General features: G+C 38.7%; 1 protein-coding gene across 2 annotated transcripts; it reads right to left on the bottom strand.

Annotated features, from left to right (window-relative positions):
* Positions 1-6,822: 6,822 nt before the first annotated feature.
* LOC587762 lies at positions 6,823-43,469 on the bottom strand. 2 transcript variants are annotated; one of them, XM_011682216.2, is made up of 13 exons: positions 43,293-43,469; positions 40,312-40,375; positions 21,149-24,135; positions 20,638-20,821; positions 18,499-18,648; positions 16,490-17,274; positions 15,872-15,950; positions 14,083-14,156; positions 12,861-13,027; positions 11,819-11,970; positions 11,025-11,126; positions 10,138-10,297; positions 6,823-9,064 (listed from the first exon to the last, which is right to left on the bottom strand). In XM_011682216.2, exons 3-13 carry the CDS (start codon positions 24,092-24,094, stop codon positions 8,785-8,787), a joined length of 5,079 nt encoding a protein of 1,692 aa, XP_011680518.2. In that variant the 5' UTR covers positions 24,095-24,135; positions 40,312-40,375; positions 43,293-43,469; the 3' UTR covers positions 6,823-8,784. The 2 variants fall into 2 exon arrangements, with proteins under 2 accessions (XP_011680518.2, XP_792566.4); XM_787473.5 differs by lacking the exons at positions 40,312-40,375; positions 43,293-43,469 and adding an exon at positions 28,884-29,259.
* Between the last annotated feature and the right edge of the window lie 23,967 nt (positions 43,470-67,436).

Genomic DNA, 67,436 nt, shown 5'->3' with positions numbered 1-67,436 from the left:
CGATTTTTAATACATTTTTTTCTTCTCACTTCAATTTTAAAACAATGTAAACAAAGAAGGAACAGAAGAATAATGCGAGAGATTTGCTATTAAAAGTTCTATTTTTCCAATACTAGAGTGATTACAAAAAATGATTAAAATGTGCGCGTAGAAGAATCTTTCTTTCTCCATCTTAGTGCCCGCCTCCTGTCTACAAAGACGTCATTTTTTCTTTCCCTTGAAAATGGTTTCGCATTGAAACATGTACTAAAGGAACCTGTACATAAAGACCACCTGCCTATAAAGACCACCTGTCTATAAAGACCATTTTCTTGTCTCCCTTGGGTGGTCTTTATAGACAGGTTTCACAATATCATCATATCAACAGAAGCGGTTAACGATGAGGAGACAAGGGGATATTAAAACAGCCTGAAAATTCTCTCTTCCGAATCATTACGATTACCATTAAATTGATTAATTTCTCTCCCGCCTTTTCATCGCCCCCAATGGACGATTCACACCATTGGTGAATATATATAGATTCGTGCATATATTATATTCCTCATTGTATTTCTTATTAACGCTATGAAAATAAAATCGTGCAGATCAAGGTGTTCCCATAGGAAAGTGAAAAGTATGCCGCAGACCTGCCGCAGACCTGCCGCAGATCTGCCGCAGACCTGCCGCAGACTAAAAGTCTGCGGCAAAGAGTATGCCGAAGTATGCGGCAGAAAGAAATTTTGCTGCAGACTTGCCGCATACCAGTATGCCACAGGAACAGTCTGCGGCAGATCTGCGGCAGGATGAAATTTTGCTGCAGACTTGCCGCATACTAGTATGCCACAGGAACAGTCTGCGGCAGATCTGCGGCAGGATGAAACTTTGCTCCAGACTTGCCGCATACTAGTATGCCACAGGAACAGTCTGCGGCAGATCTGCGGCAGGATGAAATTTTGCTGCAGACTTGCCGCATACTAGTATGCCACAGGAACAGTCTGCGGCAGATCTGCGGCAGGATGAAACTTTGCTCCAGACTTGCCGCATACTAGTATGCCACAGGAACAGTCTGCGGCAGATCTGCGGCAGGATGAAACTTTGCTCCAGACTTGCCGCATACTAGTATGCCACAGGAACAGTCTGCGGCAGATCTGCGGCAGGGCGAAACTTTGCTCCAGACTTGCCGCATACCAGTACGCCACAGGAACAGTCTGCGGCAGGTCTGCCACAGGAAATCCCATTAAAGTCTAATAGGGCCAATTGAAACCAATCATCTCATGCATATTCATTAATACTTTACACGTGTGACAGAAAAATACATTTATCATGATTTGTTAAGCAAATTAAGACAATGCACATCATTTTTGTGATTTCTATTTTCCTTTTGCCATTATTAACCAATAGATTATTTTGTCTGATCATGTTACAATTACATTCACGTTTAAGCAATAGATATATTGATTACTAACCAAGAAACTATGATTACTAACCAAGAAACAATATACATATTTAGTATATATATGTGTACGAGCCTGTGTCACTTTAAATGTTACTCGTGAATACACTTCAAATGATCAATGTGATGAAGTTAATACAATTGAGAATAGAATATACCTAATTGGTAATATCGATATATATTGGTATTACCTAATTGGTAATATCGAAATTGCCAATATCGATTATGAAGTATCAATCAGTTTATCACTGGTTCTTCTACATGCATACTTTATTGCCACGTACTGGATATGAAAGAGTATGCGGCAGGTCTGCAGCAGGTCTCTTCATCATACTGAAAGAGTATGCGGCAAGTCTGCGGCAGACCTGCCGCAGACAGTCATCTTTTTCACATGCAAATTAGTTTTGCCGCAGACTTGCCGCAGACTTGCCGCATACTCTTTCAGTATGATGAAGTGTCTGCGGCAGACCTGCCGCAGACTCTTCATCATACTGAAAGAGTATGCGGCAAGTCTGCGGCAGACCTGCCGCAGACTCTTCATCATACTGAAAGAGTATGCGGCAGGTCTGCAGCAAGTCTGCGGCAGACCTGCCGCAGACTCTTCATCATACTGAAAGAGTATGCGGCAAGTCTGCCGCAAGTCTGCAGCAAGTCTGCGGCAGACCTGCCGCAGACTCTTCATCATACTGAAAGAGTATGCGGCAAGTCTGCGGCAAGTCTGCGGCAAAACTAATTTGCATGTGAAAAAGATGACTGTCTGCGGCAAGTCTGCCGCAGATCTGCGGCAAGTCTGCCGCAGGAGTATGCGGCAGGCTCATTTCTTTCCTATGGGTTCTATCCAACCTGTGGTAAATCAATGAATAACTAAAATAAGGTTATGATCGTAGTAGCGCGTTCATTATAGATTGCGAGCATTATAGGTCCTACCACCTAAGATATTAGTTATTTTTACAATGGTAACTCCTGTTATTTTTATACATAAATTTAAAAGAAAAAAAATTCCCCGATCAGCGATTGTTATCTGAATTCTAACTTCCACCGTACAAATATTAGTAGGCAATTGTGATACTTCATAGTAATCATGATAATGTGCATCGGGAAGAAACATCCATGAATGTCAATACGTTTGAAAATTGGGCTATAGGTGAGACCAGGGAGCCTCTTGTATGTCCACGTCTCATTACATTTTCATAGAAATGTCAGCCCTTAGGTACTGCTGAGAGGCAAGACGATACTGATTCATACAGATATTGAAGCATTATGCCTATCTCATGCTTTTGATGTGGAGTCTTGCAAACCGAACTATAGAAATAAATGAAGTCTTTGAAATATTACCTCATTTATATGTTGGAGTTGATTCGCGGTTAATGTTACACCCCCGCTGCTGTGACCAGCTAGGGACATGTTTCCATTCAAAGCCGTCAGTAAACACGGTAACTACATGTATGCAATGAGCGAGCTCAGTAGCACGAGACAACCACATCAAGTGGTCGACAGAGCGAGACTTTCAACTTCATTATTGTTCCCTAATGAGCTGTTGAGGTAGAGCTATTAATTGACCTGCTCACATGTAAGAAGAAATATCCGTGGTTTGCTCTATAGCTACACGGGGGAGGGGGGGGGGGACATGGGTGCGCGTGTCCCCCTTACGAACGGCGGATATTCATTTATTTAAAAGAAAAGGAAGGGAGAGAGCGAGAGAGAGAGAAAAAGAAAGAGAAAGAGAAAGAGGGAGGGAGGAAGAGAGAGAGAGAGAGAAATAAAAAGAGTGAGGGAGGGATAGAGAGAGAGAGAGAGAGAGGGTGAGGGAGCGAGAGAGGAATAGAATGAATAGGACAGTGTTTTATCGTGCCATACACAGCCTCACACCATTGCATTGAAAAAGCGAAACAATAATGGCTCACATTATAAGAGAGCGGGAAGAGAGAGAGAGAGATAAACAAAAAATAAGAGGGAGAGAAAGAGAGATAAACAAAAAAGTAAGAGGGAGAGAAAGAGAGAAAGAGAGAGAGAATAAGAAATACAAGGGGAATGCATTAGTGTCAAGTTTGCAGTATAACAGAGAGAGAGAGAGAATATGGAGAGGGAAGAGAGAGAGAGAGAGAGAGAGATAACGGGAGAGAGAGAGAGAGAGAGGGGGGAGTAGGGAGGGAGACGTACAGTCTTGAGCCTTGATCGCTGATTGTTTGGTTCTTTATTTTAATCCTTTATTTAGTAGCCACTGTGAAATACAAGGAAAGAACATCGATCTCTGTAACATAATAATTAATATCCCTAACAAGATGAAGAGTAGGGGGAAATATGAGTAAAAGAGAGAGAGAAAGAGAGGGAGAGAGATAGAGATAAAGAAGAAGAAGAAGAGAGAGAGAGAGAGAGAGAGAGAGAGAGAAATACAGTCTAAAGCTGTTATAATCGTTGAGTGCATGTTACTTTAATCCTTTATTTAGTAGCCATTGGGAAATCCGAGGAAAGAACATCATTCTCTGTAACATATTATCCCCAACATGATTAACAGTAGGGAGAAACATGAGAGGGAGCTAGAGAGAGAGAGAGAGAGAGAGAGACAGACAGACAGACAGAGACAGAGAGAGAGAAAGGGAGAGTGCGATATACAGTCTATAGCTTTATTCGTTGAGTGCATGTTACTTTAATCCTTTATTTAGTAGCCATCGGGAAATAAAAATGTACAAGGAAAGAACATTGATCTCTGTAACGTAATATACCCATAATAATGAAGGGTAATATAGGAAGAAACATGACACGAAAATGAATACAACATGGAAAAAATGAAAACGTATATGTACTTCAAATCTTGCTGGTAGATTTGTGAAATTTAAGTGGAGAAGTAATGACTAGAAAGAAGCGAGAGTGGCCATTTTCTATTTAAGAGTATTAAACCATATCCTTGGAAAAACAGGGAAAAAAGGTCCAAGGATGATCTCGTATCTATCGCGTGTTTGCGATATCGGGGATATTAAAACAGCCTGAAAATTCTCTCTTCCGAATCATTACGATTACTTTTAAATTGATTAATTCCTCTCCCGCCTTTTCATCACCCCCAATGGACGATTGACACCATTGGTGAATATACATAGATTCGTGCATATATTATATTCCTCATTGTATTTCTCTTTAACGCTATGAAAATAAAATCGTGCAGATCAAGGTGTTCTATCAAACCTGTGGTAAATAAATGAATAACTAAAATAATATGACTAAAATAAGGTTATGATCGTAGTAGTGCGTTCATTATAGATTGCGAGCATTATAGGTCCTACCACCTAAGATATTAATTATTTTTACAATGGTAACTCCTGTTATTTTTATACATAAATTTAGATATATTTTCCCCGCACAGCGATTGTTATACCACCTTACAAATATCAGTAGGCAATTTTAAAACGTCATCATTATCATGACAACGTGCATCGGGAAGAAACATCCATGAATTTCAATACGTTTGAAAACTGGGCTATAGGTGAGACCAGGGAGCCTCTTGTATGTCCACGTCTCATTACATTTTCATAGAAATGTCAGCCCTTAGGTACTGCTGAGAGGCAAGACGATACTGATTCATACAGATATTGAAGCATTATGCCTATCTCATGCTTTTGATGTGGAGTCTTGCAAACCGAACTATAGAAATAAATGAAGTCTTTGAAATATTACCTCATTTATATGTTGGAGTTGATTCGCGGTTAATGTTACACCCCCGCTGCTGTGACAAGCTAGGGACATGTTTTCATTCAAAGCCGTCAGTAAACACGGTACCTACATGAAATGAGCGAGCTCAGTAGCGCGAGAAAACCACATCAAGCGGTCGGCAGAGCGAGACTCACTTCATTATTGTTCCCTAATGAGCTGTTGATGTAGAGATATTAAATGACCTGCTTACATGTAAGAAGAAATATCCGTGGTTGGCCCTATAGCTACACGGGGAGGGGGGGGGGGGGGGGACATGGGTGCGCGTGTCCCCCTTACGAACGGCGGAAATTCATTTATTTAAAAGAAAAGGAAGGGAGAGAGCGAGAGAGAGAGAGAGAAAGAAAAAGAAAGAGAAAGAGGGAGGGAGGGAGGAAGAGAGAGAGAGAGAGAAATACAAAGAGTGAGGGAGGGATAGAGAGAGAGAGAGAGAGAGGGAGAGAGAACGGAAAAAAGAAAGAAATGGTGAGAGAAAGAGGGTGAGGGAGAGAGAGGAATAGAATGAATAGGACAGTGTTTTATCGTGCAATGCACAGCCTCACACCATTGCATTGAAAAAGCGAAACAATAATGGCAGTTACAAATATAACCTATTCAACAGTTTATGATGCATTTTTTCTTTCGTTCATTACATGATCTATCTACTATGCTATTGTTGTTGCTGTTTATTGTCCTCGGTTTGACGGCTTTGTACGATAGATGTATTCAGCCTCATGTGCGGATAGATCGTGCAAGGATCTCTTCGCATGCATCATTTTGTATATTATTGTTATCAAGGTCATATCCCCCTTCAATTTGCCCACGTTTCCCCGACACTCCCACGCCATCTCATTCAGTTGATAATCGCCAGACCGATTCCTTCAAAAGAAAATAGACTAGGTTGAAAAGAAAAACAGAAATAGACTGAAAAGAGGGAGAGGCGGAAAGAAAGAAATAATATATTTGTTTAATCACTGGTTATGAGAAGCGTAACGACATTGTCCATGTTCGCGATTTAAGATCTCTCTCCGACCTAAAGATACGCATTCACAACGAGTCTTAAATCTTAACCAAAATGTAAAGGCGTTGACATAAGGATAAGGGTCGATCATTTACAGCTAAAGTGACAGATCCATTCCTATATTCTTTCTTTCTCCCTTCTGACCCGACCCCCTCTCTCTCTCTCTCTTCTATCTCTCTCTCTCTCTCTCTCTCTCTCTCTCTCTCTTCGTTTTCTCGCTTCGCGCGCGCTCTCTCTCTCTCTCTCTCTAACGGCTTATTTGCTTCCTTTTGTGTCTGGTTGTGACCGTTACCATTACCCCCATGTATGTATCCCCGCGTTCTATTCCTTCACCCTTTGAGTTGTAGAAATGCAACTACAATACAGAAATAGAGAGAGAGAGAGAGAGAGAGAGAGAGAGAGAGAGAGAGGTAGTCAGAAAGGTACACAAGTATCCCTCTCTCTCTCGCAATTGATGTAAATGAATGTTATGCACTTCTTGAGTGGGGATTAGTGTATAGTGATAAATTAGACTAATTTATCCAGGGCAGCAGCCACATCTGGTACCTGCAATTTGTATTACCCTAGTATTACCAGGAATCGATTTCATACATAATTGATAACCGTTATTACACACATAACTCACTCGGAATCAGAAGTATGGCCACTTTGACGCTAATAAAACGCTCACATACTGACACAAAGTAGGTATTGGAAACAGTCAACCATTTATTGACATAAACGGATTGTATAAGGAAGACGCAAATAAATAAGACTTAACAACTACGACCATTAAGATTATTTACATCCGACTAGAAAACAAAAACAACAACGATGTGTCAACTAGAAAACAAAAATAACAACAACGTGTCAACATATTTAATATTATGGCGTATCCAGGTGATTGGAAGACGGCGGGTACACCCCCTCCCATATGCACTTGCAATGGGTTTAAACAAATTCCATCTCTAAGGGGCTGCCCAGATACATTCCGCATCCCGTCTGGGAGGAGGAAGATGAAGGGGGGGGGGGAGGGGTGGGGGAGGGGTGGAAGGGTACGCTTTCCCCTTTTTAGCCGTTTTGGATACGTCATTGTCAGAACAATGTATTATCATCTACAAAATAATATAACTTTAAAAACGTTCCAATGTGGAAATAAGCATATAAACTAACAAACTATAAATGTTTTTACAAGGAACAAAAATAACAGAATGAAAGATACGGAACGTTGCATTCTTTCAAATGTAATATAGATTTCACCTCATTGGTGAATACTCGGTTATCAAAACTAAACATCCTATGTAGAACGAACTCAATGGTTTCCTACAAGGAAAAATACATCAAAGACAAACTAATATTGCTCTGTAATATAAACGAACGAACAAACAAGGAAAACATGTTGGCAAACAGTTAACTTTTACGCAAAGTTGAAACTAGTAATTGTTTTATACAGTACTTATCACGTAAGTCACGTTATATGCACATGCAAAGTCAATCAATGTATGTACAGTATATAACAACCTTAGATTTATGTAGTACAAATACATTTCAAGTGGTCATGACAGAGTTGTACAATATAATCATATTAAAACCTGACTTATTGCATTTGTAAAAGAACAAACTGTGAACCCCAAACTGAGCTAATAAAAGTACTTTTTTTTCGAAAATATATAACAATACATGTACATGTACATATAACACGTCTAAACATCGTATGGTCTAATGAAATACAAATGAAAAGGAGAAACGACTGCCGTGCCATTTACATTTTTGTCTTTAGAGAAAGACAGAAGAAGAAAAAAAATCCAGTTATTTGTTCTCATCGGACACCATACTATTTACACAGGCAGCTAAGATACGTTTAGGAAGCAACAATCTTGCCTTACATGAAAGACGAACTTCTTCGGGGAATGAAAGAGTGCAAACGCGGTATACATTATAATGACGAAATGAAATTCACATCTTACAATATACCGAGAACAATAGGGTTGAATGAAATACTCAATCTGGTCTCGGTGTGATGTGAGTTTGTTTCTACTTTTGAAAGAAAAACGATTCTCCCATGACTGATATCACAATGTATAACACATTATCAGGGCAGGTTTTGTAGTCATTTGTAGTCTCTGTCTCGTTATTGCCTAACGGCTACGCCAATAAATTCACCATACATGACTATTTACATGGTCTAACAGCAGGTATCAAGATTAAATCGTACGGTATGACCGTTTAAAAGACATAAACGAGTATTAGCAACAGGCTACCGCACATGAATAATTCAAATAATTAGCACCGATCTCGCTTCCGTATATGAGTAGTTTGGCAATGTACATTAATTTACTTTCCAGTTCCATAAAAGGGCATATGGAACCAATCAGAGCGATTACAGGTAGCTCAAATTTTACAAACATTCATTGCGTCAGAACAATGCTGTGTCTCCCTGGCATGTCGCTTCAATTGAAGTTATTTCACTTCATGCGTTTTCATTTTGCAAATCCCCCCTCGGACAAAGTCTCTTTTAGGATGCCGAGTCGGGTTCTGTTTATTGTTTGCCTTCCTGGCATGTTGCTATGGTTGTACAAACATGTCTTTCATGTCATGAATGTGCATCCTCTTTAACACCGTTCTCCTTTGACAAGCCTCTTGTAGGACGCTAAATGAGGTTCTGTCTCTATCACCTGACGTACTTCACTTCGCTACCCAGAACGCTCCTGAGGTTATCATTCAGCTCGAGTAACTTCACCTCTTCACCTTTCACTTCCGGGTTAACATTGACGTCATCCTCTCCACGCCCCACCTGGGTCGAGTTCGTGACTTGGGATTCTTGAGCAGCCTGGTGAAACTGACACGCTGGAAGTGAGACAGGCTCGAGATCGGGATTGGAGTCCAGAAGTTCTTCTTTTGTTAGGGACAGTCGTTCTGTGACGTCAGAAAGCAGGAGCCAGTTTCGGAATCTGTCAACAAAATAAGAGATTGCAGAATTAGATATTGAAATACATCGACCTCCTGGCAAATCCGAAACCTATCACTGGGCCGTTGGATTCAACTTTTGAGTTTTCAACTTCAAGTGAGAGAAGCATGTAAGCTTATATCTAATCGCATTACAATATTTATTGCAAGGATTCGGATCATTCCCTTAAACAAGATCAACAGTTCTAGAGATTCCTAAAAACGATGATCTTTTTTGACAAAAGAAACTGATAATTCCTACTTAAAATCCCCACATGCACTGAGATTTGTTTGAGGGTAATTATTTTCATTTCTCTTTGCGACATGAGCTTTGATGATTATATAGCTCAGCACCTAACGCATATTTTGATACCAAAGTTAGGTAGGGCCTACTCTCACCCAACAGATACCGTGTATAGCGTCAGAATTGCGCGCAGTGGAAAAGGATATGTCCCAATATTCTGCATATTGTCGAAGTGTCAATGCGTGAATAAATGGATTGTTCATAAATTAGTGATAATTGAAAAACATGGACAATAATCGTAGGCCTCTTCATTTTAGGATGTTCTATCACTGTGCCAAGTTTCAGATTATTTGTTTACTCATTGGTCGAACTCAGGGGAAAGTGGGAAGGTGTAATCCACCCCTCCGGCTGACTGAGCCCAGAATAACTGGAGGCAACAAATTCCGCGGAAGTAACAGCTGGTGCTTGGGCAGGTATCAGCCAGGTTTGCACAAACATTAAAGGGGCCAATAGGGTACAATACGACTACGGACGACGACGCGACCTCAGTATCCACATGCGTGCAACATACGCGAAACCGGGGGGTGAGGAGAACTTCGGTCTGTTTCGCAAACGCTAACGCGCTGACCGTTAATCAAGTCCATCCGTTTACGTGCAGTTGTCCAAAAGAAGTGGTAGATGGCGTTAACCAGTATTGCCATGCTACACTCCCTTTAACATATGACTTTGCCTAGTTATGACTTGTTGTGAAGTTTAACATCGTTTTACTAACATAATATATAACATCGTTCTCAGAACACCACCCCAGGCAGTTTTAAATAGGATCAAACTTACTTATCATCATTCTCCATGCGAATATTGTAGGATGGTAGAATGGGTTTATCACTGATCTCGAAGAAGACTCCTTCGTCTTCTTCACCACTCTCGATCTTCTTGTTCTCATCGGGACCGGGGACATCAGCGAAGGTGTAGGTCTCGGAACTGGTATTCGTATCTAGATGAGCAAGAAATATAATCATCATTTAACAATCGTGACTTTAATGTGTAGCTCTTACTACGTTTCTAAGCGCTTTACATTAATAAAAAAAAGCAAAATGCACGTATGGTGGTGTGACCAAATTTCGTGCGTGACCTAAGTTCGCTATCCCCCCAAATCAGTAAGATTTCGAAAACCTGATATCACCAATGGAAAGAGGAACATACAACTACCCAGATATGAAATTTTCTATGGAATTAGGTACGAAATTGTGAAAATATCTTTTGCGTCCGTTCCGAAAATTATCAACTTACCCATAAGGGTAAGTAAAAAGTGGTACCAACTGATTGTATGATATCTTGCCTTGCAAATTATGATATTACCTTATTTTTGGTGGATAGCACTTTTGTATAAATCAACTGAAAACCCCCGTGCGTGAAGTCAGGTCTCGCTGTTTTTATGACTTTTTAGATGCAGCGCGCACGCACGATCTGACATGTGCGATGTCACTCTATTATGCCACCTCAAAGGCCGCTCCAGCCGATGGCGCAGTTCTAAGTCAGTCAATGTCGCAACGTGTGCAATGAGCAACGCAGTAAAATCAACTCTTTAATCCATGTAACAAATCGTCGCTGTTTTCACGAAGTGACGGTAGTGAAAAAAAATTGCATTCACTTTGCGTTACGATTTTCCTCACTACCGTCACTTCGTGAAAACAAGGACGAAATGTTGTTTTTGGCCTTACCAAATGCACTGCACGATCCATTGAAGCTCCATTGGTAATCAAGAGCGTGTAGAGGGGCATCTTCAAATTTCGACCTGTCACCATTGACGTCTTGCAAATACCCTGTAAATGTAAATGAAAAGTTATTAATCTTAATCATAATCAAATATTGATGATGTGCATGAAAAAGCAGCGTCGATCCGTCGCCAGAATTATGGTGCCAACGATCGCGAAGATGCGTTGAAAGGACAGAAATAGTTGCGATTGATTCAATGGGTAATAACTCTGTAATAGAGAGTTAGGGGTTGTAAGTTTGCGATTGATTGACTTACGATCAGCCTGGACCAATCGAAGTTATGTATAACGGGGACCATATTCTCCATGCTTTTCATATTATGCTTGTGCGTTTATGTGCCCGTGTGTGTTTGTGCGACCGCTATCCTTTCAAATTTTAATTCCTCATGTAATCATCGCTCACCGCAAATCACCCTACCGAAATGCAATATTAAAAACGGATAGGTAAGCCTACATAATTATTTTGTAGTGAGTTACGCAAACGAACATTTCGGTAAAGGCTTCTTAAACATACACCGGGCACATCGCTAAACCAACTCTTAACAGACTAAGAATCGACACAGTTTCGGCCATTCATAATAATGTAAAGTAATTTCGATCTCGCCGTTTTAACTGGGTTACTAGGAACAACCGTTCATCGAGTCCACGCCACCGACCACCGGCCGATTTCGGCCTTTCGGGGGTAATCGTGAATTTCTTTCTGGAGTCGGGCTATTGATGTGACTTGGGGGAAAACTTACCAAACAGCAGGGTTTTCATTTCGCTGCTCTTCGTCAGAGCTAACTTGGTGACCCTACGTCCTGTGTTTGTAGCCAGAAAAGGATCAGCGCCATATGCAAGCAGGAGTCTGACTAGCTGTACCCGATCGTTATCAACTGCATCATGGATGGGTCTGCAATGGAAATTAATATGACCAAAATCTCATGATAGATTATAATCAAAACATACTTACAAGGAATAACATCAACAACTCTGACTGAAGCGACAAAAACAACATCTCCGGATAACACATCTTTTTTTGGACATTCTTTTCTGAAAGCGAAACAAGAGATAATCACGGAACACTGCACTTTCTGCAGTACTAAATATTGGGAGTGACTATTCTAAAATGTATAGAGTGGGGTATCTCGATGCAGGTTAATACACCAGTCATACCAACGAAACACAAGGAAAACAGACACTAAACTCGACAACAGACCGATCACATTACCTCAAATAGAAAATAATTTGACAGTTAATGGTCGGTGTTGTGTCGGCTTGAAAGTGTTACTGGCGTTAAAAACAAGATCTACGAGTATTTAGGATCCTTTGTTACATTTCTATCAAAATATAACGTGATCGATTAGAGCAACAATTTTGATAACTACCCTTTCGCAAAAAAATGTCATCCATCATGTAAATGCTTCATGATAAATTCAATTTCTTCCTTAACACAATAATACTACAACATTTATTATGCGCCATCGATCTAGTAAACTATTCTGAGATTAGTACACTGGCTTTAGCAAGGCGCTCTAGCATTTTAATGAATTGATTCCTGCCAGGTACCTATTTACATCGCCTGGATTAAGTATGGCAAGTGTAGATCAATATCTTGCCAAAGACATTAGTGCCGCGGCGGGACTTGAACCGCGGACCTTGTGATCGACAGTCCGATGACGTATCCACTCGACCACTACACCTCTATGTTGTTTACATGACTATAGCTTTTCAACATGTCTATGCCCTCCAAGAGGTCAATTCGATAACAGTAGAATTCAAAATTATTTTTTACTAATTCACCTTGTACCATCTGCCGCGCTGGCATTGACGTCGGCGCCATGGCTGAGAAGATGCCGAGCGATGTCGATGTGGCCTTCGACACAGCTATCATGCAGAGCCGTATAACCCGCGTTATCGCGGGCGTTTACGTCAATGACTCGGTAGTCGATGCAATACGAAATGATCTCCTGCGGAAGATTGAACATTAGAAATTGTTGGTAAAAAAACAGCAACAAAAATAAACAATAAAACAAAAGAACCTAAATATTTTTTTTCATGAAATGTTTCACATTCAGTCGAGACCACTCTGTTAATATTTCAAATATTTTGAGTATTATACTTCCTCTTGAACAACAAAAAAGACAGCTTCCGTAGTATGCACGCACAAGGCGTGACATGGGGAAATTATGCGTACGTAAATGTACGTTTCGAAAGAAAAAGACAATAATCTGTACTTCTAATTAAGTTAACCCGATCCGTGGTCTTAGAACTCATTTAACAGAGTAAATCGTCGGTGTGTTAGAATTTAAAAAAATCCTCTCTTTATCCCGATTTCGGACAAAAGCCGAAACCTAGCGTCGGGTTTAAATCTTCGTAGAATATCGGTCACTTTTGTGTTCAATGCCTACGTAATGTTTATGGGAAACCACTTCAGTTTGTCATTATGAATGAATTCTAGAAATTAATTTTGTGTAATTATCGGTAATTATCGGTAATAATCGGTAATTATTGGTAATTAATGTTCTACTTTCGTTATGGATAAAACAAACTGTTGAACTTTTGAGAACTTAATACTTATGACCTTTCATTGAGTGAGGAAATAAATATCTTATGAAACTGATCATATATCAAAGATTTAAAATGACATGTCATGGACACATATAGAAACACCAGAAAGTCCGTGTGGAAGTGGTTGAAGGGGGGGGGGGGGGGAGGTAGGCGGTAATTGTTTTCCTGGAAACATGATTTCGAAAATTCCGCCGCTTATATCCTCATTTATTATTGGAGTGGGAGCGGATAAGAAAGGGAGAGAGAGAAATTATTCCCGATTCAAATTTCCCGATTCTTCTTCTATTAATACGTTTATCTCAAGGGGAAGGAGCGCTTGGTTCATCTTCGTAAAGGGGGGGGGGGGGGGGGGGGCTCGGATCAGTAATGGCAATATCCGTCGGGCTGGATGATTGGGGGCGGGGCAGGGGGGTATAGGCGCTCCAAGCATTAATGAATATGTCCGTCTACTTACCATATTTCCTTGGGATGCTGCTCTATGTAAATATGTTTCACCCAGTTTCTTGTTGAGAGGAAACCGCTTCATCTCTGCCAAAAAAAGAAAATAAAAGTCAGTGGAATATTAACCTCTCCGCTAGATATAGTTTCACTTACGAAAGTAATCTGTTATAACCTTATTAACTTTTGTCCTTCCTTATGCAAACAGAGGATACTGAAGTATCATTTTTCTTGGCAATGATTTTAACTTATGTTTTATAACAAAATGTCATCTTCAAGGAGAAAAACAAGACAAAACAAATAAACATATTCGTTTGCTAAAGGCCCATTCAACAAACAAACTATATATATATATATATATATATATATATATATATATACCTCTACAAATTTGTAAAGGTTAGTAAAGGTCATTTTGTTTAGCGTATAAGCATCAGTATTACGAAAAGTCTGATAATGATTTTGTTTAGGATTTTTACATTTTGTTGTCATCTTACACTGTGGATAAATCAATTCGCATTGCATTCTCCACTTAAACACAAAGATGATTTAGTGATAGATTGCCATTCTACAAATAAGTACTATACTATATATATATACATATTTATTATCAATCGATCGAATGATCAATTGCTAAACTATTTTGGTATATAAAATAGTTATGTGTCGTTACGTGTGTGAGGGTGCATCGCTGTTCGAGATTAATGAGTTTGGACCAGGATTGTTTCCCCCTAAAGCCTCGGTCACAAATGCCATTACGAACTGCTACGAACGCCGTACGAACGATTTTCAGACAATGGAAATTCGGGAAGACAATGGAAAAAGAGGAAGATTCGTACGAAATTATCGTTCGTACGAACCTTTGTGACCGTAGCATAAGTTGCGAATAAATTTTTTGACACCGATCATGATGAAGATTAATGTATTTTGGAAAATTAATGTCTTTCTTTTACATTAACTGCGACATAAAAACTTTCTTGACACGGAACAACATACGTTGTTTACCACTTCCGTAATTTATATCGACCTTTGAAGATCAATCTTTCCATATCCTGTCTTAACATATTTTGAATGAAAAAATATCCTTGTTTGCGGGTACTGAGAGGAAAAAATAGTAGGGATGTGCCAAATTACTAACATACAATGTGTACTTCCTTACGGATACTGGCGTTTACATGAATCAAGTTTTCATTACACAAAATATATCCATTGCCAGCATCCCCGTTTCAGTTCAGGGGGTAAATGGGGCAGTTACTTCCCTAATTCATATGAAATGTTAGCGTTCTATAATGTATAGCATATTATATTTATATATGATTGTGATTTGCCAGCCCTTTCCCAACATAAGAATCTATTAGGGTTTGTCAATTTCAGAGGCCATAGTCATCAATGCATGCTATAATCCAAGACCTCGGTTATCACCAGGGGCGGGTCCAAGATTGTAAGAAAGGGGAGGGGAGCGTTACGGTACCCATGGTGCATGCTTTGAGGAAGCCACGCCCCTCTGCGGGAGCCTGGGAGAGCCGGCGAGTTTCCCAGACTCGTCCATGTGGGAGTAGTAGAACAATGGGGGTACGGGGTGTAATTTAAAAGAGAGAGAGAGAGAGAGAGAGGGGGGGGGGGGGATACCGACTTGGTTGTTTGTCTTTGCTCCTTTTGTTCAAGGGGATGGATGTAGAGGGGGGGGGGGGTAGAGGAAAGCAGGAGAGATAGGGGACGAGCGTGCGTGAGAGCGAGAGGAATTGACGGGCGGCCGTTTCGGCTGAAACCATTCCATCCCCCGATTTATTTTTGTATATAAATACCTTGTGGAGGGTCTGGCCTGATAACCCGGGCGTACTCTGGCAACGTCAGTTCCGGGTTGATCACATCATAGTCGGGATCCTAACAACAACAAGAAGACGAAACAACCACAAGAAGTGAAATACGATATTATTGATAAATATGACGGCTATGTATGAGGAACCGAGTAGATTAAAAAGTTCGGGGTCAATATGCTTATAAGCATAATAGAAACTAAACCATATTGGCATTGTTATGTTCATGCCGGTACATAGTGTTTCCAAGGACATGTAATTGATCGTGTTTATTACATTGTACCGGGGAATGGTACGAACATGCACTTATTGTAGTCAACGTTTTGCTTTTTGTTCTTAAAAGTGATAATTTCAAGAGGATCACTAGATGGAGGGGGGGGGGGGGGGGAGTGGGGATGCATGACTTCCCCAAAAAGTTTCCTGTGTACAAAATTTATATCATTTAGAAAATCACGAATTAACACGTGTCGGCAAATTTTAAAATTAAAGGGCTTTTTGTTTTTTCCAACCATATGCCCTATAGCACCAGTCCTCTAAAGTCTTAAAAAAAGAACGGCTAGGGACACTCCAGTTTGCATTATAGGCATGCTCCAATCAAAAATTCACCTGTACAAAGTCCTCGTAGTCGCTTTCATTTTCTTTGTCTTCGCACGGTGACATGATCTCAAGTTTGGGTGGTTCCGGTGACTTGGGTGGGCCTAGATTTTTGGTCTTGCTCTTACACTTCCCAACGGATTTGCGCGGTCTTCCCCGGCCCCGCCGACGCGGCTGGGGTGGTGCTCCCTCCTCCACCTCTTTATGATCCTCGTTGGTGCTCATACTATGCAGATTTACAAACTTGATCTTGATGTGATTAGGTGTGTTCTGGTCTAGAACGACTCGTAATGGTTTCGAAGGGCTTTCCACTGATTCCTTCTCAGGGCTCGCTTCAGGTGTTGCGTCTTCCCCTGGTTCGGTGCTTTGCTTTGGTGTCTTCGAACTGTTTTCGTCTCTCGGCTTCGTTCGCGGGCGACCACGCTTTCTCTTCACCTGGGGTGCGTAGTCTTCTCCCTGGGGTCTCTTCACCTGTGGCACGTGGTCTTCGTCATGGGTTCGCTTCACCAGGGGTACGTAGTCTTCACCCTGGGGTCTATTCACCTGCGGTGCGTAGTCTTCGTCATGGGGTCTATTCACCTGGGGTGCGTAGTCTTCGCCCTGAGGTCTATTCAACTGGGGTGCGCAGTCTTCGTCATGGGCCGTATCATCCGTTTCTGTCGCACTGGCATTCTCCGCGCTGTTGAACTCTCGAAGTCTACGTCGTCTCTCCATCACCTTGGCACGCTCCTTCTCGATCTCCAGTTCGTAGCGAATATTCCGGGCATCGTACATCGAACGATAGTTCCTTACACGACCTGCATGGACATGAAGTGAGAGGAGAAATGTCGTAATATTGTAATAGACTCAACAATAGAAAATCCGCACTATCAACCTAAATGATACTAGGCAAATTAGTGCGATTTGGATCGCGATGCAAAGATCGATTTTTTTTCCAGACCGTTCACAGATGTCAATTTAGTGCGAAATGGATCGCGATGCAAAGATTGATTTTTTTTTTGGGCGGCCATTAACACACAGGGAGAATACTCGCTCGACGAGAAAAATTTTGATTTTCAATATCATTTTCACACACCGCGCCCGGCAAACTATCGCGATTATTCTGAAAAATCGCAAGAATTAATGCGAATTGGATCGCGAAGATTAGTGAAAATATTCTGTCCACACACCCAAAATAAAAACTTTTTTGGATCGCGATGCGAAAATCGATTTTTAAATCTCACTTTATTTTCTTTAGGTGTGAACGCCCTTATTGAATAATAGGGAATGCGAATTGGATCGCGAAGATTAGTGAAAATATTCTGTCCACACACGCAAAATAAAAACTTTTTGGATCGCGATGCGAAAATCGATTTTTAAATCTCACTTTGTTTTCTTTAGGTGTGAACGCCCTTATTGAATAATAGGGAATGTAAGCTACGAGGGGAAGTACTTACATAATGAAGAAGAAGAAATAGAAAAAGTAGAAAGAGAAAAAGAAAAAGTAGAAAGTGAAGGGCAAAGGAAGAAAAAGGAGAAAGAGAGAGAGAGAGAGAGAGAGAGAGAAAGAAAGAGAAGAAAAGAGAAGAAAAGAGGAAGAGGGAGAGGGAGAAGAATAAGACAAAGAAAGGTAAAACAATATGGAAAATGAGGAAGGCGAACAAAGTTAAAATCTTTGTGTTTGCGAGTATTGGTGTTTTTCCTTCGGTCATTGTTTATTTGGCTACCGAGTTGAACCATCTTTAACTACCTACAATTTTGAAGATTTAGAACAGTAGAACTTTCATTTCATTTATTTTCATATTTCTCAGTCATGTTACATGTACATTTCAAATAAAGTACTAATTGTTTTTTTCAATAATACATAATAAATAACAAAGATAAGTGGTCAATATGGAGTACTGATTTAAGCAAGAGAAATATGATGGGACCTACATGAAAGCAAGCTTGTAAAGCTTTACTAATTTCTTAAAAGAATAGCAAATCAAAATCAACAAGCCCTTTCGTAAATTCAAATGGTGATGATTTTTGTTTTTGTTTACCTGATCCAGAATTCCTCGTTCGTCTTTCTAAGACTTGTGGAATGAAATCCTGGAATTTTGTTCTCATCAGAGCCGCCATGTCTGCCGTTGGTGGCAAGGACGATCGCCGTGGGCGCCCTCGCTTCCTCCCTGTTTGAGGAACAGGAACATCTGAAAAATACAAGAAATCAATCCGTTCAAAATTAATCTAAAAGATAAGCAATTCATGTACTTTTTTTTTTTTTTTGGTGGGGGGGGGGGGGGGGGGTCACTTGCGTCAAGGAGTGTTTAGTGTCTTGTTGTTTGGGCACATTTTACTGATTTCTGTTGTGGATTTTCTTGCGGGTATTTATGGCGCAAACCATTCTTTGACGAAGAAAAGATATCTTTGAAAGAAGACAATGACATTGTACAAACATCAGAACACTCGCCGAGAATTCCCACGCAGTTATGTCAGTGAAAAAAAAAAATTGATTTTCTAATGAAGCGAATAGTTGTGTTCCTTTACAATGCAAAGTTCGAGTAATGTACATGTACATATACAATGCGTCCCAGAAAAAACGAAACCGAGAATTATCGATGTCTATCATAATTTAATCACAATTATAATTAATAAATGACACACATTTTCAAAGCTTAGAACCTCCTCTTTTAGTTGAAGTATTTCATATGATGCATATTTCACGCATGAGTGATTAAAAACAAATTTGAAGAGAGGAAACCAAAAAGTCAATTGGCGGGCGGTATCTGAATTTCAAAGAGAAAATCACATTTCTAGAAAGTTCGTTTTCTGCCCTTTAATATTATGACACCTCAATCAGGAAAAGTGAGCGAAGAATAACAAAGTTCTGTTTGTTTAAAGTAATGCTTGCATTTCCATAATTTGATTAAACGAATTCGTTTTCACTGGCTGCCTGCCGTAGCAACAAATAGAGTTGACAAAAGACGTAACTCTGTTTCGTTGACGATCAGCCATGCACGAAGAAGACGAAAGACTTGACGCATCGTTAGACGGACGGGTGATCCCCAATTTAATGCAATTTTGAAAAGGAAACAAAAGTGTGGCATTATTGTAAGGAGGCGCACGATGTGTTAGATTTGGCCATGTTGTGTCCCCTTTCCTTCTTCCTCATACATTCATCCAGCCGTAAAAGAGCTTATACTCGAGTAGAAACTTGAGAGTGAAAAATCAGCTCAAAGGACATCCTTCCTGATACAATGACTAATGATAACAATAGATAGTTGAGACTCCCATATAGGATGTAAATGTGTCGCTTAAAGAACATGGCTTCCTTTAAGAAAAAGCCTTGTCATATCCAAATAGGTTTCTTCAGAGTAAAGGCTTTACACCAAAATGATGTGTAATATTAATCGCTTCATTATATTAATGAAATGTAATGTTAATTGTTATTGTATAATTGTGTAAAGTGGGGGCACGCTACAAGAGTCTTATCTCGCACCCCTATGTAACGTGTCTGACAGGGCCGGTTGTAGAAACTACTTCGAAGATCAATATACATTAATCATGATCTAAGGAGACACGAACGAACGAAAGAAAGAAATAATCAACATGATTTGAGGGCACATTGAAAAGGAATTAATGAAATACCAATAAGTACTGAATGTACTCGAGCACGAAACCCGTGAACAACGTATTGTAAAACCTGATTGAAGGGGGGGGGGGGGAGTTTAATTTCCTTTAGAGGAAGTCCAGGAAAGTCGAATACAACTATATATTTGTTATTGTTGTGTGTGTGTGTGTGTGTGTGTGTATGTGTGAAAAGGGTGGGTGGGTCTTTAAGGTATTTTGAAGGAAGCTTTATTTCAACAAAGAAACCGAAAGTGTTGCAACATGTCGAAGGAATACCACGTATCTTAAGGGTATTTGAAGAATGTATATGTCTTGGATGGTATGGACCATAAACAAAAAATCCTGCACATACCCCCAGCATGGCAGCGTCTCACAAAACCGTCATACATGAGGTTCAATATTGCAGACATCCTACTGACATACGTCATAAAAGTAGCATGTCTTCCAACAGAACATCGGCGATCTCAGACTTGACAGTTTGGTGAGATGCTGCCTTTGTAAGGAAAATTGAATGGACCCCATACCAATAATTCTTTGAAAAGAAACCCGTAAAAATGAATATCACTCACTTGTTAGAGTTCGCTGACCACGTATACGCTTTCTGAACTTACTCAGCTTTCGTCTTCTCCGCCTCTGCACCAGTTTCAAACGGGAGATAGGTTTATTAGTGTCAACTGGAACTGGAATCTCCTCTGTCGCTTGGTCGCCTCCTGAGATTTGTCTCTCCGGAACGTTGAATCGTATAATGGCCCGCTGCAAAGAGAAATATCCCAAACATAATGGTTCATTATAAAAAAAAATATTCAAAGTAGTCATCTAGTTGATCCTGTTATAGTGGTAGATGGCCTTCGGGGAGATTAGAATCAGAACTTGTTTACCGAAACCCTGACACTGATTTAGTATGGGTTACAAGAAATGTGAACCTTACCCCTGCCACTATAGGGTTATTAAAAAGACTGCAAGTGAAATATATATCAAAACGGGAGCACATCCTATTTGAATATTTCCATTTCCCTGTAAAAATATGATGTATGGACAATCAAAGTTAATAACAGAAATACAGAGCTGAATACTGCATACCTGTAAAGCACGTTCCTTGCTTCCGAGGGATGCTGTATCAGCCTGCATCAGATCATTCACCTCATGGCTTCCTTCACTGCCCTTTGAGGCTTCAGTCGTTGCATCTGAGTTCTTTTGCTGCTCTTCAGCCACCTTTATACTTTTCTCAAGGTCCTCGACTGGTTTCTCAGGCGACAAGGTCTTCACCTTGCGGGTCGGCTTGGGTTTTGGGGATATCGGCGTCACCTCCGATTGACCCAATGACTGTGTCAGGTAGAAATCAGAGAAAGGTTTCCCAAAGGACCTCTTGACATCAATGGCAGATTTTACAACCGGGTCCTTCTGGCTATTCTCTCCAGGTGGAATGCGCCCACCTAAGCCGAGGGCATCCAAGATAGGTGGAGTCGGAGGAAGTGTAGGAGACGACTTCCTTACTTCATTGACTGGTAAGCTATTCGTTTCTTTATCATGTTCTGATGATTCCTTCAGGGTCTTCTGTTCCGTCTTTGGTTGCCTTGCCGATTCTATTACAGGCGACGTTGCCACCTGTTTACCTGCGGATATGTCTTTCGATAATGAATGGCCGTCTCCAGTCATTATGCGATTCTCTGCTTTACCCTGCTGAGGGATGTCATTTCCTTGAAGTTCTATTTCTCGAGAAAAATAACTCTTGAACCAATCCTTACTTGACGTGACCAACTGACGAGCAACAGAAGACATCATATCAGGCGTAACTTTCTCGTTCGTTTCTCCCGATGGAAGTGATCTCTGGGCAGCAATGGCATCGTCGTAGGACGGTAGGCGACTGGTTCGTTTCATCGGAGGGTGTCCTGCTGTTTCACTACGTTGCTTAATGAGATTAGGTTGAGTTAAATAGTCAGCGGTTGATTCTTCGTTTTCCCTTGGCCCTGGCGAAATAACACTCTTAGGCAATCTATTTTGCGACGAACTTGGAACGTTATGATTTGCAGTAGGCTTGTCAAAGGATTTGGTCCTGTTCAGATGAGCTTTTCTTGCAGCATGGATCATTTCGCCTTCTGGTGATGAGGCGATATTGCTCAACACACTCTTATTTCCTGTCCTAGAATTAGACTTTAGTGATCTCATTGCCTGTTCCTCCATCATCTGCGCAACCATGAGATCATGGCGATCACGATCTGACATCCGGGCTATGAGGAGACGTTCCCTAACAGGTACACTGGACAGTTTCTTATTAGTCATACCTTTATAGGTATTGTAAAGCATCTGTTGAGCAGCGACATTGCGCTGGACTTCAGCAATAGCGTTGACGAACATATTCTTGGATCGGGTATCAGAAGATGCTGATCTGATTTTCCTCGGAACAACTTCTTCATGTGGGCTAGAAGAAGGGCGTTTGATCGGTGGGTACACCTTTGATGCGGCGATGACTTCTGCATGTGGAGAACTGCTATGGACTGCACTGCGAACTTCAGGAGGAACAGATGGTGAAGGTTTCTTGATACACTGTGGTGACGACAAACCATGCGTTGGTGGCGGAGACATCGTGTGCGACACACTTCTGATGGTACGTTTTTGATTTTGACCGGTCCTTGCCGCGTTATAAGCAGCCATAGCCTCTAAATAGTCTGTACTTGGTAGGGCAGGAATGGCCGCCTGACCGACGTGCTTCCTTGCCAAAGCTTCTTCTTCGAGCATCTTTCCTCGGCTGGTTAAATGTTTATTGTTAAACTCAGCCACCATTGCTTTACGATCACGTTCGTTCTTCGCGAATTCCTGGAGTCGACGATTGTTATTTACTTCCTTTATAAGCTGACGTTGTTGACGCGTGATCAACTCTTGCTGTTGCTTGACCATCGCCTGCTCCCTTGCTCGTACCTGCGCTGCAAACCCATTTTGTTTACTTGCAGCGATGTGAGAGTCAATGATCCTTTGCTGCTGAGGACTATAGTGTGTATGCTTGGCTTCATAACCTCTCCCGGTGCGTTCGTCCGTTGCTCCTGGAAGTGGTTTCTGCAAAGATGGTTTCTGCAATGATGGTTTATGAGTCGCTGAAGTCTTTGATGACTTGTCAGTCTGTGGCCGAATGTGGGTTTGTTTGGCAAAAACAGCAGAACTTGCTTTTGGCGATGACATCATTTGACGATAGGCGCGAAGAAGATCTTGCTCAGAATGCATTGCTGATAACTGAGCGAGTTGCCTCTCCATGGCAAGTTCCCGAATATCAGAAGGGGTCAATTTTCGTTGTACAGGTTTCACAGAGGCCATGCGACCTGTGTTCAGTCTCTTCCTATGAGCGTCAAACATTGGGTTATGAGACCGCTGGATGACAACACCAGGAGGCATCCCTGCTGTAGGCATCTCCTTCTTAGCCTTGGCCGCCGCGGAAGCGGCAGCATGTCGGGCCATAGCTTGCTTTACGGCTTCCTGTGCTGCGTTTGTAGCCTGAGCTTGCAAGGCTGCAATGTTTCCTGCCTCTGTACGAACACGTTGCTGCATGGCGGCATAGTTCATCATGAGTTGCTGGCCAGCGCCAACGACTTTCTGCGGCGAGCTCTTGTTGGCTGGCGGATCAGGTATCCCTACCTCTAGGATTCCTCCATTTCTAGAGAGGGATCCTTTCCGAGGTTGAACATAGGCCAGACCCCTCTGTAGAGGATACTTTGTCGATCGCAGTGGAGGCACGTTGGCTCCGTTGACTCCATTTATGTTGTTGTGAATGTTAATCGGTTGTACCCCAGGTTGGAAATGACGAGGTGTTCCGTTAGACACGAAATGCTGTGGTGCTGCAGGTGGAACAGGCTTACTGCTCTTCTTAGACAAATCCAGCGGTCTGCTGAGGTCCAACGGTTCGTCGGAACCGACGGACCTGGAGTCAACCACACGGTGTCTATGTGGCTCATGGAGCAGTTTGTCCGATGACCCGTTCATTGTGGTTCGTTCGACCCGATGAGTGATGGGAACATTGGTTTGGTTGCGGTGTATCATGTGTACGTCGGCTTCACGTCTGGTCAGTCATGCACACAAACCTGAGGAAAGAGAGGGAAAATAAAACATTAAGATTAGAGAAGACGGGTCTAAGCAATATTTAGTGAATACGAAGGGTATATTAAAATATTGAAAGAAAGAGAGAGAGAGAGAGAGAGAAAAAAAGAAATGGTTTGATTATTGTGAACATTGTGAAGAGAATCTAAGTTCGGAATATATGTTAGCTCGGTAATTTCGGCCTCTTAATTCTTTTGGAATGAATACTACAATTTGATCCATTAAATTCCACAATCCCATCAATCTATCAAGCCAATGATATATTCTTATCACTTCATACATCAAACATGGCAAACTAATCATATGTTTTTAGATTTCTTTCCTTCCTCTTCTTACGATGTCAATAACACATTCATAGATTGCATCACGCCATGGCTGCCTGCAAAATGACAGATGATGGTGTTAGCCGAAGTTATGCCATTCCTGTACAACCACAACAAATGTATTGCAGTGATTTTATCTTGGTATGCACGGGTGGTCAGAAGCAAACAGATTTGGAAGAAAGAAAAAGTGGAAATATGGTATGGAGAGCATAATCAATATCTAACCCATTATTGGTTGCGCATCTATATATACACTGCCATGAGCCATGTATTGACTTTCGGCAATTTCTAGAAAGAAAAAAATGCGCAGGCACAAGGCTTAATTTGACGCTATTTATCAAATGTTTATACATTTCAAGTATTCAAGTATTGTCTGAAGCTTCAGCTTCATCGTAATTATACAGTCCGAGTAAGAGCGGCGGAGTAGTATAGGTTTGTATTTTGATAACAATAATGATATTGTGTGTTCTTGTATAGAGCTCAGGTCTATCACATGTGATACTCCTGGAGGCTGGCGCTCCAGAATATTACCCGGCTTTAGCATGCCTGCTATTAAGGTCCGCTAGCATTCCAAATTAATTCCTGTCAGGTACCCGTTTACCTCACCTGGGTCTACGTAGTGTGGTAAATGTATGTACTGCAAGAGGGCAATAGTGTTTTGGCAGGGATTCGAACCCAGTACCTTACGATTCACAGTCCGGATACATATCCGCTAGACCACAATACCTCTGTTGTACTAGCATATCACACCCTTCTCGCTCTCAACACACGATATCATATGATGTCTACGGTTGCAAAACGCCAACGGATTTCAAAATTGTTGTAGGCCTATTACGTATGCTAATACAATTTTTAATCTTGAATCCGTACGTGATTTTGCATGACGCCATTGTTTCTTCAGAGTCTTATCTACTACTCTTATCATGTCAATTACATGAGGCCTACTTTTCTGCTTTATTGCGCGGTACAACATAATAATAAGAAATACATGTTCGTCCCGGGTAGATTTCTATGCATTTAGTTAAATACATCCGTATATGATGTTTTGGGGAGAGTTTATTATTTTGTTGTTGGTGGAATGTTTGAATAAGATAAATCGGAGCAGAGCGAAATCGAGCTTGCAAGTCGCCTTTTGTATTTTTCAATGGATTGGATTCGAGCCTGAGAATGGAATTCTTCTCCCACGCAGTGTAAGTTGACGGTCGAATGATCACGTGGTACTTGTTTTGTTAAAAGCTCTTTTGTGACAATAGCAGCGGTGTGTCTACACGAACAAGTTCAAAAAGAAAGCAGTGTGTGTGATGTAAATCCAAGCAATTTGAAGACCCGAAGCTCTCTTTAGTATTATCGTTTTTTTTCTTTCTTCAACACGTTGTGTAGAAGATGGTGGCTACATCGATGTCGCGAATATACCTTGATAAGAGACACTTTGGTATTGTATTACGGATTGAAACAAGATAATATACCCCTTACCGTTTGATAGCGATCTTATTACATGAATGCCCGCCATGAAAAACAATTGAGTTTACACATGACGTAATAATGAGATTTAATAATTGAGATTATGTCACTGATGATGGCAGTACAACATTCTCCTCGTAATACATTACGGCTTTAAATAACTGCGTTCCACAGAGGCCAAACAAAAGGTTAAGAAAGAGGAACTTCGGGGGGGGGGGCGGTGTAAAATTCACTCCAAAAAACGAAGAAGCGATTTATCGTAAGAGATACATGACTCTGAACACGTAAAGGAACGATAATATACAATTTAACTGGTGATTAACATTGTAAAGAAATTCCGGACCAGGGAAATGACATTTTTCAATTTGCAAACCAAAATATGAAAAAAGAAAGGAAAACTAACACGATCGAAAATCAAGTCACAAATTCATGACTTGACGCGCTAGATATTTTGGAGAGAGAATGAAGACTAACACGAAGGAAAGTTCAAATTCGTTACATTTCATTTTATATGGTATTTAAGAATTATAGGGCAATGTCAGATTATACACTGATTCACAGGTTCTGTGTGTTTTATCTCCAGATCAGCGGCTGAGATGATTAATATTTATTATAGTATTACGAAAGGTTCGGACTCGTTACAAAGTTCAATATAATTATGTATATAAAGACGATTGTGTCACGCATTGAAGTAAACTTTATTGTCCGAATTATCGAATCTCAACTCGATCGGTCTTTAACTGTTATCTATGTACACATGATATATACACCGCCGCATATTTTTAGATAATGCTTTCTTGACATTTAAGCCATTACTAATAGTACAAAATAGATTATATCTTTATTGTCGAAACTATTTGCAAATTGATATCATGCTCTATAGCCTTTTCTGCTAGAAAAAAAAAATCGGATGTTTCTACGAAAGGTCCCCTATATTCGTTTGGCCTTGTTACCAATTCAGAATACCGAAACGTGAAGGGAGGACTCTTTAATTCCAAAGCGATACCTACCCCCCCCCCCCCCCCGCTCCCTGTGAGCCGATGAAGTGCATGGAGAGTGATAATCATGATTATGACAAAACCGAACACATTAATTAATAATGGGACTATTTTCACAAGGTCCTCGTTTTGACGGCATCGGCATACGCATGCAAATTAAACCCTTCTACCAGTTATACAGCGCGGAACCGTGCGCAGTAAGTGGAACATTATTTCATATGCTCGCAGAACTGAGAGCGGTACCGACACGACGGCCATATTGAATAGTTTGAATACCTATAAGATGCCAGCGGCAGACGGGCCGATTTTAATTTGCATATGGAAATAAAGCGGTTTAGGGGGTTAACAAAGGAATGAGCCCGTCGGTATGGACTCCGACCTTTCAATCATATTCCTATGACGACATCGGAAGTAAATAACAGGCAATCGGAATGTCACGTGCGGAACACTTTGTACCAGGTACTCACAGAACGATGAGAATACTAACAAACAAATTAAATAATATATTTCAAACTATCCGAGTAATATTGGTAATGCAGAAACGCCTGCTGGATCCGACTATAACAACATAAATCACAATAAAATAGCAGGCATTCGGAATGTCACGTTCGGAACACTTTGTGCAGGTACTCACAGAACGTTGAGAATACCGACAAACAAATTAAATAATATATTTCGAACTATACGAGTAATATTGATAGTGTAGAAAAGCCTACTCCATCCGGCTATAACAACAGTAATCACAATAATTAAAAGCAGAATAAAAAAAATATACCAGTCGCGGATACATGTATTTCAAAGATGGCGATTAAATTTACTATAACCACGATCATTGTCTAAAATATTCACCACAACCATCTACATCATGGCCTTTTGTCTGGTCTCTTTCTCTCTGTTCGGAAACGGTCATCACTCTCTCTCTCTCTCTCCTCGAAGTTTTCCTCTCCTCCCCCTCTCACTCTGCCTGCTATCTCTCTCGCTATTAAACTCAATGGCCATTTATCATTCTCGAATCCGATACCAAGCATTGCAACCATCATAATACCAACTTCTTTGAGGAACCTTCGGCCATTACTCATAAAAACAAATGCATGTTTCGTGCACTTCCTGGTTGTGAACTAAAGTCTAAACAAGGAACTCTTCAGTTTTATAACTCAATGGTATAAATAACGACACGGATTTATAAGCATTCCTCGTGTTTTCATCTCTGGAATATTTCCCCGCGGTAACTACTTTTGTATGGTAGAAATCATCGACATAACAGTACGCGAGCATACAAACTCTCGAACGAAAAATAATATTACAAAACTGTAGTAATAATAAAAAAAATAAGAAGGTGATAACTGTACTATATTTTATACGAGAGAGAGAGGGGGAGAGAGAGAGAGAGAGCGTGTGTGTGTGTTCGTGTGGGTGCGTGTTTGAGTGTCAAGTGAATACAGATCATCTAGACGGAATTGAGAAATTAAACGTCTTTAATAGCTTTCTTTTATCCGCGTAATGATGAAGAAAACCCTTTGCCTAATCTCCCGCAAATATTATTTTCAAAAAGACTCGAAAATACTTTAACATTATAATAAACTAAAAATAATGCCACCGCAGTGATATGGCTATATGTACATTGTGTAGTGTATATGAAAAATGAAACGGATGACTATTCTAAACCACAATTTCTCTTTGTTCTTTCAGCGATTAATCTTTTAAGTGCAATGAAAATCACGGCGTTATAAACACTTGGAAAAATGAACACTAGCATATTTAATGCAACATCGATCTAAAAGAATAATACGGGAAATATGACTATCACGTAATACTGAAGCATTTATTAAATACGCTCGCGGCGTTGATATTACATCGTAACGCGAAAATATGAAACCGCAAGTACGAGCAAAAACTGTACCATTTATAATACGAACACGAAAAAAAAATAGAGGCGTCGAAAATGCTTACCGCCGTAGAAAGAAGCCGCAACTGTGTAGTTACTCTCCACAAAGAGCAATCGCCGAAATATAGGATCTACTCCGAATTACACGCTACCCTTGTACGGCATATCAAGGCATTATTGTAATTGCGTACCATTTTATCTATGCTTGCCCATGTATTAATTCTGTCCAATCAATAAACTGTGTGCGATGGCTAGGGAAAAAAGATAGATCAAGCAGACCGATTTCTAACGCACACACTTGTACACACCCACACACAAGTATGCTGTGCTTTGCATAGCCCATGCAGCTTAATCAGCAGAACGAATCCGGAAAGAAAAGAAAAGGTTCTTTCTTTCAATAAAGACACTAATTACCACTGAAACTCTGGGTATGTGAAACGAGGATTTCAATACCTTCAAGCCCCCCTCTCTCGGACTCTTTTTCTTTCATTTTCGCAAGAATGTATTATATATATAGTTCAGGGTTACAAAACAGCTTCAATGAATTTCATTTCTCTCACAGTTAATGTTCCATAAGTAAAGAGCGCTTTAAATGCAGTAAACACACCAACGACTATCTACTATCGTAAACTATCTACGAATGTGTTCAGAGGATAGATATCCTTTTATATCGTTTTCCATGAAAAAGGAGCTTGCGGTAAAACGAATACATGCATGGAAAAATAAACTTGCTTTCCTTGTCTCGGGCTTTTTGGCTTGCATTTTCTGATATCCATTATGCATTTGAAGTCGAAAGAAAAAGCTCCAAAGGCGTTTGCTTTTTCGTATAATATTTTACATTTTCGGCCAAAGCACATTGGGCTCAGCATATTTCATAATTTCGTTTTCCCGATTATCACGATCTCCGTCGTTAACTAATTTGCGTATAATCAATAAAAAGAGAAATGAAAGAAAGATTAACAAAATTCGTGTTAATATTTCACATATTCGGCCTATGCCAAAACCCAGAAAATAAAAAGACTAGATTTCTGCTTATAGCCTTTATATCACATCGTAAGGCAACAATTGCGCGGCTTTCTTCAAGATCACTAGTAATACTCCGAGGAAGTAATACATTATCTTTGAGAAAAATCTTTAATTCTAGAACAGCCACGAGTGTTTAAAACAATAATATGAGTATTCGTAATTTCGTTTCCCCCGAGGTATACTTACTTGATAAACTATATATAGCCCACAATTACTATGCGAATTATTCCTATGGTTAATGGGTGGATTTATAGCTGTAAAAATAAGAGATTGACGTACATGAATGATACACCAGACTGCTCCACCAAATGGCTTGAATCGCATCTACCTAAAAATATCTTTTGTTGAACTCGATTTCGCGATGGCACTAAACGAGAACAAAAATGCTCCGCCGCCACCCACACGACCCTAAAGGCTATAGGCAAACGCAGCACAAAACTGGGACATTACCGATATTTAAATTGATCGCGGGCAACTCGACAAAGCATCGCCCCTCGACTAGCATTTCTTTTCCGGATTTCTTTTCAAAACGTTTTTTCCTCCCTTGAATGGCAGCAGAGAGATTTACATGCTATATTACACCCGGCCACGAATAATATAAACAAAGCAAATCTTGGCTTCACGTCCTATGTTATTAAAGCCGATAGCGCACATCTTCAACCAAAACAAGACATTTTCTCACACTTCCTCATAAGGGTTTCCCTTTCGCCCGAGCCTCGCATAATATCCGTACATAATAACGAACTTGAAACGTATTTTTGCCCCGAATGATTTTTTTTTTAGATAATTGGATTTTATAATCTTTATAATAAGTCTTAATGAATCATTGATAGTCAAATAGAGAGTTTATACAAAACTGTGAAATTAGTAACACGAAAAGGATACTTCTAAACGTAATCGGTAGAAAATACCGCATTATTAATTGCATCGGACAATCTCGTTTAGAGAAGTAGAACAAGAGGAGTTGGATTTGAGCGTAGACAGAGCACGGACATGGCACCGTGCAAGGAGACATTTGAGTACGTGTACGACTAAAACCGTCTATTATTATATCCGCAAGGTAAAACGCAGTATAGCGGAACAATTAAAGCGATCTTGTTACAATTCGTTTATCGCTTTACGTATCGCGTTGGTTGCTGTAATAAAGCTACGATGATAGGGTGCGTAGCCTAGCTATCACAAATACGCAAATAACTGAAACATAAATGATGACAACATTAATTCGAAAGACAGGACAACACCTGCATGGTCCCCGAATTGAATATTTTTCATGATTGATATACGATACTACTCCAATAATTATTTGTCAGATACGATGAGAAAATTCTTAGAAGATTGGTTCTAAGAAAACATGTAACACCACGCTACATTTTTTAAAGTGTAATAAGCCCCTCATTGCTATATATCATTTATTTACATCTGCCTAATAGCTGGAATGCATAATTTGGTGGCCTATATTAAACTAGTTCCTTGTATCTCCGTCCACTGACGTGCATATACATTTTTCACCTCCATTGCAACGAATAAATGTCATGATGATTAAAATGAGTTACGACCTTCCTCTTAATACCCCAAACCATTATCACATTATATATTAATTTCCCGTCATCCTTTTCATGTTAAAATTCTCGTTTAATTCATTAAAGCTCAAAATGCCATTAAAATTGATTGATTTTTCGCCCCGGCCGAAATGGCACAGGCCAAATTAAAGGTATGTAGGTATGTAATTGTGAGGCTTGCCATAACACAATGCTTAAAATGCTATCTCCAAAGAGGACTGCGAAAGTTATAACGATCAAAACACTCGCGTAGTTCAATATGAACTTTCTTTGTCATTTGCATATCGTATCTACCGATTCGTTATTGAATTCCGATTCATTCTTTTAAAAACAGAAATATGTAGTTTTGATAGTCAGTGGATCAAGCAGATGAATTATTATTTACCAAGTTTGCAAAATGAACTTATACCCTCATCCCCACCCCCGCTATCTAGTAAGCATTATTTTTGAAACCCAAATTTGTGCGATTTATATATTTATGCAGCCCCCACTGACTCTAATTCTAAACTTTAAGGTAAGAAGGCAGGTTACACACCTCTAAACTACGTTAGTAACCAAAATCAAAATACACAAACCCACTCCCACTCCTTAATCCTTTCAAATGAAAATACATTTTCTCCTTTCTAACGATATCTGCCCTTTTTAATAATGCCAATGGGGAAATGAACAATGATCTCTTCGACGTCAATTATTACTGGCAATGTTCCAATTATGTTATTGATATTCAAATGATAAAGGTTGAATAACATACTAAGTCAACATGGTGGACTGAATTTAGTCTTTTTGTTGTTTCCTCAATTTGCATAATTTGTTGTACGGTCCACCTCTTCGTCAAGTACATTAAATATCGGAAGCGTGTGAAAAAGTACTCCAAGTAGGTTCAAGGTGATTGTATTTGTTTAGTATCTGAATAAACGTGACGTTACCATGGTTATTCGAGTAATTCGCAAGGAGAAAACAACAGCTTAAAGCAAGATGATTAGCTCTCAAAAAGGTGCATACGTGGCGACTTTACAAAAACAAAAGAAACTTGATATAGAGCATTTTATTGGCATCAGACTCTGGCCATGCGGTGACATATCAAGAGATTGTTTTGTTTAAATACAATGAATTAATACTACACAGTGAATTGATACGGGTTAAATTGTTATTTTTGTTAAAAAAATGTACCCCTAAAAATCTGGTCGTCTGTCGCGACGGTTGTCAGACCTAGCAACGAACAATCTTCACAATGGCATTTACGATATGCCGTATAGCTAGTGACTGTGATAGATTGTGATAGATTTGTTTCTGCATGGGATGTAAGGACCGTAAATAAATAACCTGGATGCAATAAATGGTCTATCAATTATTGAATGCTTTTAAAAGACACTTTCTTCCATTTGGAAATCTCTGCAAATATAGAACGAGTAATTTACGCAATTGGTACTACGAAAAAACTCGAACATAACACTTAATATTTCTGCCATACTCTAAACCTTTAAAAAATGATAAATGTTCGATTTCTTTTTGGTACTTAAGTTTTTATATATAGCAAGATACATATTATCATGGCGGAACTTCCTATTCCGCGCTCCAAACTAATAGGCTGATTTAACAAAGAAGGCGCGCCCCTTTTTTACGGGGGGGGGGGGTTGGTACGTATTCGTTGTGAACCAATACTTGCCTGTAATAATTGATTATCGCGGTTTTTAATCACCCTTCCCTCTCTGACTAATCGGACATCCGCCTATGATGATAAAAAGGGCATATTTTAAATTAAGTTAGTTTGTATTATTTCATTCACAGAGAGTGCTCTCCGGTGAAATCATGCATGCTCACAACAGATCCATAGTAAAAGGAAACACAAACAAATAACTGGAATTATTCATGGTTTATTTTCTTTCACGAACAACATAAACAACAGGATACAACAACAACGATTACAATAATTACGTAATGATAAGAAACTTATTGGCTAGGGATGACTGAGCTGGCTATTCAATACTTCAATCGGTAAACGGATAAGCAAATATCCGTGTAAATAAATTGCGTGAACAGTCACAGGCTGAATAAGGAGGCAATATAATCTAAACATATTAACAAAGAAGTGTGCAACTATACCCACTAAGAAATACCAAGGGTGCAATTGTGGTGCAGATTTGCATTGACCAACGCGTATTTGGCAGACGGTGCTGCTATTGTAGCAGAATAATTACCTTTATTTCTTAGTATGTAGGGCCCACTACCCCCCCCCCCCCCCCTCATGCTCGAATACACATAAGTCAGTAAATATTCGGGATACCCTAAACCTGGACGAAGTTGTGAAATTATCGTCAATGACAATTGGTTTTTGCAGTTCTCACAATTTTTCAATTCAATCCAATCCTTTCGAATATTTATGAGAAGTGAAACATCTGCGATGTATCATAGCATTCATGACGGTCCCAAACGAGTTGCCTTCTGTCGATATTAAATAACATGATCAATGAAATAACAAATGAAAAACTATTACAATAAAATTATCTTCGTACTGGGCATATTTCGATGACTTTCATTTCTAATTTCGAAGCGCTTTCTCTATCACTCTCTTTACCTTTTCCGTTTTTCTTGAAACGTGTCTCATCCGTATTCTTCCATTGCCAAATTAACAATAATAATAATATTAATGATGATAAAAATAATTATTATAATAGGCCTTATTATGATGAAGATAATAGTAATAATAACAAAAAAATAATAATAATTTACAAGATTTATAAGGCGTCGAATCCACCAGAAATCAGAAAACAAAATTAACTTACATAAAAATATTGAATTTATTTTTCGATCTGTTTTGATGACGTCACAACTATTTGCCGCGACCACGCAAACTATTAGATGATATTTCTTACCGGCGATCTCTTGGGGAGCTCTCTTAATTTGTTTACGAATTATGTGAAATAGTCAGGGCCACAGCTCGCCTCGCACGCCCGCGATAAGTCACCCACACATACTTATAAAGTACACTCACTGAATGCAGACAGAAAGGGTAATTAATTCCTCTCTCAATTGCCATCTTTAGACATTAATAAGTCCTTGAGTGATTGCATTAATTTCCTGTACTTCTAATACTTCTAATAAAAGGGTAATCCGAATATAAAAAATACAAATATTTAGACAAACAAATATTCAATGCGCATATTTACATTAATGGTTAGCCACGTGATTAGTTTGTCTGCCTCTAAATCAATTATTATTCAAGGCTAAAAAGAAAACCATACTATGCACGTCACCCTTGACTATGTACATAACCAAATATTTGCAAAACATATTAATATTAAGTTGCATCATGTTCTACATGTGAGGTCGCAATCTTATAGTTTCCCACATATCGTATAGTGATTAAGGATGGGGACTATACATTGAAATGAAAGGTTCCGTGATTCTAAAATCCCGTAAACGGTCTCGCTTCAAATCCTTTCAATCCCTTCATTTCTAAGAAAGAGTACTTCCCTCGATTTCTTAAAAAACATCTGAAATGTACGTCTCCTATTCCTCATTTGTTTACATAGGGACCACGCCTCGTCTCCTCTGGAAAAGGCGCTACTTAAATCCAATTATTAACCCCTTGAATACGTAGTTCTCTCAGTCCCATACACGTAATACAGGAATCACCTGGTGTCCACAGGCAATGCGTTAATATTACTATTCTTAGGACTTCATCGTGCTATTAGCAAAAAAATACAATTTTTTCATCAAATCAATAATCATGGTGTGAGTCAGTCCTTTTTTCTTTTAAAAAAAAATTAAGTGATCAGCAGTCCCGCAGAACAACCGCCGCCAATAAGAAAATGCGGGCATTGTTTATCCACGGGGTGAAACAAACTAAATCTTACACATTTCTATTCAGTCATCACGTCGCTACGATAATCAGAAAATTGTATTTGTTTAAAATAAACGTAAAACAATATGATTTGCAATGCGACCAGCATATTTCTGTTAGAGAAAACATATGGCCGTGCGGTTGCCTGTATGATTGCATCTGCGTCTATGAGTGCGTCTATGAGTATACCTACGACTGGGTGTGTGTTTATTAAATCCCAGTATGAATTTAACAGTATCCGTTAATCATATTGGGATTAATTAACTTTTGACCCTCAATGGTGCTAGAAAAAATGGAACGAAAAGCCGAAACCCCTCGGAGGTATTAAAGTTTAGGCTACAGATCTTATTATCAATGGTTTCGAAAAAGGTCTTTTTCAATCAGCGTTAAAATTGTTTTTCCGTTTGAAAAAACGTAGGGTGCTTGCATTGACGAATCTTGAACCAAACGACTTCCTGCCCAAGCACTATCAAAACATCAATTTATTTGCGAGGTGAGATCAATTCAGCACTTCCTATCAACGAGGGTGGGGGGGTGGGAGGGGCTAGGAAAGTCATGAAGGCGACAGGGGACATGGCAATAACAGGGAATCGATCGGGCGGGAGGGGGGTGTTGAATTAAAAAAAGGATCAGGCCTATATTATGAGAAAGACAAACATGAGCGCGACTAAACTTCTCATTAAGAAAATGAAAACGTTGTTCATAATCGTCTTTCAGGATAGTGAAAGGATGCAGTTAGGAAGAGGGGGTGGGGGGTGAGTGAGGTGTCCAGTTCAAACTGGTTCCACTATGCTTTAGGGGTTACCAAAATAATGTTTTTTGTTTGCAGAATTTCATGAGCGATATGGTTGGTATGATTTTTGATTAATATTGTCTCATATTGTATACATATCTTTAAATAAGGCATGATAGGCCTGCAATGTGTCGAAATACAACGAAGAAAATGATGGAAAAGGAGATAAATAAAGTAGATCCACTGTTTATTGTGTGGATGTTGGTTCAGGTTTATGCAGATGTTTACGTCAATACTTTAAAATACATTAACAAGCATCACAGCATGGACGTAGTAGGTCCATGATCACAAGCACACCCCTCCCCCAACGTTAACATAGTTACATACCGGTAATCCTTTCCCACGGAGTGAACCTTCCAAATCGGGATTATCATTTATGGACCAAATCAGTCTTTGAAGGACGGGCTCATTGCAATAAGCAGTAAAACACCCGAATGGTATAGAAATAAACAGTCATAACGAAATTACATCAACCTCCTGCACATCATAAAAGTCCGTCACACGCATGGGTACGATTCGTGAATGGATTGCAGTCATGAGATAATAACGTTTTGGTGATTTGGCAACGAATGAATTGATATTGTACGAAAAGACAACCACAAAGGATACCAGGGCTACAATCTAAACATGTAAAAATAACACGGAGAAGGGAAAAGGACTGGGCAAAAACGGACGAGCAATGAGAATGAAATAACAAATATAGCGAAGCTGGACAATTTTATTTATTAATATGCCTATATCATTATATCATTGGATAGATATCAGTTAAAGAATGATATCAAGTGATAATGTGTAGTAAAAGAAGATAATAATATATCACCTTGGAAGAGAGAGAGAGAGAGAGAGAGAGAGAGAGAGAGAGAGGGAGAGAGAGCATGTGAGAGTGGGAGGGGGGGGGGTAGATAAACTTGAAGATCAATAGCACAGTTTCGCCTCTCAACCCTATTCTTACTCTGCTACATCGCACGGCCATTATCCCAGTATTTTAATCATCATACTATCAGTTTCGATTTGTGATAGCATAGAAACAAAGCAATCATTAATTACCGGATAATTATTTTTAGTTAATTGAATTTACAAAAATATGGTTTCGACTATATTATTGTCTACATTCGTTCATTGTAATTCTTGCGTTAGGCCAAATATAATGTAATTTTAGTTTCTCGTTCTCTCCTCCTACCTTTCTTTTTCGGCCCGCTTCATTTTGTGTTTTTGTCATTTGATATTTCTGTTATTGAATTAAATCTTTAAATCCGAAAACATCTAGAAAAGGAGGTAATACGAATCAAGGATAATAACACAATACAATTTCATATTGTTTTGAGCCTTCGTAGTGCATGTACAAATAAAATTCAATTTAGAAAATTTGTATGAAAATTAACCTTTGTGTGTACAGGAAATATATCGTATTCTAAATAACGTGGAAGTCCTTCCCCTATTCGACAAAAATTCGGACGAGAAATAGGGAAAATCAATGTGACCTTGCCTAACACTTCCATCGTTCCGTACGTAGTAAAAGTATGTAAGGGGAATGGGCAATTCGCACTGCTAGATCGAGAGGGTTTAACTTGGTCTTTTTGCGGCGTTATCATGATCCATTGTTTGTGCGAGTGATATAACACCCTCGGAAATCTACTCACCCACATCAATTTGACCCTTGAAATTATATTTCCCAAGAGATTTATTCACGGTCAAGTTCACTGGCCAGCTGGGGCATCACTATTTTTTGTAAATATTTACACAATCTAAAGGAAGAAGGCTCTTGATTGTTTGGATTTGTGAAATATGAAATGAAAAAGGTCTTTTAAAATAGTATTTTGTTTAAACTTGTCATAAGTTTATTTTTAAAGAGAGGAATAACACATGTTATACTTTCGTACATCAACGAGCTAATAAGCTGTGGAAAATGCACGGGAAATGAGGAGGGGTAAGGTAAAGAGAGAGAGAGAGAGAGAGGGGGGGGAGGGGGGGAGAGAGTCAAAGGCAGAGAGGACGAAAGAAAGAGAGAGAGAGAAGGAAAGAGATACACAGAGAAAGGCAGAAAGATAGGCAGACACAGAAGAGAGAGATATTTAAAAAAGGGGGAGGTCATGTTTGAAATTGGCAGGAATGAGAAACAAGATACGCACACCTACAGTAATATCAACATTATATTCAAAAAAAAAAAAAAAAACTAACACAAATCAAAAACATACAAACTCTACCGCCGCCATCCCACGATCATAATTATTCAAATAGTCGTTTATAGAGAAACATTCCTTGACATGTAAAATATTAGCCGCAGTCAAACAAACTGAGGAGATGGGAAACCATCCTGGATAACTCTTATGATTATAGTCCCATGATTTCCTGACCATACATCTTGTGATGAATTATTATCGCAGTAACCTAAGTTGATGTTTCGGTTTTGAGGCCGTGGCTCATACTTCTGTCTTTTTATCTCTCTCTCTCTCTCTCTCTCTGTCTTCTCTCTCTCTCTCTCTCTCTGTCTCGCTGACTCTCTAACTATGTTTCTCTCTCTCTTCCCTCCTCCTCTGTGTCTCTCTGTCTCATTATCTGTCTTTCTCTCTCTGTTTCGCTGACTCTCTATCTGTCTTTCTCTCTCTGTCTTTCTCTCTCTTCTTCCCTCTCTCTCTCACTGCCTCTCTCTCTCTCTCTCTCTCTCTCTCTCTCTCTCTCATTGTCTCTCCCTGTCTCTCCCCCCCCCCTCTCTCTCTCTCTGTCCATATCACTTCATCTTCATCCATCCCCAGAAGTATTGTGAGAGTAATCGAACACGCGATTGAGTCAGAGAAACACACTCCGATCATTTAACAGTGCCAAAACAATGTCTACATTATAAGCACTTCACATGAAAATTAATTCTACTTGGATATACTAGGTGCCAAAATAAATAAATGATATGCTTTGAGAGCCATGATAGCAATGCTCATTAATTTGTAACCCCGAACAACAGGCAAAGCGGCGATTTACGGAGGGGAGGGGTGGAGTAGGCAAGGGGGGGGGGGGGTTGTGGAGTGGGAGGAGGAGAAGAGGGTGAGGGGGAGTCGGGAAATGGGAAAGGTTGGGAGATGACGGTAGGGAAGAGGAGGGGAGGGGAAGGGGACAAGAGTGGGGAAGGGACAAGGAAGAAAGAATAGGGGAGGGGATGGGTAAGGATGGGTAAGGATGGGAGGGGCGGGGAGAGGAGGAAAGGGGAGGGGTGAAGACATCAATCGAATCATAGTATATCTAGTATACACTGTTGTAATTATATCGCTTTTTTTAATTTAATTTTTACAATCATATTATGCCAGGATTCTATTTCAATAAATCATCTGAATTTGAACTCGAAACATCTCTCATGACAACTGCTCCCATGCTTACCCCCCCCCCCCACACACACACACACACTCCTAGAAACCACAGAACATTTCTAAAATGAAAATACAGGCTTATCAGTCATTCCCCATCGAAACAAAGATATGAATTCAATGGCTTTCGAGATGTAATTGATCATGATGTCTCTCGAAACTGCAATGGTTTCAATCGATAAAGGCTGGGCTATAACCCGATGGAGTTTCATTAATCAATTGTTAAGCACATTTATTGCATGATGGTGATGATATGATAGAAAATAACGATAGTTAATGATTGGGTCTTATTTACTTTACCCAGGGTAGCCACGTCGGCATTAATACTGTGGGCCATGCAATTGTTATCACCCTAGCGATTCCCAGGTACCCTTTTACACCTGGGTGGAGAGTTTAATTGAACGGCTAAATAGTGGAATTTATTTCTTTTCTCTGTTCAGGTTGTATATAACATATATCACCTTCCAATTGTAACGAAAATCTCATTGTCCTCTAGTTAAGTTTTAGTTCGACTTTTATGAAGAAATAAATCAAAATCTTTTATTCTTTTATATTGTTTACCCGTTTAAAAGTATACCAAATTGAACCCATGATTTTAGCAAAATTATGGCTTTTCTTGAGCAAATATCGTATCTGTCCAGTACGCCGTAATAGGCTTTCTGTTTGACCACTTTGCTGATGTTCGTTGCACACGAGACGTTGTTTGCTGACGCAGGATTGCGTCAAGGGCTTGCGCTAATGTTGACGCATCATGTGAGAGTGACATTGTTGAATGGGTAATTGCAAAAGGAACTGTGCAAAATTGCGTCGAATAAGTGGCGCATGTAGCATTTTTGTTACCTTCGTTGATAGCCCCGATACGCAAACAAAATGACGTATCGTTAGTTACAGGCATCAAATATGCCATAGACTACTTACGCAATCGTTGAAGACGTGACGTCATAAATGAGGGTTCTTGGGTTCTTGTAAAGCTCAGCGTCATCTGCAATCCGGGAGAGAGACCGAGAAAGATAAAAACAGTCTTGTTAAAGACGAACTAAAACCATCAAAGTCTCATATAATCATAGTAAATGGAGAAAATGATATATCTGAGGTTACAATAAATGAGTATAGGCCTAATTCATATTTGTAATCATTTTTGTTTTAGATTAGCGGTTGACCAAATAGCGTTGCGAGACGTTGTCATGTTTTACGAATCTATTCTGAAAATAGATAACTATGGGGGTGAAACGCTAATAAGAGTCACTAATAATGAAGCAGTCATCGCATTACGTTTCTGGCCAACAACAGCAGATTAATTTTAATTGCACTGTAAGGAAGGACAGTAGGGATATGATTAAGCAATATGACGCATTGTGAAAACCTTTAGTTTTATTGTGTTATGTTTCTATGGTTTCATTATCACTTTCAAGTACTGTTTCAGTATTAGCGCTGTCGTTAAACTTTGTTGAAAATACGTGGTGGGATCTCCATTAGTTGCATAAGTGTGTGGTGTGTTTGTGCGTTGAAAAACACATTCATAATGAGCTGAGAAAAAGCTGTGTCAAATCGCATGTAGTTACTTTGTTAACGTAGACATGGTTTTTTTAAAGAGATAAGAGAAAAAAAATCGAAAAATAAAATTAAAAGAGCAACAAACAAAAAAACATACATCGACAATGAACAAACAACCCCCCCCCCCCCAAAAAAAAGAGAAAAGAACAGAACAAAGTTTCCTGCTCTAATGACGGAAGACGGAACCATATATAAAACAACAACAACGACAACGGAATTAACAACAAATAAACAATACAAAATTCGTGTTCAGCCGAAACATACCAACGCAAAGATTTTTTTTATATGAGAGTTTTATGCCTTTTCTGATACGACGCTTATATGATAAAACTTACAGTTTAAATTGAATTACTAAGGACCTTACGTAATTATATTCAAAGTTAAAAAGTAATATGCACTCAAATTCAAAATGTTCGCTTGAAGTTGAGTTTGTTTAAACATAATTTTTTTTAAATCAGGAACACATTTTTCGGAACAAAACATTCTTATTAGTTGTACTGGAAAAGCTCTATGTCCTCTCCTGTAACTTGTCCTCTTTTGTTTTAATATCTCTATTTGGTCAGGAGCCTGTAAATTAATGACAATGGTTCAGTAAACATGTAGAAAATGCGATGTGAACCTTTTATCACAATCTAAATTGATTGATATTCGAGATAATTATTTCGGTGTTTGCTTTCCTTTTTTTTATCTCGCTGCCCATTAAACTTTGGACTCTATTAAGCCATGTGATATTCTTAAATATTGAATATAGTTAGTTATAAAAAAAAAAAAGTTCCCGTCATCAATAATGTTAATTCTTGGACGACTTGTATTTCCGCCAACGTCGCCTCACCCGAAAAATCCCGACGCCCCTTGTTCAAACATTACGTCAAATAGTCTTTATGTTTTATTATTTTTGATATATTAACAATTAATTTATTATTAGGCCTATTATTCATATTATTGTTATTATTATAATTATTGTTATTATAATTATTGTTATTATTATCATTATGATTATCATTATTATTATTTGTAGTAGTAGTAGTTTTAGTAGTATTATATCTATCAATATTATCGTCGATCATTATCATCCTCGTCATCATCATCAGCGATATAGAAGTAGACAGATGTTTCTTTCGCAATTGTTTAATTCAATCATTGTTTCCGGCCTTGAAACTCTCCAAAGTATTCTTCACGCAAGAACTTAGATGCGGAGAGCATTTAGAGACTTGCTGAAAAACCAAAACCAAAAACTAACAATTCATATGAAAATAACATGTTGCTAAATACTTGGAAAGTCTACAGAATATCACACTCGAGGCCGACCTTGACCCTACCTGCCCCACCCCTCCACCCACACATCACATACATGCCTTGCCAGTGTAGAGGAGGGGGGGGGGGGGTAAGGATGATCGAGTCGGAAATACCCTAGGTCGGTCTTCCTCGTAATTTGGTTCCGGATATGCAAGCCTTTACTCTCATTAGGCAACTTCCTATGATATAAAAGTATCTCAAAATACTCTATTTCCTGACTACAAATCCTTAACCCAAAATGTAGAAAAAGAATGATATCCTTTGTTTAATTCACTTCCCTTATGTCAAAGCCTGTTTTCAGATTGACCACAGAAACAGTACGCTATGGAACAATATCCGTCTATGTTATCATTACGCTAGAAATGTCAATAGAATTATACAAAAGGCACGCTGCCAACAAACACATAACAATCCAAACATTAAAAATAGATATGGTATCAAAAATGGCGGCAGCGAAAAGCAAATTGTATTCGACAGAACGGAATATAATTCACATCAATTTAATTATAGCAACACCGCGTGGTCCACACAACCAAAATATATGACCCCGAAAACAAGGTAGGGGAAAGATGCGGACACACACACAAAGCTTTGATGAACCGCTGTCCTCCATTTAGATACCAATCTCTAAAACTAAGGACAAATGTTTAAAAAGCTCAAGGAAGACCTTCAGCACCGATAGAAAGTAATATTCATACCAATGTTTATCACAGAAAAGGAAGTTAACGCGTTAAATTCATGTTAACATGTAGCGAGTGGCATTCGATCATCGCATCATTTTATACAAGAGGTTTAAAAACACCTCGAGTCTGAATTAGAAACCCGACTGCGTGCGCAATACACTGCCAAACCATAAAAGGAAAAAATATATATAAAGGGAAAACATAAACACAAGCCGAAAATTGCGATTAAACGATGTCTTTTGGCACTTCTAAAATTCGACCTAGTGCTTCAAAAATAACAAGAAATACATCATGAGTTAGGAAAAAAGATGCACTTTCTGATTTATAAGCTCACGAGAAAAGGAAAAGTGTCATTTTAAAGCTTACCGGTTTCAGAGCAAAATTTCATCGAAGTCTTGCGATCTTTTTTTCTTTCACCGCGTGCTCTGTTGGCGTTGCGGGACGTGGTGTGTGCGATTTTTCAGTGTGCCTTTTATTGAGCTATAGAATACTTTGCGGGCAACGATAAAGTATACCTACTATACCCAGTCTGAGCTCGAGGTGTGACGTCATTCACAAAGGCTAGAGAGTTGTGTGTATTTTCATTGCTGCCTGGTACGGTTCGTATGTGGGATTTCAACGTGCGGTAGAGATTCTGTGTTGGAGTATCGTGTGTGTGAGTGTGTGTATCTGTGTGTCATTACTTTACGAGAATACCTCAATTCGGCCGCCTTACATAAACGTGTTATCACGTAGGGCCCAGGCTCATATCGTAGATCGGATGATATGAAATTGGATAAGTCCGATATTATGTTACTGATTGATTGAGGGATAAAAGAAATAACCAAAAAAGATGCTTCATACACTTCGTACGACGCTTGCTTATTTATTCCGTTTTATTTCGTGTGAGTAATTTCCTCGCGCTATTTCTAGGTGTTAGTTTTACCTAAAGCACCTGCTAGTGATGACAGTATTTAGACTCGTTATGAAATGAATGTCATAACCCACGCATCATAATTAAGATATGAAACACAAAAGGAAATACAAGAGCTTGCAGTACTACTACATAATTTGTTCGTATCTGTCCTCTCTTAATTTGTTCACAACTTAAGTGCGTGATCCAAAGTATGTGTGTCCTATTTGACTAACAAAATAACATCGTTTCTATTCTGAGACTTCTCCAAACAAAAACTCAAATGTAAAACATCGATCAAATAACACCGGATAATTGTCAATAAAGGGGACGTGTTAATAATATGAGTACATGTAATCATTGTCATAAGGCGTGGCTCACGTCATAGTCTTTGTCTCAAACACCCGATTTGACTTTTAACATATCTAATAGATTTACAGTGTTTCGACGTAAATCGCATAATGATAAAATACATCGTGCAACACCTATTGAACTGCCGATACTTCTTTTTCTTTCCTTTTTTTTAATTTTTTTTATCTCAACCAACTGAAATTGCCTTTTCTGAGCAACCAACAAATTTAATAGGCCCGGCCAGTGTTCTGTCTCCAATTAACGAGAGAGGAGGAAATCGCATGAAATATTATTTTTAAAATGTGTCGATGAGGAAGAAGAAAATGCGTGCCATACTTTAGCGACATCAAATTGAATGTTTAGAAATACACGTATCTAATTTATTTTCTGGATATCGCACTTGCCAAGTCGGGGTGAATTTTATAATAGGCTACTTTATGATGGCACATATATTTATACGCCCCAGATTTAGTACCTGAATGCGTGAAAGAAACTAATAAAAAACAGTATGACCTTGCCTATATTTTCTAAAATACTGTTTACAGCATATCATAGATATCATATAGCTCAATGGATGCAAACAGGAACTAAATAAGAACGAATTAAAAATGATTAATGTAAACAAAATAATGAAACACACCTTTTTTTTATTAATATAGGGCCTACTTAGTGATAAACGCTTTGCTAAAATCTGTTTATTATAAGAGGAGACTTCCTGAATATTAAATCATAAAATATGGTACTTTGTACTGAGGTTTGTTAATATTGGCTTTGAATGATTCAAACAAATAGATGTAATTCATAAAGTTATTTTGAAGTTGTAATAAAGTTTATCTTTCATGAAACGATCCTCATAAAATTCCACATAGCAAAGAGTTCAGATATAAAAAGATTATTTTAATTTACTTCAAAGAAATGTTGCCTTTATACTATGAGGAATGTTTCCTGATAAAGGGGGGGGGGGGGGTAAAAGGCCCATGTAAATTGTAAAGAGTTCAGATATAAAAAGATTATTTTAATTCACTTCAAAGAAATGTTGCCTTTATACTATGAGGAATGTTTCCTGATAAAGGGGGGGGGGGTAAAGGCCCATGTAAATTGTAAAGAGTTCAGATATAAAAAGATTATTTTAATTCACTTCAAAGAAATGTCGCCTTTATACTATGAGGAATGTTTCCTGATAAAGGGGGGGGGGGTAAAAGGCCCATGTAAATTGTAATTCATTTATTCTTTTATTTAGAAGGAGTTTGTGTTTTTTTAAATCATAGTTTAGGTCGCTGAAACTTGATATTTTTTCGATTAAAAAAACAACCAAAAAGTTCTAGGGCCCTTTATGTCATGTCTCTTAGCTAATTTTTAACAGATATGTAAATAATACTATCGCAGACTTTCAAGATATCAGCTTGAGGGCATCACGGTGCCTATAAAATCATATGCGTGTGTTATATAAATCTTTGTATTGTTTGCACATTTCAAAAGTGACGCACAATGTAAATAAACTAATTTGCGCTATGTTGGTTTTGAAAATCCGCGATCTTTTTCTTTTAGTTGAGCTTAGGTTGAGGAGTAGCGTCTCATATTGCATGTTCAGAAATACTTGCATGTTACTATGTCATTGCCGTGAATTATCATTTTCACCTATTTTGTTCTGTACCACATGAAATAAAAAAAATTTAAATGTATTTCTTTCTATAAAAGATAATGAAAGATCAAGTGATGTAGGTGGCAAATCTTGTATGGATCGAATCTTTCGAAAGCATTCCTGTAATTTAATATCATGTTAGGTTCTTGGTACAGCGTTTTAAATTGTATTATTATGAATTATTATGCTACCCACAGTTTATTATTCTAATTGATATTATAATGAGTTTTTTCTTGCATTCTATCCCAAGTAATAAAACCATTCTACTACTTTTATAATGATTCAAAAACATTTATCTGTATTAAAGCAACTTTCGAATTCATAAACGAGCTGTTATGTTTACGATATGGCTCTTTCAAATAATAATCTTTTCTATTTCTATCGAAACTGCAGTTGAATACCAATATTGCGCAAAACATTTCTTATTCTTGTAATCATCGTATCATACCCTCCAGTGCATATTTTGTAGCACAACAATGGCGCCTACCGAATATTAAACCCGATAAAATAAGTTTCATGCTCTTATCATCTCAATAAATGTAATTTTTTCACGATCTTATTTTATGTGATCGTAATGGCGTATTATGATGGAGAAAGGCGCTTACCTTTTTGAATTTATGGTTCACAGACGGTTTAAACGTGCTTTGTCGACAACATGGATTTTCTCTTTTGTTAATGTCTTATAACGTGCGAACGTTATCCTTTGCACTACCAGTATTTTTCATCTCCGATTATTATGCCTCGGTCGGCGATATTCTCAAATTTGAGAGTCCCTTATTTACAATATGTTTTATGTAATATAATAAACCTTTTAACTTTTCCTCGGGTGAGACTATAGAAGACATGGTAAAAGAAAAAATCTCGTCTCGGTTACTTGGCAAGAGAGAGAGAGAGAGAAAGAAAGAGAAAGAGAGAGAGAGAGAGAGAGAGAAGGGGGAGAAAGAGAGACGGAGAGGGAGAGAGAGGTTCAAACAATTATTATCCAAGCGCCTTGTAGTTTGTAGAGACCATGTGCCTAAGACGTTGAGACAATTCTTGGGGATACAGGCAGCGCGTGTCAGAGTAAATTGCGCGGGAATTAAATGGCAATAGGTTATCCTGTTACGATTATCGTAGCTTATTATTTTTCCGACGCACCACACGGTCGGTGTACATCGTGACTGAGTTAGCGAAGCATTCTTTTTCTTCTCCCCTGCATTCTTTCCCGCCTTTACTGATCGTTTTTGTTTTCTTTCTCGACTTGACGAAAGAAAGAAAGGAGGGAGTTGGTGAGAGGGGGGGGGGGGGGGGGGTAACAAGGAGGAAAGAGAAAATTGAGGGGAGAAAAAGGGAGAGAAGATTAGGATAGTTTGTGAGCCTGAGCGCGTGGAATGGTGTCGAAGTGCGTGTAAAACGCGTGTGTGTGTATGTGTGAGTGTGTGTGTGGGTAGCGGTGCGATGATCCGTAGGTGTTTGCCAGGGGCTTGTAGCACTGTGTGTGTTTCGGGGTTTGCTCGCCCCTCACAAAGCTCCAATGCCGTTTGCTTCGGGGTGGGGCTCCCTAGATATGCCGCGGAATCGTGCGGTCGCGAAGCAATGGCTCTGTGTCGTATGCAGGCGCTGAATTATTAGGATATAATCGGATTAGTGCTCATGGCAGACAAAAAAAAACTAAACGAGAAAAAGCTTATTCTTCGTGTTTTCGAAACAACAGTCTTTGCTCAATAAGAGCCGTAATTCTTTACGAAATATTGTAGACCTGAGTTACTCAATTGAATTAGATAATCCTCCGCATTTCGAAAGACCCATTATTGTCTCTTCCGAATTAGTCCAAACAAAGCAATTTAATTGCGTCAGTCCGTTGGCACGGTTGCGTTTACTTGAAAGAGAAATTCGATTTCCACTTATGTAAATTAAACTTTAGAAAATAACCCGATTGTTCCTTTCGTTGTTAGAACCATAGTAATATCAGTTCGCATTGAACATTCTTGTGATAATTCTGATGGCAATGTTCCACCAACTCAATCGTCAATATATCATCCGAATACAAATTACAGTTGCGAGTCCTACATATTTTCGCAGGCCATAATTAAAACACCCTTCCGGGGCAAAGAGCATGCACACACAAACACAAATTTACCAGAAATTTCGAACATTTTACCGGAGTGTAATAAATAAATGCAAACGAACGCTTATCAAATTAGGTACATAGGAATTTTTCCCATCCTTTTTTTTTAATTGGTGAGACATGTCATAAAACAACAGCACTGTAGTCGATGTAACATCTATTGCTGACCACTTGAAACCAAAGAAATAAATTATCGGACATTCATTATGTGTTTTTTTTAAATGTATTATGATAATATTATAAATGATGATAGATTCTATTTCGAAATTGTGCTCTCTGTTTGTGTGTGTTTGCTCCTTTTTACAGACGTGTCTTATTGGTTCTACAGGACTGGTCTTCTTCCAACCAATTCTGTATTACATTAATGGAACCTATAGCCTCCTCGCGTTTATGAGCCAAGACCAATGATTTAACTAACCACAAACAGACATGGAAATACCGACACAACAAATACAAAGTGCACGTAGCCTACCGGTGCACACGGATGTCATTCAAACTGCCATCACCTTTAAATTCCTAACAATGGAGATTGCCTGGTGATCGTTACGCACCCGAGCAACAATAAAAGGGTGCAGCACCGTCATAATAACAGATGGGAAAGAAATTGCCGAGAAACGAAAACTCAGTGTCCTACTTTGCATATGGTACTCAATGCATGCTTTACGTTACAAGGCAAACACTAGAGCAATATTAGTCAATATTATATTACTCAGCGAATATGTTATCTGGATATCTCGTGTAGAAATTAATACTCGCTAGCAAACAAGAAGTACTCTTTATAGTAGATTTGTCACTAGTTCCTGGTAAAAAAAAAAAAAAATGCTGTATCATGTAGGCCTACTCACAGCCATGATTACCCAGCCTTATAATCGTGATCTTCCAAAATCATGAAAATTACAGATTACATCTTGAAATACATCATGTTCCGACGGAGATTGTGATATAATGGAGGTATATGTTTTTTTCAATTCAAACAATAAAATGTCTACCCTAAAATAAACCGTTTGTACCCCCAACTGAAACTTAAAAAGACATGAAAGAAATTGTGATTGGCCTGTATATAAATGAAATATTTCAAAGATAAGGAAATAAGCAGATCTGGTATTTTGCTTTGTTTTGTTGTTTTCCCCCCTCTTTTGATTCGCGAGGTAACATTAAGCTGGTGCGGCTATTCTTTAAAACATTTGTAAAAATCGTGAAAAGAAGAGAGATTTAAATTTCCCCTCATTTTATTTTTCATTATCTTGGCAGGAATTAATTCCTTGAAATGCTAGAGCGCCGTAATGGCAGCATTAAAGCCAGGGTAATAATCGGGGGCGCCAGGAGTGTCAAGTCTGACAGATATGAGCGCTATATACAAGAACCCAATATTATTATTATCATGATGGCCGCACTGGCTTTGTCGAGTGTCTTTTAGGCGAGCGTGTTTTACATTAATGCACCTGTTTTTATTTATGAGGCTGTCGCCAAGGTTTTCTAACAATCATGACATCCATATTCATTTATAATTTCATCGAAGAATGTCATGACAATAAGCTAGACACTTATTCTTTCCAAGGAGCCTAGTCATAATCCTACCTCCATGTTCTTCCCTACCACGGCCGTTTCAGGCTATAATAGCACTGCGATCAACATACCGAAATCCCCCACTTCGTTTTCCCGCGCAACCCTTTAACGATAAATAATGAGGTAATGGTTTCACCTTGCGATGTCGAGGGGACAACCTGCACCCCTCCCTGAACGTAACACTCCTTCCTTGATACCCGATATTTTTCTTTCGATTATTTTTCCTGAATCGTCGAGGAATGAATGGGCTTGGCCAGGAGGCCTTGACCCCATAAAATTGAAATCGCATTTTTATTTGATCGGGAATTCCGGGGCTGTTTTATATTCCAGAGGTTGGTATTTTATTTTTTTCATCTTGCCTCTTTATTATTTGATAAATGAATAGGAAAAGCAGAACGAGGAGCGATGTCATTCCAAAAGGCGCTATGTTAGTTGTATAATTTACAAATACGACAAGGAAAAACAGTTGTGGATAGATTTTTCCGAACTGCGTGCTTTTAACAATGGAACAAATTTAGAGCAAAGAATTAAGGCGTAAAATGATGATAATGATGATGATGATGGTTATAATAATAATAATAATTATAATAAAGATAATAATAACAAAATTAAAAATAACGACACGGATAATGATTATTGATAGCTCAGATTTAAAGCTTGTTATTGAAGAAGATTCTCTCAATGGGCTTTAAAAAGGAAAAGGAATATACAATGTCACACTCACAAATAATCAAAACTAAGGTAAAAACTTCGCGATAGCGAAAAAACCATTGATTTTCTGAGGAATTCGATATCTTTTCTAAAATCGTAATCTGATTGTTGTCATCTGTTATCACTGTGTTTTGTTTTAAATCTCACCCTTTTATTTCTTGGTCTTTTTTTCCGGACAAACCAGGAAGCAAAGAAGAGTAATCTTTGTTTAAAATGTTTACATTTGTTCTTATCTTCACTTTCCTGTTAACATTAACTGAAAGGCAGACTTCCTTTATAGCTTCACAGGTCATGGATGAAAATAAGACCGTTTTTCCTGGTTTGTAAGCCTTCATAATCAAAAATCTTTATGCCTTCGTTCAATCTGTGAATAACATAATTACGATTATGTAGTTTTATTATTTATTGATTATTTACTGCTTTATCAACTCTGGTTAAAGGTACTATGTCCCATTTGCAGGCCCAAAAAATGAAAAGCTTAAATTCCAACGGCATTTGAAAGATAATACTAATTTAGAACTTCCCTAAAAAAGGGGGGCTTGAAAATGTCTTTAAGTGGGAAAATAACGACTATTAGTTGACGAATCTACTTAAGAGCTATACAGCCAGTAAGTAATAGTCTGATTTTCAGACCATTGTACTGAATGGTCGTACGTTTTATGCTGCGCAAATATTCAATCAGTTTAATTTTTGTCATTACAAGAAGTGGGTTATTGATGTAGACAAATGCTCATGTACCATTTACAGCTCATTTTATGTATGTTATTACTAAAGAAGAAAAAACCCAGTCAGTAACTCAATAGTGTCTGACAGTGAAGTCTAGCAAGTAAACGGATTTCCTTGCATAATTTGAATAGTAGGACACTGCTAACGTTTAAATTTCATAGATAAGACATACATGACATTTTCATAATTCCTGCAAAGTTCTACAGAATTTGTTGGTGGCTGCAAAAGGGACATTGTACCTTTAAATATAGTCGAGGCGAATGAAATGAATATACTGTAGTCGCCGAGACCCCAACAAAAGATATGCATATATGTTTGACGTCCAATATTTAAATAGGCAGTCTTACTGCATTTTAACATGTTTCAACATAAAAAACATTATAGGCCTTGTATTTGAAGGAAATAAAAGACTTAGTCTTCCACCGCGACTCATTTTAAGAAGTAATGTCACGAAACTAGTCCGGGGAATATCCAACGCGCTTTGGCCCTTACATCGTGGGGTAGCCCGGGCGCGTAACCTAGCTCTTCTCCATCGGTGAGAACGGGGAGTACTATGAGAGACATAGCTGTTTATATAGGCTCAAGGGGACGTTACATCCTGCTATGGCCCTGAGGCGTGCCGCGGCGAGGATGTAACGTCCCGAGAGCCGGTATCGAAACAGCTATGCCTCGAATATCAAAGCAGGCCATATATCTTTATACCGAATTCGCAACATAATTATACCAAATTCTTGCCTTATTGTCCTTTTCTTAACTCTTATCCTGCCACAGGGCTAGTTCCCCCAGTGCCAGATTTATAACGAGATAATCGGATTAACGCGATGGTACTAACAATAGCGCGTGCAAAACACTAGGCACAGTCCAATGGGCATGAACAATAACTGCTATTACGAATGCGTGCTAGCATGCAAGAAGCAGAGTAACAATAGCGTGCATGCAGCCTCGATCATGGCCGGGTTAAGTAAAGATTGGTTAATACATCACAGATAATCTGAGACACTGTTAATCTTCGCTGGAAAGTCGCCTGAGTTTTACGATAATACGGGAATCACACACACATTGTATTATATGCGACCCGTTACTCGGGACAACGGGCATCTTTGTCATTAACTATTGCCCGTTACCCGGGGCAACGTGCATAGTTTGTTTCTTTGCGGTCATGGCTAAAATCACGGCTCCAATTTCGACCAATCAGTTGACTAGATTTATTCAACAGGCTAAAGAGAGGGTGTATAATACAATATATCTTAAGCTGACATCACAATGATTAAGAATACTAAAAGATGCTTACTAGAGCTATGTTTGACCATGAGTAGCGCTTCTGACCAATCAATAAACAAGAAATCTTAAAAGATAAAGTTGAGTTCTTGGTCATGCAATTGCATTGTGAAAGAAACGGTGTGGAATCGATCAAAAAAAGGTTGGCCATCTAGCATATAAGTATTGGTGTGTACTGCAAGGTTCTGGAATCATCAACATGATAAGAAATTTGACCCAGTCTTGGTAAAGTTACAAGCACTGTACACAGAAAGATGTATATAGGGGTTACACGAACATGTGTATACATAAAAATCCGCCCCGATTTTTATGTTGTTACATGCCACATTTAGAATATGAAAGCATGTGAAGCGCCATACTTTTTAGGGAACATTTTTGTATCTGATGTTCTTCCACGCTTGCATAATAACAATGATAACATTCACAAATAATTGTTCACCTCTTCCCAGAGCTCAACCTTCTCTTTAAGAGGGACATTTCTATCAGCGCTATAAATAGGCTACATGTGGCGCGTCCAGCTAACTTATAGCATTTAAAGGGCGTGCGCCATTCCCTCGTTGGAAGGCCCATAAACTCAATTGAATTTTTCGAAGGGCCTATATAACACACATCACGAGGGAATGTATATTCGGCTGTCAAGTTACACCCCCACCCATGAGGCGAATATCTCTCCTCACCCCTCCCCCTTTCCCCACTCTTGCGCGTTATGCTTTGAAACGCCACTGGTCGATTTGGGGAAAATAATATATACAGTATACATTTTGAAAAAAAGTCACCACCGTTCGGGAAATCATTTGATAAATGAATGTGTATTGTAGATGGAACTCAAGTTGATTATTAAATGTTTTACTTACCCGCATAGCAAAATAGCGTCGCTTGTAACAAAAAATGAAAAGTAAGTCCATGCATGTAGATCGAATAAACGGTAATTCGATCAACCCAATATCTTTCTCTCTCTCTCTCTCTCTCTCTCTCTCTCTCTCTCTCTCACGTACACGTTACAGATGGATAAACAAATTATGTTGCATGATTTCCATCATTATTATTGCAAAACGGTGTTATTACAATAGCGAGCGTGTCTAAAGTCCATACTATATTTTAAGTGAACATTCATTATAGTCGATTGTTTAAAGGTAAACTGTATTTTGAAGGGGGATCTGCGTGATAAGAATGGTACATAGAAGGAAGTATCATTATAGTCAAGTATTTAAAGGTAAACTTTATTTTGAGGGGGGGGGGGGACCTGTGTGAGAAGAATAGTACATAGAAGGAAGTATCGTTTCTAGAATCCCGGATCAAGGCTAATTGTCTTTATTTCCGCCCCCAGTTGATATCAACTTTGAACAAAAATAGACAAGATATGAAATAAGCCTGGTATTCAGACTTTGAACATGGAAGTTTGGCTTAGGTTCGGTTTTATTTCCGGTTAAAAACATAATATGAACACAAACAATTTATTATTGAAAACGAATACGGCTGGATCGTTGTATTCGGAGACATTAATGAAATGGCTCAGTTCTTCCTATAAAGTTCAAGAACCAAACATTTATATAAAAGTACGTTGTCAGTTTTATCCAAGGGTATACAAATTTCTTTTTAAAGCCCCCGGCAGGTCCGAAGTGGTAAAAAGTATCACATTGACTATGAATAGGAATAGCTGTATTTATAGATTATTAATTAATCTTATATATCTAATACATTATTATTTCACGTTTGATATCAGTTCTATTATCAACTGCTTGTATTATACACATACCTACCTACATCTTAAAACAATATATTGTACTCATATTATGAGCTTGCACCATTTTATTTTATTTTGTGTAATAATTTGATTAAAACAAGCACATAGTTATTATTTTATGTATCAGACTTTACAGATCCATTGTGTAAATTATTTCTATCATTGTTTTGTATCTGCTTGTATTTCTAATTGAATTTAGAAGCCAACCTTTTGACTGCAATAAATGTAAATAACGATGAGTTAAGAAATGTCTTTTTATACACTGGGATAAAACTGATACCCGGCTTTAAGTAAATGTTTAGTTAACCTTGACTGTACCATTGAGATAAGTCGTGATCGTGATATAAATGACAGGAACGGATGGTAAACACAGTGCACCAGCTATGCCTGCATTAAACACTCATACATTAATCATTCTTTTGACAAAAACAATTAATTTAAATGTCCGACTTATTCATAATTTTAGGCAGTGTTAATTTTCTTGATTCTGGCTCGATATTTGATAATTTCCCAGTGCTCCAGTATTATTATAATTAAAAAAGGAATACCAGTGAACATTGACTACTCCAGGGTCGAGAGCAGCAAAATGAAACACACGACTTGCCTAGTGATATTAGTGCAGAGCCGGGGATTGAACCTACAACCTTTACATTTTCAGTAAACGCTGAACCTCTCGAACCCGCTTGATGAAACCAAAGTCTCAACATCCCCTCTTCTACTTCCTTTCGAAAAATCTTATTTTTGAGCCAAATGAGTGAATTGCGATCTCTTCAAAATAGTACAACATTTCTTAAAAGAACAAAACAAGAAACAACCCAAAAAAGTAAGCAACCTGCCTTTTGCGCACACACACATATTAAACGCGTATTTTTTTCCTTAGTGGCCTTCTCTGTTTTTTTGCTTTATGTTGAAGATTTTTGTTTGCAGTTTGTTATTAAAATCTATTTTTATTCTCTCTTCGGCAATGGTGAATTACGATTTCATCCATGAACAAATTTATACAATGTACAATCAAACCTCGCGTAACCTTCAATAGTTGTTGTACCATATTCAATTTCACTGTACGTCATTATACGTCTTGTATTGTAATCACAATACAACGTACGCGTATAGGGCCTACCGTCGAAACCTGCAGCGGGGGCCATTGATTTTTTCCCCCGTCTTCTTTGTGTTGTTGTTGTAGCAATGGCAGAAGACCGTCATGATGAGCTGCATGTAGGATTATGATGAAACTTGACAAAAGAACGTTCAATTTTGCGAAAAATCTGTATTTGTAAGGATAGCGATTCACGAGATGAATACGTCGCAGCAAGCACTTTACATTACAATAAGAGGGAAATACATTACGGAATTCCGTCAAATGCCAAATCCAATTTGGAGTGAGTGAGAGAGTGAGATGAGAGAGAGAGAGAGAGAGAGAGAGAGAGAGAGAGAGAAAGAAAGGAGGGTTTAAGAAATTTTCCAAGGCCGATTAATATGTTAGTCATTATCAAAATTATTTATAAGATTGATTTACATTTTTAGACAATATCTAAATAGCATGACACAACGGTAGCCATGATACTTCTTTTAAATACATATTAGTAGTTGATTCGCAGTGTTCTCAAAACATCCTTGGGAGATAAAAAAAAATAACCAACACAACGAGAAAAACACATTTCGTTTACAAAGGCACTATTTATCAGACAGCAGAAATATCTTCTATATAGAACGTGTACCGAACTCACAACAAACATATCTAATATACGGCCCGATATACGGTCAACCCCATTATATTATGATGATTGATATTGATGTAAATGGTGACGATCCATAGCATTTTTAGGCGCCATATTCTTGTTAAATGAAGCAAAGACCCTGAGTGCATGGTGTCAAACACATTGTCATTCAAACAGACGCGAATCAGACCTGATTGAATGTTATCCGGTGAACCTTTATCAATCAATATGAATTCGAACCCGGCTGGAATTAATTCAATTGATTCGAGCGATGGCAAATCGTTTTCAATTCATGATGTACTGTACACATGCATCTATCATTCATGATGAGTTCGTTGTATATTTAGGATGAGTTCGGAAAAATAGCCATACGTCCAGTCAGAATTGGCTTTGTTTTCGAATTTATTATCGACGGATTGGACTTATTTAAAACTCGAGACGGTAGCCAACATGTTCAGCGCGGAAACCTTTCCTGAAAGCATACACAACCAACGGAATCCTAAACTATGGAAGTATTGTCGAAATTTATTACAAAAAATGATCACAAATGACAATAATAATAGTAATTATAATAATAATGATAATAATAATAACAGTGTTAAAAGTGATAATAATATTACTACTAATAATATAAATTACTTCTTTATCGCCTTTTCATAAAGTAAATAGAAAACACTTACGAAAATATAAACGCTATAAATTACAAGAGCTGGCATTATTAAACCTGAAAAATGTATACGCATACACACAATCGCAAAGATTTTCCACGAAAAAACTGTCATAAAAAATATTTATATGATGACCAAAATAAGGCAATTTCGATAGCCTTGTACGTCCAATTACGATACATGACGAAGGCACATGACGGAGTAAGAACATAATTCCTACAGGAATAGTGTATTGAAATTGAAGTTGATTTGATTAATTTAGTTGATTCAATTGTTGGTTTAAAGTGTTTAAAGTGTTTGGCCAATTACATATCTAATCGAGTCAAGTGCCAGAAATGTAGGCCTGAGTGGTTCAGCTTTTTCCGCAAGGAAAGAAAGAGAAGAAAGCAGTTTACCAGATCTTTGTTATTCGTTTAACCAGTAATCAATCGAGATGAATTCGAAGGGAATATTACGGAGTGAATTAAATATCGTTATTTGTTCTGGTTAAAACATGTCGCATATTGGATGGCAACCTAATTCTAATTTTACTTACAATTCCCCTGGTAGGAATTGATTCCTTGAAATACTAGAGCGCCGTATGGCAGCCGTGCTAAACCCAGGGTAATACTCGGGAGCGCCAGGAGGGTCAAATCTGACTGACATGAGCGCTATTCAAGAACCCACTATTATTATTATTAATATGGAGAGATAAACTGAAATATTTATGTCATACATTTTAATGGCTATTTCATGTATTAATCATCTCACAAGTATAGGATCAATGCTGCACGTATCACGAGTTAAGATAAGGAATACATGTGTTAGATAGAAGAAATTTTGTGTGTTTTTTAAAGCATTGTAAAATAATCTTTTGAATAACAAATTTATACTCTAAATAAAAAGAATTTAAAAATCGATTTTAGTGTATGATGGTCTAGTAATCCATTAAATAAATACTGATTACCTTCTTGCACAATCTGATATGATTAAGAAGAGAACGTAAATCTAAGTTAACAAGACAATATTTCCGTCTCAATTTCATCTGGTCATAAACGAATCGGAGGAGGGGGAGGGCGGTGTGGGGTCCTAGGAAAAATTTGTTAAACACTTATCTCCGAATAAATACTACCCCTCCCGTATTGCGTCTTGAGGGCAGGTACCCCTAAAAAATCAGATTCCTCAATAAGATTTTCATGAAACAAGAATTTCAGCGCAGAACAAACCAAAAGAGAAAAAAACGCGAACATTATTTTGAAGTCATTGTGAATACCCATGATCATTTCTCACAACAGACTTGATACAAAAGCGTCACAAATATACAAAAGCATTTCAAAGAGACATGTCTCGATCTTCAGGTTTTCTGAAGTTCAGATTTTGGACAGAATTGAACTTTTATAAATACTGGAACAAAATTGTGCACCTCCTTGCGTACTATGCTCCATGGAAACACAACACCATGAAATATACAGAATGAATAGGGGAGAGCCGCGGGCAAAGACACATCAATGGGTAAATTGGGCGGTTGTTGCTCTACAAATATATTTCACACAAAGCCTTTTAAAGAAACACAATGACAGCTTTTGAGTTTGCTTGGCGCCGTGTCATGCACGATTATGGTATAGAGAACGGGGGTGTAGGCTCACATATTCCTGAATGAATATGTTTGATGCTTACCTAAGTAAATCTCCATTAAAATTTAAGATTTTACCTCCGATAGCCATTATCAGTGCTCAACTACTCATAGAGAAATTTGAGGATTTAATCTTACCGGATCCTACACCCGTGTTGATAGTGGCAGATGAAGATTAATGCCTATCCAAAGCCGTAAAGCGCCGTTCCGGTGATCAAACCCAGGGCTTTTCATCCCTATTGAAGATTTCTTCATTCAACAAAGGCACTTCATATAGGCCTATACATATTCAAAATTTCACAAACCAAATTATAGGCCCATATACACATTATATACGCTTTTACAAATGCATAATACATTATTGCCAAGAAAAGATGAATATATTTAAAAGCGAAGGTTACACGCGATTGAAACCGCAGTGTTACTGAAGGTTGTTGGAATTAAACATACTCGGTTTTTCACAATGTAATGATTAATTGAATATACTCTACAAACATCGATCAGAATCAATGCAGGGGCTCATTCAGGGTTATGATAGAAAAAGAAAGAAGAAAACGGGGAATTGGAAGAAGAAGTAGAAGAAGAAGAAGAACAAGAAGAAGAACAAGAAGAACAAGAACAAGAACAAGAATAACAAGAAGAACAAGAAGAAGAACAACAAGAAGAAGAAGAACAACAACAACAAGAACAAGAACAAGAAGAAGAAAAAGAAGAAGAAGAAGAAGAAGAAGAAGAAGAAGAAAAAGAAGAAGGGGAAGAAGAAGAAGAAGAAGAAGAAGAAGAAGAAGAAGAAGACGGAGAAGAAGAAGAAGAAGAAGAAGAAGAAGAAGAAGAAGTAGATGATGGAAAAGAAGAAGAAGAGGAAGACAAGAAGAAGGACAAACACGCTACCAACGCTTTGGATCTTTGTGGAATTGAAAATATTATCGCCTTCTCAGGAAATGAGTGCGTCTGTATAAACAATATGTAGCAGAAAGTAATTGGGAGAAGGCATTGTGTCAACAGCGTTGAGAATGGATGAGCACGGATGCCCGTATCATCACGAAGATTTTTTATCGATTTGGCGCGAACCAGACAAAACAAAAATCGAAAAGCTTTTAACCCACGGCATACCTCGATGGTATTGCTAATCATTGGTCTGTTATCACATACCGGGCGTGAATCCACATCAAGTTAGCCGACACTGGCGTATCAAGAGAAGGGTTCAGGGAGGGGGGGGGGGGGGGGGGCTACAGTTGTACGGGTGTAGGTGTGTCACCCTACAATTTAACGACAGGAAGAACAAAATCCGAGGGATTAAAAGGGGGAGAGAAAGAGAGTGAAAGACAGAGATGGTGGGGGGGGGGGGTCTAACAATTTAACCGGTAGGAACAAGAAAATCAGATGGATACAAAGGGAGAGAGAGAGAGACAAAGAGAGAGATGATGCTGGGGGGGGGGGGGGCTGGTGATAGAATGCTAGATGATTGAACCCCTCCCATCTCCTACCCTTATATGTGGTACCCCAAACATAAGCATAAGAATTAATACTGCCTGCAACATCATTGCTGCCTGTATTACGATGATATACGTACTGCAATATTGTTCTTGATACGAATGTTCTAGATCTGAATGTGAAAGAAAATACAGCTAAGTCTGCTTTAACGTATTCATTACCATGATCGCAATAAGGTCAACTTATGGTATAATAATAATAATAATAATAGTGAACGTTTATAATGCGCCATGTCTGTCAAAAATGACACTCCTGGCGCAGTTGTGTGGAAGTTGTATAATTGTGGGCAAGAATTCAAGAAAGAAAGTAAAATACACATAAGTTACAGTTTAACATACTTCAGGACATAATTTGCGATAATACAATAATAAAATAATATTGCCGCGTGTAGTTAAGTTGGATTCTCATACGCAATACATTTTTAATAAAATATTGTTCGAACTAAATCTCGTTTCTCTTATCATTTATTCCCCATTTTTCAACGGAAATAATGGCATCCTGTAATTGAGGCGAGATAACTAAATAATAGACGCTCTTTGTGGTTTGAGCAATTACGAGCGCAATTTCTTTAGTAGTTTATACCGTAAATCTCGTACCATTTCAATGTCTATCTCAAACCTTTGCGAAATATGTAGTCTAGTCAAATAATAGAAACTGAAACAAGATACAATAAACATGACACTGGTATTATGTGGCTATTGTATATTATAATAGCCTACTTCTAGTTTCAGGCCATGACGTGTCAAGCATACAGGCGGAAACAGAAAGCCAAAGGGGCAACACACCTTTTTATAAAAAAATAAAGATGGGTAAAGAGGAATTCAAAGCTTTTTAGCGGCTGAACTATGCCCATGTATTTCCTAAAATATATGATAATAAATGTCCGGAAAAGAGTGAAGTAACTCGCCTGAAAGAATGAGCGAGTTTACAGAAATCATAGTTCCTAGCTATTTCGAAACATTTTCTCTCTACCCCCTCTCTTCATCTCTCTCTCTCTCTCTCTACAAATATATATATATATATATATATATATATATATATATATATATGTATATATATATATATATATATATATATATATATATATCCTCCTCCCTCCCCTTTGCACTCCCCTTCCCCTGCCTCACCCACCCCCTCTCTCTCTTCTACGCCTTCTCATTCTCCTCCCCCTCTCTCCCTCTCTCCTCTCCCTCCCTCCACCCCCTCCCTCCCTCCGTCACCCTCCCTCCCTCCCCTACCCTTCTTACTCATTTCCCCTTTTCTCTCATGAAGTCGAAGAGTGTCGCATTTCATGACATTAGAAAGCGCTTGAGGCAATACTGTACATGATAGAAGATATTGGTGGTTCATATAAATCTTTGATGCCCACTCCCTCATAAATTTCCGATAAAAAAAAAGTCAATCGATGATTGGAATTAGCATAAGGCCATACGTTTGCCACTAACAATACGACTGCAAACCAACCGTGCAATTTTGAGTTTTGACCTTAAAGTGTGTAATCATCGCAATGAATTTATCATTACGTTGAAAAGGAGCACTCGCTTAATTGCAGAAAATTTGATCTTGTCGTGTTGAGGAGCTTTGTAGTTCACGATGATGTATGAAATGGGCCGATGCACAAGATGAATTATGAAGCAAAAACTTTGTAAAATTGATTACACACAATGAAGGACGGAATATAAACAGAGCCTTTTGTATATTCTTTCCCTTATCATTGTCCTGACGGCTGTTGCATTATTGGTCTATGTACACTGCAGTTTAGTTTAGTTCAATAATACACTACTCTATTGGTCATTGTACGAGATATTGATATGGTATAGGATAACCTTGTATGTGTTAGAAGGTTATGTATACAATGGTATTGCTAACGAGTGTGGGAATACGAATAACGGCGTGATCTTTTTCATATCGAGTGTTATATTCTCTTGCGTCCTTCGAACAATTGTATCTCAACGTTTACCTATTCATCGCCATAAAGGATGCAATTAAATTGAAACCTCACTCATGCATGAAATGTAATTAATACGCAATATGCTAAAGCAAATATCTTTGAGCAATGACGTATATCCTGTAGATCATGGAGGTTTAACACGTCTATTTAATTATATATACAATTAACAACTAAATTATGCGTACTCTTACCATTGACAGTTTTTATAAATTTTGAAGTATGTAACAATATTATTGATATGTCCCGATTTATATTCCTTCAGATTGTAACATATTAAATCTTACATCTGAAATTATTTTTAAGGGCCTAACTCAACCAGTCCACCTTTCATTCTTGAGTTGTGAAAATACAAAAGACGTCATATTTATAAGGGTATGATTAATTCAGTTGTTATCTGTACCTCCCACTCTCGTTCACAAAGAAACACGGATATACACGCTTTAAGGAGTGTCGGATGAACTATTTTAAATCATTCGCCCTCACCTTTTGGTCAAGGTGATAAAGAACTTATCTATAATCAAATAGAGTATTTTGTCACGTCATTCTACTCATATAGCTTGATACTGCAAATGGTAGTGGTAATAATAATGGCGTTTATTCAAAAACATCAATTGTACCAAATCTGACTGAATTGCAAAATGTGGAACAGTACACAAAAGTGTATATTACATTTTTGTTTATCAATTCCTACATATTCAAGCTTAAATGTGAATTTCTGTTCATTCTAGTGATTTACTCTGATGAGTTCAAGACGAAAAGCTTTAAAATAAAACAACAACACTCGTCTCTGTAATAAATTTCTTATACTTGTGAGTGATTACTATCGTTAGAATAATGGCGGCCCTTCCATATCAATCAAATAGGGGAAAATGAAAACCCGACCAGGATAAAAGTTATCTGAATGATTTATTGTTCTGACGTTTATAATGGTATCACCGCTCGGTTGAATTGCATTCATACATAATCCTATAACGCAAATCTCTTTCATGAACCGCAATGGATTTGCAATTCCTAGTTCCGTTTTGGTAAAGAATACCAGTATCATTCTTATTTAAAGGGGAAGTCCACCTTAATATCAATATGGTTTTAGTGGAAGCAGAAACATTAGAGGAACGGGTCAGGGAAAGTTTGAGCAAATTCTGATTAAAAATAAGAAAGTGATAAATCTTTGATGTTGCGATCAAAAGAAAAACAAATTGGCATCTCTGTGACGTTTATCTTGCAAGGTAACAAAAATCATAAAGTTTTACTTTCCCTCATATTTTTTTGATGCAAGCACTCTAAATATGATTATTACCAATATATTTCTATACAACCCCTGTGTGGTAACAAATCTATTCCGTCATCGATTATCATTTGTTTTCTTTGTGATTTTTTTTTACAAGGTGTTGTGTAGAGTTGTATGGGATGTGAACGAGGTTACTGTATAAATCAGACTTGGTACATCTTTCTGAATAATTTAACACAGCTTTACACAACCAATTCACAGTGTTTGCGCTTAGAGAGCTAAATAATTATTCTGTTTTATTTACTAATGACGCTTTGACCATGTTTATGTAAAGGCGCTATATGAATATATGTATGTATGTATGATAGCAAAGAAAATGAAAGTTTATGAAATTGCATGTACGAAGCAAATTGGAGAGGACCGTCACAAAGGGTTGCCAATTTGTGTGTGATTGATCGAAACTATAACTATTTTATTTTTTATCAGAATTTGCTCAAACATTCACTGGCCTGTTCCTCTAAGCCCTGAATTGCGATTAATTTCAAGCCATCATTGATTCGAATTAATTGCAACTTTTTTATATATATATATATAAGACGGGGCCTAGGTTTCCAACTAAAATGTACTGAATTGGCAAGACATTACACTATACATTTATATAATTTACATTTATACAGTTAAAAGTACCAGTCTATTGTGAATAAAGGGAACAAGCCTTGAATGTAGTGAGTGCTTATAACGAATGTCATAAATCTTCTGTTTTTAGATGTAAGTGTATACTTCTTGGAGCCCTTGTAAATGTGAGGGTTTTAAAGCATTCGTCAGGTTTCAGTTACGATGTGTATTCAATTGATAGGGGGAAATGATACATGTGAAAATACTAATTTCATTGGAGGAGCCTGCGCATTTGAATATGATTAATTATTTTTAACATATATATATGGCGCAGTGTACACATATACACGCTGTGAATACCATCATGAAGTCGATTTACGTATCCCAAACACCATGTTGAAAAATCGTCGATGTTGAGGCCTAGCATTTACACCATTGGAAAAAAAAACCTGAAAACCCCGTCGAAGTTTGCTTATACCGGATTTTTTGTTGAGTAAAGCTATGGTCCCAACTCAGAGCGGCGACCGACCGATTAGTAAGTAGCCTGCTCGATTTTTTTAGAAGTCGAGCAGGCCGTAGAGCCCCAGCGATGCCTGGGCGGTGCCCTGTCGATTTCCCGTAGGTCGCCGTCGATTTTAGTTAAAAACTGGGCGAAATCGGAGAGCTTCTATGGGCGGCGTCCCGGCAATGACCGACTGATGGCCCACCGATTCCCGAGTGGTCTCCCACTGGCCACCGGCTAATTTTAAAGAATTTGCCGGGCAGCCGGCCGGTGAACGACGGGGCACCAAAATACGCTCGGTGCCCGGGCATCGATCTAATCGAGCGTTCGCCGTCGAGCGATTTAGGTCAACAATCGAAGCTGCTAGGTCAGAGGCTGTCGACCGATTTTGGACTCGCCGCCCAGTGACCGACTGATCTCCCCGCGGCGACCATCCAGCGACCAAGCGGCGACTGCTCGGCAGCCTTGACCTAGCGTCTTTGATTTTTGACCAAAATCGCTCGACGGCGAACGCTCGATTAGATCGGTGCCCGGGCGGTGACCGCCCTGGCACCGAGCGTACTTTGAGCGGCGAGTGAAAGTGAGCAGGCGCCGCCCGAATTTTAACTCCGAGCTAAAACTTCAGCAGCTATCGAGCGATGTCCTAAAAACCGGGCGGCGAAATTGGCTCAAAACTCGCCGCCCGGCCGCTGAGCAGGCTGCTTTTTGGTGTTGTGACCATAGCTTTAGTGCGCATGTGTAACTCGTCGGTGACCTACATGCGGTAGAACGAGAGCGAGGAGAGTCATAATTATGAGAGAGTAAAAAAATCGATATTTTATAGACACATACACGCCTCTTCTACTACGATAAGAAAGTGGCCGAAACCGTGGCCAATCGGGGCCAATCGGGGCCAATCGTGGGCCAGCCGTGGGAGGATCGCCATGAGCGTGGTTTAGTCGGAGTGGGATCGCCTAGGTCGGGAATACCAAAGTTTGCTTTTACACTGCAAAATATTTGTTGCAATTACGCAGGCGTTTAGAAAACCATCCCCAGGTGGATTTTTTTCGATTTCTATCTTTTGTCGTGTTTGCCGGTTGTTGCTAAGCAACTTCCAACGAGACGCCGGATGTGAGAAAAATCTCATTTACGATGCAATACAAATATCGTCGATCATCTCACATTCCGGTGTTTTATCGAAAGTTTAGAAGGCAATCGGTAAATACGACGACAAAATTGAAATCGAAAAAAAAAACCCACCTCTGGCAAGTGCGTTTTAAGAAACCCCGGCAGAAAATTTTCACCGGTTTTCGAAGTGTAAATCCTCACTCTCAAGACTTTGGTTTAATAGTGAATGATTCCGTTTTTGGGTCACGTGATTCTCATAGCTTCCGTACTACTAATGTAGGGCAGCAGCAAGTGGTGCTAGCGCACAATTTTGAAACACCTACGTTTTCTTTTGGGTGTTTCCAGTAGAAGTGTTAATGGCAGTCCCCCAATAAAAACCCGATGGTTTTACAAAAATCTTTTGCGGAGGTTTGAATGGTCCTATTGTAATTTTCTATAAAGGTAAAGTGAGTGAGTGTATTTGAGTTGTACCAGACATTTATCCATCAGATATAATGATTTACGTCTTGGGTCCGAAAGACATGACCCAGTCACGAACTATTTTTTGCAAAGACAGACCTGACCGAATAGTGTACCGCTAGACCTCTCCCCCGTTCTTCTTTTCAATATTTTCGCCTTTTATAATTCTCTGATTGTCCCAGCCTACCTCCCAATGCCCAAACATACCCCGTTAATATATTTGATATTATGGAGGGTACTTGTGAGTATTTTATGCGTGTATGATATAATAAGTGTAGGGTGACGGTCCTTTATGGCGCATTCGCACCGTAAAATACACTGTCTCGCCAAATAGCTGTGACTATAATTCGGCACCACGTGATTTCTTTTTCTTTTGTATGAGCTAGACGGTGTTGTTCAAGGTCATGTGACCGGTGAAGTGATTTGGCGGGAAATATGGACATGGGCGTATGCAGGATTTAGTAAGGGGGTGGGGTGAAACATAATGTTTTAGGTCCCAGTAGAGCAAAGCGAATGCAGCGAACACAACGTCTAACCAGGGATATGTGAGTTGTAATTCACATATCCCTGGTTTAACGATGTGGTGCCAAGGGACAAGGAACAACCGGGGGTCCTGGGTTTTCAGCATTTTAAAGACTAGAAAACGCCTATCCTTGCATAATTTTTCTTCCACTTTTCATTCATGTTTTGCCTCAAAATTAGGTGATAAACAACGTAAAACTAGTTAGTAAAGTCTTTTTTTTATGTTATAGAGGTTAAACTCGCGTGACATATGATACCTGTGTCATGACGGAAGTCTCAAATCCGTCCAAAGAGAGTTTTTTAAGTTGAATTATGATAGGATTCCTATTTATCTCAGGTTTAGTGGATGCTCTGTTTCAAGCCCAATCAAGACTGCCGAGGCACGAATTATCTACTGCTTCTTGTCTTCAAATCTTTGGTCTCAAAGGAGTATTTGTCTTTTTTTTTGGGGGGGGGGGGCGGTGCTTCAGCCCCCAAAGTCACACCTGGAAACGCTAGTGGTATTTAGATACGTAGATACAAGACTACGGACTTCCCATGGGCATGTTGTTGATCCATTCGACTTCCACAATCAGTACAACCCAAATATCTCGTCATCGACATTGTTATAGTTGACCAAATTATCGAACAATTTATATTGAGTATATCTGAAATGTAAACGTTAATCGGCAATTTCAAGAACCTGCTGTATGTCCCACATACATGACGTTCTGATTACATAATACCTAATTGTTATTGTTCGCACGTTTCAATAGGCAATGGACAATGCTAACAAAATGACCGTAAGCAGGTAAAATGATCATTTGAGGCTCTTTAAGTCGTGTTACAGCCCAATAAACACATAATTGACATACTTTCCTTTTCAGATTAACGATTTCAATTCAAGTGAACAGCAACAAAAATACAAGACAAAATCACATGAAAACAGCAAAAAAGCTATTTAAATAACACAATTGACAAATTTGCATCGGCAGATCAGTGACCCCTACCATTAACAATGAATCGATTAGGAGGTATGATAATGATGAGTCATAGCTGTACCCGTTTTATTTCCTGAAAAAATAAGCCACTCTTCATTTTAAAGCATATAGCAGAATAAGAATCGAATGGTGACCCTGGATTTAGCTTTCTGACTCTAAAACAAGCCAATTTGGACTGATCAATCAAAGCAACCGGAAAATAGATGAAAATCAATAATATTGTTAACATGCTACAGGTATTCACCCGATGAATCCAAAATAGCCAATTTTCGTAATGTAACACTGAAATTAAATGAAGAAGTCTTTAAGTACCTCATTCCATGTGAATCATTGCAATTTTCTGTCTCATACATAATGGTGAAATTCCAAGACGAATCAACCAAAATCGAGGTAAAAATCAAACGGGTCAAATGAGAATGGACCTACAGCAGAAAGGGGGGGTGCAGGATTTGTAAATTTGATGGCTCTTTTGTTCATGGTTTCGAACGTGAAAATAATTCGTCCAAGTAACGATGCGCAGTCCCACCACTTCCACTGTAATTTCACTTTAAAAAAGACTATCATAATTGACAGCAAACGTATACCCTCGATCAATGATTTGTAAAATGCATTATATAAATGTACATTGATTAATATG

This window comes from Strongylocentrotus purpuratus, unplaced genomic scaffold (assembly GCF_000002235.5).
Source record: "Strongylocentrotus purpuratus isolate Spur 01 unplaced genomic scaffold, Spur_5.0 spur5_scaffold_12, whole genome shotgun sequence".
Classification (NCBI taxonomy): domain Eukaryota; kingdom Metazoa; phylum Echinodermata; class Echinoidea; order Camarodonta; family Strongylocentrotidae; genus Strongylocentrotus; species Strongylocentrotus purpuratus.
The sequence above is the reverse complement of the archived record's forward strand: the minus strand, read 5'-3'. Positions and strand labels throughout refer to the sequence as shown.

Coding starts and splice junctions, on each gene's coding strand:
- LOC587762 (XM_011682216.2), bottom strand. CDS start 24,094: ATGATACACCGCAACCAAACCAATGTTCCCATCACTCATCGGGTCGAA. Junction 20,822..21,148: donor GCAAGGAACGTGCTTTACAG/GTATGCAGTATT, acceptor TTCTCTTTGCAG/CGGGCCATTATACGATTCAA. Junction 14,157..15,871: donor CAGGCCAGACCCTCCACAAG/GTATTTATATAC, acceptor TTTTTTTGGCAG/AGATGAAGCGGTTTCCTCTC.